The sequence below is a fragment of the Rutidosis leptorrhynchoides genome, chromosome 4, assembly GCF_046630445.1.
Source record: "Rutidosis leptorrhynchoides isolate AG116_Rl617_1_P2 chromosome 4, CSIRO_AGI_Rlap_v1, whole genome shotgun sequence".
NCBI lineage: Eukaryota > Viridiplantae > Streptophyta > Magnoliopsida > Asterales > Asteraceae > Rutidosis > Rutidosis leptorrhynchoides.
The window spans coordinates 549,002,516-549,074,604 of NC_092336.1; the positions used below are offsets into that span (position 1 = coordinate 549,002,516).

The 72,089-nt window shown below is 34.3% G+C and overlaps 2 protein-coding genes across 2 annotated transcripts; both read right to left on the reverse strand.

The window, feature by feature from the left end:
- Positions 1 to 7,125: 7,125 nt before the first annotated feature.
- LOC139842687 (nifU-like protein 2, chloroplastic) lies at positions 7,126 to 9,758 on the reverse strand. The gene is made up of 5 exons (XM_071832803.1): positions 9,687 to 9,758; positions 9,433 to 9,573; positions 9,258 to 9,366; positions 8,721 to 9,031; positions 7,126 to 7,645 (listed from the first exon to the last, which is right to left on the reverse strand). The coding sequence occupies exons 1-5, from the start codon at positions 9,756 to 9,758 to the stop codon at positions 7,454 to 7,456; spliced, it is 825 nt and encodes a 274-aa protein (XP_071688904.1). The 3' UTR covers positions 7,126 to 7,453.
- Positions 9,759 to 36,769: 27,011 nt separating this feature from the next.
- Positions 36,770 to 38,160, reverse strand: LOC139845193 (fe(2+) transport protein 1-like). The gene is made up of 3 exons (XM_071835435.1): positions 37,576 to 38,160; positions 37,161 to 37,310; positions 36,770 to 37,075 (listed from the first exon to the last, which is right to left on the reverse strand). Exons 1-3 carry the CDS (start codon positions 38,158 to 38,160, stop codon positions 36,770 to 36,772), a joined length of 1,041 nt encoding a protein of 346 aa, XP_071691536.1.
- Between the last annotated feature and the right edge of the window lie 33,929 nt (positions 38,161 to 72,089).

Genomic DNA, 72,089 nt, shown 5'->3' on the forward strand with positions numbered 1-72,089 from the left:
CGTCTCGTTTTGTTAAACAACTGTCAAAATTGACTTTTTGAAACGACATTGGATAACTTTTGTATGTCGATCTCGAGCATTAGGATTGTGTTACACTATGACCTGACCTAGCTTGATAGACGTTTATTGACCAACATATGTTCTCTAGGTTGAGATCTACGATTATTTGGTAATCCGAGTTTCGATCACATTTTGGTGAACGACTTTATATGCTGCTAAGGTGAGTTTCATTTGCTCCCTTTTTAAATGCTTTTGCAATATATATTTTTGGGCTGAGAATACATGCAATTTATTTTAAACAATGGACACAAGTACATACTAAATTCTATACTGAGTTTAAACCGAAAATCCTTTAGCTTTGGTAACTAGTAACTGCCGGTTATAAGAACTGGTGGGCGCGAGTAGTAGTATATGGATACATAGGGCTTGATATCCCCGTCCGAGCTAGAGCACTAGCCTTTTAATGGATGTATGCTATTTGAGAAGCGTACACGTTGGTTTGCGTGTATTATTAAGATGATTATACAAAGGGTACAAATTATATATACGTTAAAGTTTAGTTACCAGGGTGCTCAATTTCGTAGAATATTTTGATAAACGTTTCTGGATGAAACAACTGAAATCTTGTGATCCACCTTTATATACATATTATACGAAACATTAAAACTATGAACTCACCAACCTTTGTGTTGCCACTTGTTAGCATGTTTATTCTCAGGTTCCCTAGAAGTCTTCCGCTGTTTGATTATATGTTACACAAGCTATGTGCATGGAGTCTTACATGGCATATTTTTTTCAAGGAAACGTTGCATTCACCAAATCATCACCATGTATCTTATTTTGACTGCATTGTCAACGGAAGTACTATTGTAAACTATTATTTATGGTGATTGTCTATATATAGAAATCATCAGATGTCGAAAACCTTTGATTTAAATATTCATTTATGGTGTGCCTTTTCAAAAGAATGCAATGTTTACAAAATGTATCATATAGAGGTCAAATACCTCGCAATGAAATCGATGAATGACGTGTTCGTCCTTATGGTTTTGGAGCGATCGTCACATATCAGACCCATGTCTTTGTCACCGAGAATCGGGGGAGACAACGGATGAGTAGCAAAAATAAATGGAGAGGTAGAAGCAAGAGCAGGGACAGGTCAGCTGATGGCAGAAAACCAACATATAAATGCCATTATTGTGGATTAGAGGGACATATGAAAAAGAACTGCTATAGATTGAAAGAGGAACAAGGTCAAAGCAGTTCACAGCCGAAGAATAAGGGTGGAGAAACATTAGTGACTATCTCTGATGATGTCGCTTATTGTTCAACCCATGATGAGACATGCCTTCACGTCTCACGAGAAGATACGGAATAGGTGGTAGATACTGCAGCTTCCTACCACGTGACTCCATACAAGGAATACTTCACAACATACAAAGCTGGAGACTTTGGAGCTGTGAAGATGGGAAATTCCAGTTCCGCTGAGATTGTCGGAATTGGTGATGTCAAGATAAAGACAAGTTCCGGGAGCACAATCACTTTGAAGGATGTCCGCCATGTGCCAGATCTTCGGCTGAATTTACTTTCTGGGGTAGCTCTCGACAAACAGGGCTATGATAGTCATTTCAGTAGAAGCACATGGAAATTGTCAAGAGGCGCTATGATAGTCGCTCGAGGACACATTTGTGGCACACTATACAAAACTCATGTGAAGAACTGCACAGACAGCATTAATGTTGCAGAAAAGGAGGCTTCACAAAATTTATGGCACCAGAGACTCGGTCACATGAGTGAGAAAGGGTTGTCTACCCTAATAAAGAAGAAGCTTATCAATGTAGACAAGGACGCTGCACTAGATCCTGGCAATCATTGTCTGTTTGGTAAGCAGCATAGAGTCTCGTTTAATTCATCTTCAACGAGAAAATCAGAGTTACTCAGTATGGTACACTCTGATGTTTGCGGTCCCTTAGAGGTTGAATTAATTGGCGGCAATCGATACTTTCTGACGTTTATCGATGATACTTCTCGAAAGGTGTGGGTATATTTCTTACGGACGAAGGACCAGGTGTTCGATTACTTCAAACAGTTCCATGTCATGGTAGAACGTGAGACAGGAATGAAGTTAAAGTGTCTTCGATCCGACAACGGCGGTGAATACTCTTCCAGGTAGTTCGATGCCTATTGCAGATCATATGGCATCCGATATGAGAAGACAGTTCCACGTAACCCTCAACACAATGGTATAGCAGAAAGAATGAACTGAACAATCATGGAACGTGTTCGGAGCATGCTCAGTATGGCTAAGCTGCCAAAGCCATTCTGGGGAGAAGCAGTCAGAGCCGCATGTTACTTGATCAGCCGATCTCCATCAGTACCATTAGATTTTGAAGTTTCGGAGAAACTTTGGTCTGGAAAGGACCCATCATACTCTCACTTAAGAGTATTTGGATGTTTGGCGTACGCACATGTATCCAAAGAGCTCAGACATAAGCTGGATGCAAGGACCACTCCATGCATATTCATGGGCTATGGAGATGAAGAATTTGGATACAGATTATGGGATCTAAAGGAGAAAAAGGTGATCAGAAGTAGGGACGTGGTGTTCCATGAAATCCAGACAATAGAAGATATTGAAAAGCCCACAATATCTCAGAAGTCAAATGTTGCTGCTCAGGTACCAGAGGCAACAACTGAATCATTTATGAGAAATGAACATACAGTGCAAGATGAAATACCGGAAGTAGAAGATAATGAGGAAAATGATGGTGCTGAGCAGGGGGAGCCATAACCCCATCTGCCAGACGTTCCAGAACCATCACAAGGCGAAGATGATGGTGGATCTCCTCAGTATAATCCAGAAGTTCGTAGATCTGAACGAGGTCGGATTCCATCGAGTAGATATCCAGAATCCGAGTACCTTCTACTTACTGAAGATAGAGAACCAGAGAGTTTTCATGAAGCAGTAACTCATAAGGATAAAGAAAAATGGTTGCTCGCAATGCAGGATGAGATGGATTCTCTGCAGAAAAATCAGACTTATGAGATCGTAGAACTTCCACGCGGGAAGAAGGCACTGAAAAACAAATGGGTGTTCAAGCTGAAAAAGGATGGTAGTGGAAAAGTGATGAAATACAAAGCACGGCTTGTAGTCAAAGGATTCCAACAGAAGAAAGGGATTGATTTTGACGAGATATTTTCACCAGTAGTCAAGATGACTTCAATTAGAGTCATACTTGGATTGGTCGCAAGTATGAACTTGGAGCTTGAACAGATGGAAGTAAAGACAGCTTTTCTTCATGGAGATTTACATGAAGAAATTTACATGGAGCAGCCGGAAGGTTTTGAGGTTTCAGGAGATAACCTCGTATGCAAGCTAAAGAAAAGTTTATATGGTTTGAAGCAGGCACCTAGGCAGTGGTACAAGAAGTTTGACTCGTGCATGGTGAGTCAAGGGTACAAGAAAACTGCAGCAGATGAGTGTGTCTACATTCAGAAGTTTTCTGAAGGAGATTTCGTTGCTCTTCTACTATATGTAGACGATATTTTGATCGTAGGAAAAGATGCAACGAAGATCAACCAGCTGAAGAAGGAACTCTCGAAGTCTTTTGACATGAAAGACTTAGGACAGGCTCAACAGATTTTGGAAATGCAGATAACTCGAGATAGGAAGAATAAAAGGTTATGGCTATCTCAGGAGAAGTATATTGAACGAGTGCTTTCACGTTTCAATATGAACAATGCCAAACCTGTTAGCATTCCATTAGCCAACCATTTCAAGTTAAGCAAGAGTTATTGTCCCTCATCCAAGGAAGAGATCGGGGAGATGTCTTCAGTACCATATTCTTCAGCAGTTGGAAGTTTGATGTATGCGATGGTGTGTACAAGGCCCGATATTGCTCATGCAGTGGGAACGGTGAGTCGTTTTCTCTCCAACCCCGGGAAAGAGCATTGGAATGCGGTAAAATGGATTCTTAGATATCTTAAAGGTACAACAAATCTATGTCTTTGTTACGGGGGAGCTGATCCAATCTTGGAAGGCTATACAGATGCGGATATGGCCGGAGATCCTGATAGTAGGAAATCTACTTCAGGATTCATTTACACTTTTGCAGGGGGAGCTGTTTCATGGCAGTCAAGACTACAGAAGTGTGTTGCATTATCCACAACTGAAGCAGAGTATATTGCTGCCGCAGAAGCTGGAAAAGAAATGTTGTGGTTAAAGCGTTATCTTCAAGAATTTGGAATCAGGCAAAAGGAGTACAGGGTACATTGTGACAGTCAGAGTGCTCTAGATTTAAGCAAGAACTCCATGTACTATTCTCGTACAAAACATATTGATATTCGCTATCATTGGATACACGAGGTAATTGATCGACAACTGTTGAGACTAGTGAAGATCCATACAAAGGAGAATCCTGCGGATATGTTAACAAAGGTGGTGACTCGAGAGAAGTTGGAGTTATGCAGAGACATAACTGGAATGTTCGTGGATTCGGCTGGAGGGGGAGAATTGAAAGTTTCCAGCCTACAATCTAGAAGCTCACCTTCTAGATGTTCAAAGTAAGACATCTTTGAACAACTCATGAAGAAGAAGCAAACTTGAACACGATGACGGCCGCCAACTTCCGCCAACCTTCCTCGTTCACACCATTCACCGGCATAAATTTTTCCCTATAAATAGAGGTGCAAACCTCCATTGTAAATCATCCCAAAATCACTCAGAGAAGTGTAATTACAACCTAGAGAGAGTGTGTGAGTTTGAGAGTTTTTTTTTAGAGTTTTGTAATACCCGTGTAATCTATTATTGTGAGTAATAGGGTTATTTTTCTCTCAAATTTGTATCTCTCAACGTTCAGGCGATCCTCTCTTCCTAACACGTATCAACTAATTTGCAGGCCTTTTGCAAACAAATTATTTTAAAGCTTCTATAATCCATAATCGTATCGAATAATTTCCCAAACTAAATTGTTATCAAAGACATGTCAGATTAAAAAGGAGCACTAAATATAGTACATAAATAAATAAATACTTCGTACAATAATAAAATAGTTAGATTCAAAATACGTGAGTATTATTTAAAAAAAAATTAAAATTCATATATTTTCAAATGTCACATTAATTGGATGGATGAATAAACGATTTCTCATCAAACAATTCATATTCATATATAATATAAATGTAGAAATTATTTTTATTTTAAGATTTTAAGACAACTTATTAATGAATAAATAACCCAAATATCAATACAATACGGAGTAATAAATTAGATCTTTTAAGATTTAATTAAAGCAAACGAGTATTATTTAAAACATTAAAAATTATTATATAGTTTCAATTTTCAAATTAAATGGATGGAAGAATACACGAAATATCAGTTCGAGAAACTCGGATAAAAAGATACGTACATTATTTACAAGATTTTGTTCAAGAAATTAAATTAGGAAACAAGCTAGATTTAAATTAACCGCAACCGACTCAGCGTTAATCTTAATTATGGTAACATAAACACATCCTTCTTATATAACACCACTTAACCCTCATAATTAATTTTATACAAACAAATTAAATACAGAAATTTCATTAGTCATTACCTTCGATTAATTACTTGGCTCCCAAGTTACAATTGTTAGTTTATCTACGTCCGATCAAATCATCATCATTCATCATAAAGATTAATCAAAGAAACCTTGATCAACAGTTTGATAATGGAAGAGTTGAGGAACGAGTTGAAGAGCACGAAAGTAGATGAAGTCGAAAGGAATTTAATTGATGAGGTAATGATGATCAAACAGAATGTTCTTGATAAACCTGAAGATCATTCTGAATGTGTAGTGTTGAACACGTTATTAAAGCTTCATTGCATGAAGTTATCTCTCAAAATTTTGGAGGCAACAATGGTCGGAAAATCTGTTAGTGCGCTTCGAAATCACGCCTCCAAAAACGTTAGAGATGCTGTCAGAATGATCATTAAAGATTGGAGACTATTGGTTGACACATGGTTAGATTCTAAGAAAAAGAATGAAGAGAAAGGTGGTGATGATGATGATTCAAGCAAGAACCAAATCGTACCCGCAAGTCAACAGAAACGGTCAATGATAATTCGAATAAAGTTGAAGAATGATATTCGAATTGAAAAAGAAAACGCTCCAAAAGGTCCAGTAAACCCTGAACAGGAAGTTTTGAATAAAGGAGTTGATGATGAGGTTTTGAGGATCAAAGGGATTCTAGAAAAAAGCGGAGTCGAAAGTGAATTGGTATTGTGTGACTTGTTAAGAAAGCTTCAAAGTATGGAGTTATCTTTTAAAAATCTGCAGACAACGGGAATTGGGAAAACAGTTGTTAATGTTCTTAAAAAGCATGCATCGAAAGATGTTGGTGAGATTGCAAGGACGCTCGTGGATAAATGGAAAGGTATGGTGAATGAATTGATAAAGAAAGAAGCAAATGTTGTTATTGCGATGTTAACATCCAAACAAGTAAAGCCAGTGAGCGTGAATTTTCAAAGAAATATCGAAACAAATTCGGGAAAAAGAGTTGAAGCAACAAAGAGAAAGCAACATGAAGGGTGCCCGAAAAGACCATTAAGTATGAACAAGGAAAGGAAGTTGGAATTTGGGAGTAGTATTAAAGAGAAGATCGAAGCAACAAAAGAGAAAGTTGCAGGCATGTTATAAGGAAGCAGAAAACGCAAAGAAGAAAGGAAGGATACAAGTCATGGAGTTTCATGAAGTTGCCAACGAAGGCCTTCTTTGCCCAACAACTGGTCGACGACAGATTATGCCTCTTAGGAAGCCCATCAAAAAGAATTCGGAGTACTAACGGTCGTCACTGAAAAACTTGTTTGTACATATTGCAATTCCAATTTCAATTAGTTGGTAATGATTCATGTGTACTTTAAATACTTTTGAGTACAAATCATATTGGTCAGGAGATGACATGAGATGTTTATAAGAGGGCGTTTACTTTTTGTATCTAAAAAGTTAAGACCTGTCCTTTGATTAATCACATTTGTTTAATTTTAGAGCATTGAGCAACTTTGCTCAAATATATGCAAGGAATTAGACTCTGGTAATTTGTAATTGTAAGCAAATAGTAAAATGAAAGAAGCTGAAAGCGCTTTTGTATGTTCATTACGTTGACCAGTCGACAATGATTGTATGCACAACCCAAAATAGTAGAATATGTAATGTAATGACAAAATTTATATCACTGGTCATCGAGTACCAAACAACCATTTGCTTCGAAGCACCAGAAGCACATTGAAATACACCAGTGGTATTAATAGTTTTACACGGTAGCCACTATTAGATTTGTTTCAACAAACATTTTAATTACTGTGACAAACATGGAACAAATGAAACTGTACAGGAGTTCCCTCTTGTGACCTTTGTTCGTGCTATATGTTATGCAAGTTTCATTTATGGCTTAGGATGAGAATGCGGGTTTAAATTTACTGCAAAAGTTGAACTGCTGCAATGGCGGGGATCTTTTCACGTAATTTCTGAGTTACAGCAACTCTAACAGTCATTACGCTTGCTGCAGGGCCTGTTAATCGTACTTTTACGATTGGCTCTTCTATGCACACAAATTCTAGTGATCCACCTGCTGCACCAACAAGATATGGCCGTATTTCTTCAAGAACCTGACATATTAAAAAAAAAAAAAAAATGTTTAGTGAATCAGCTAATAGAAGCACTAAATTCATAAGTTGAAATGGATCAAACGTGGATGGCAAGTGGATGGGTTGAATGGATGTAAACACACTGGCAACCCATTTGACCTGCTATGAAACCAAACATAATCAAAATCGACCCATTTGTATAACGCGTGAAAATTTGCCCCTCGACCAAGGAGATTAGCTCCTTTCCAACTTCTAACATCAAGCAAATGTAGCCCTGTATCACTACTATTTTAGAAAATATAAAAAATATAAAATTTCTTGCAAGCAAAATAAAAAAATTCAACTTTCATGTCTTGTTACTCGTAAGTCGTAAATAATCAGTCTTGTTACAAAAATATGAATACTAGCTTCTTTTCTAAGGATAACAAAGCCTGTCATGCTTTGTTAGGGGGAAAATGTGATGGACTCTCTTATTAAGTTCCGTGGGAAAATAGAACTATATTCAAACATTTAAACAATGCATCATGAGTTTTACATCATAATACAATCAATTTCTTAATGTAGCTTTTTGTAGGATGCAAGTAAAACGGTATGATTGTTGCCAGTTGAATGCATTGCAACGACATTTACCGATTGAAAGTTATTTCTATTGATGTAAGCATCCGCATAATCAAGAATGCCGAGATGACATACCAGAAAGCCCTATGAAATGCATGGTAAAGGTTGGGTTAACCCGGAAAAAGTGATCCAAAAATGAACTTGACCTAAAGTTCAGGATATGTAACATGTTCGACAAGAATAGTAATTTCTTCTGAAACAGTGCAACTAAAGAAAATCACTCAAAGTAGGTATTATAAAGGGTATGTATGTAACTTCTTTAAACCTTTGATGATAAGTTTTGTTAGAGCTGGTAAGAAACTAATTATTTCACAAATATAACAATAATGAGAGAAGTAAATGCGTTCATCCAAGGATTAAAAACTGATTATTGTGCCTTCAAAGTGCAAAAAATCAGATGCCAAATATTAAAAACTCACAAGCACCCGTACGTTGCAGGTCATTACACAATGAAAAAACCAAAGACACGCAAACATACCTTCTCTATATTTTCATCATTCATTTCAAGACCGGTTTCTTCATCAGGTATCGGTTCAACAGCAACAATTTCCGGAATCTTCTCCATCAAACGCCGTTCAATCCCCAATTTCATAGTAGTCACAGAGCTTGGACACGAACCACAGGCTCCTTGTAGCTTCAACCGTACAACGTTTCCATCAATCTCATGTAATGCTACGTTGCCACCGTCTGCAATGAGATAAGGTCTAATTTCGTCCAATACACTCTCAATGTTTTCTGCAGTTAGAGGCAATTCTACTGCTGATTCTGGAGTTGCAACCGCCTTTACAACTGGAACAAAAGACCATTCAGCAATCAGTAAAGTGATGTCATCCTAATGCATAATGTGTATTTTATGATGACTACAAGAAAACATATATTCAATATCCGGCTAATCATAATACTACTGTATCTAATCTAATCTAATTAGCAATTAAAATTAAACATAAGTTCTACAGCGAATTAAACTTCATATCCTGAAACTCAAATTCAAACAAGATGAGCTAAAATCAATTACCGTTGCGGCGCGTGAATCTCGTTTTCGATGAACATAAGCTGCTCCTAGCTATAGAAATTGGAGTGCCGAAGAATCCAGATGATATCTGAGCAAATAAATCGTTAATTAACTACAACAGAGAACATACATCATAAAAAGAAATAGAAGATTATTTGATTGATGAATTATACGAAACCTTAGGGTAAGGATTGATCGATGAGCATGAAGTTGAAGATGAATCAACGGTTACTCGAGGTGAATTGATGTAATAAGATGAAGATGATTGACTCAAAATCACTGCACCACTTTGCATCTTCGTTGAATCAGCAACAATAACCTGTTTAAATCGAATTCAGGATTGAATGAAAAGAGGGATTTGTTTTTTTATTTTTGTGTTAAGAGATTTTTTTTTCTGGTATATTCCGGGGTTGTTTGTTTCATTCAACATACACTCGGGGATAAAGAGAAACAAAAGACCCAAATGGCCAAATAAGCCCACCTCTTACGATTTCCGTGCCACATTTTTTTACCGAAAAGAAATTTATTTTAATTATAAAATTAGATTAGATTAGAAATTTTGGTATATTTCAAATTAATTTAATTATTATCTATTTCAAATTAATTTAATTATTATCTTTATCTATAAATGAATAAGAATAATGTGATAAAAGTCTTTGATGCACACTTTATTCATGTATGACAAAAAGATAGGTAAAAAATAAGACTATTCCAAACGCAACGTCAATTTTTTTCCGTCGTCCCACTTGGCAACGTGTTTGACGCCCCTAATGCGGCGTCAAAATTTGACGCCCCAGGCGTCAGTCGAAAATTTGAAGGAAGTGTCAAATTTGTTTCAGCTAATCAGATTTCGCCACATATTTTTATATTTTATTAATTATTAATTAATAAATTTTAGGGTTAAACCAACTGTTACGCCTTTTTGGGTAAAAGTATTCCCTGCAAAAAATGAAAGGTTGGATTACTTCGTTAAATCATTTCGTTGCACCTTTTCGAGTTGCAACCGAATTTATTGTGTTTTTTTTCTTCAGAAAACATTTTACTTGCTTTCACATACGAAAAACATAAACATACATTCTCTGATACACTTAGATTTGAATTTCCTTGCCTGGAACCAAATCTCGTTCTTGTCTTAATACTTAATCGAGAATACTTAATCGAGAATGTGATTACACGATTCAAGAACTAATCAGATTATCAATTACTACCATATTTTCTAACATAAAGTTCCTATCAACTTAATCAAGTTTGACTATACAAGAAGTGTTCGAGGCCAACATAATGTATTGCAAAAGTGTACCAACCGTGATGTTCTAGTGGTACACCCAAAACTTTGTGTGTTGGATGAGGATGAGAGGTCTAAAGTTCGAGTCCCTCTCTTAAAACATTTCAGGGTATTTACCGGATTTATGGAGTGACCACGGGGATGTTTTACCGACCTGTATTCCAAGATTTCGGTGTGCTCTGCCTGCTCCTCATGATGATTTAAGAATCAGGTCACTGTAAAGCGGTTCGTGTTTCTGCCCCAAAGCGCGTATGTGCGTGGAAAATGATCGGGTGGGGGAGTTATTTGAAATGTCCCGTTCTTATTGATTAAAAACGTTCCATATTAATTGATTTCGTTGCGAGGTTTTGACCTCTATATGAGACGTTTTTTCAAAGACTGCATTCATTTTTAAAACAAACCATAACCTTTATTTCATAAATAAAGGTTTAAAAAGCTTTACGTAGATTATCAAATAATGATAATCTAAAATATCCTGTTTACACACGACCATTACATAATGGTTTACAATACAAATATGTTACATCGAAATCAGTTTCTTGAATGCAGTTTTTACACAATATCATACAAACATGGACTCCAAATCTTGTCCTTATTTTAGTATGCAACAGCGGAAGCTCTTAATATTCACCTGAGAATAAACATGCTTTAAACGTCAACAAAAATGTTGGTGAGTTATAGGTTTAACCTATATATATCAAATCGTAACAATAGACCACAAGATTTCATATTTCAATACACATCCCATACATAGAGATAAAAATCATTCATATGGTGAACACCTGGTAACCGACAATAACAAGATGCATATATAAGAATATCCCCATCATTCCGGGACACCCTTCGGATATGATATAAATTTCGAAGTACTAAAGCATCCGGTACTTTGGATGGGGTTTGTTAGGCCCAATAGATCTATCTTTAGGATTCGCGTCAATTAGGGTGTCTGTTCCCTAATTCTTAGATTACCAGACTTAATAAAAAGGGGCATATTCGATTTCGATAATTCAACCATAGAATGTAGTTTCACGTACTTGTGTCTATTTTGTAAATCATTTATAAAACCTGCATGTATTCTCATCCCAAAAATATTAGATTTTAAAAGTGGGACTATAACTCACTTTCACAGATTTTTACTTCGTCGGGAAGTAAGACTTGGCCACTGGTTGATTCACGAACCTATAACAATATATACATATATATCAAAGTATGTTCAAAATATATTTACAACACTTTTAATATATTTTGATGTTTTAAGTTTATTAAGTCAGCTGTCCTCGTTAGTAACCTACAACTAGTTGTCCACAGTTAGATGTACAGAAATAAATCGATAAATATTATCTTGAATCAATCCACGACCCAGTGTATACGTATCTCAGTATTGATCACAACTCAAACTATATATATTTTGGAATCAACCTCAACCCTGTATAGCTAACTCCAACATTCACATATAGAGTGTCTATGGTTGTTCCGAAATATATATAGATGTGTCGACATGATAGGTCGAAACATTGTATACGTGTCTATGGTATCTCAAGATTACATAATATACAATACAAGTTGATTAAGTTATGGTTGGAATAGATTTGTTACCAATTTTCACGTAGCTAAAATGAGAAAAATTATCCAATCTTGTTTTACCCATAACTTCTTCATTTTAAATCCGTTTTGAGTGAATCAAATTGCTATGGTTTCATATTGAACTCTATCTTATGAATCTAAACAGAAAAAGTATAGGTTTATAGTCGGAAAAATAAGTTACAAGTCGTTTTTGTAAAGGTAGTCATTTCAGTCGAAAGAACGACGTCTAGATGACCATTTTAGAAAACATACTTCCACTTTGAGTTTAACCATAATTTTTGGATATAGTTTCATGTTCATAATAAAAATCATTTTCTCAGAATAACAACTTTTAAATCAAAGTTTATCATAGTTTTTAATTAACTAACCCAAAACAGCCCGCGGTGTTACTACGACGGCGTAAATCCGGTTTTACGGTGTTTTTCGTGTTTCCAGGTTTTAAATCATTAAGTTAGCATATCATATAGATATAGAACATGTGTTTAGTTGATTTTAAAAGTCAAGTTAGAAGGATTAACTTTTGTTTGTGAACAAGTTTAGAATTAACTAAACTATGTTCTAGTGATTACAAGTTTAAACCTTCGAATAAGATAGCTTTATATGTATGAATCGAATGATGTTATGAACATCATTACTACCTTAAGTTCCTTGGATGAACCTACTGGAAAAGAGAAAAATGGATCTAGCTTCAATGGATCCTTGGATGGCTCAAAGTTCTTGAAGCAAAATCATGACACGAAAACAAGTTCAAGTAAGCTCATCACTTGAAATAAGATTGTTATAGTTATAGAAATTGAACCAAAGTTTGAATATGATTATTACCTTGTATTAGAATGATAACCTACTGTAAGAAACAAAGATTTCTTGAGGTTGGATGATCACCTTACAAGATTGGAAGTGAGCTAGCAAACTTGAAAGTATTCTTGATTTTATGAAACTAGAACTTTTGGAATTTATGAAGAACACTTAGAACTTGAAGATAGAACTTGAGAGAGATCAATTAGATGAAGAAAATTGAAGAATGAAAGTGTTTGTAGGTGTTTTTGGTCGTTGGTGTATGGATTAGATATAAAGGATATGTAATTTTGTTTTCATGTAAATAAGTCATGAATGATTACTCATATTTTTGTAATTTTATGAGATATTTCATGCTAGTTGCCAAATGATGGTTCCCACATGTGTTAGGTGACTCACATGGGCTGCTAAGAGCTGATCATTGGAGTGTATATACCAATAGTACATACATCTAAAAGCTGTGTATTGTACGAGTACGAATACGGGTGCATACGAGTAGAATTGTTGATGAAACTGAACGAGGATGTAATTGTAAGCATTTTTGTTAAGTAGAAGTATTTTGATAAGTGTATTGAAGTCTTTCAAAAGTGTATAAATACATATTAAAACACTACATGTATATACATTTTAACTGAGTCGTTAAGTCATCGTTAGTCGTTACATGTAAGTGTTGTTTTGAAACCTTTAGGTTAACGATCTTGTTAAATGTTGTTAACCCAATGTTTATAATATCAAAAGAGATTTTAAATTATTATATTATCATGATATTATGATGTACGAATATCTCTTAATATGATATATATACATTAAATGTCGTTACAACGATAATCGTTACATATATGTCTCGTTTCAAAATCATTAAGTTAGTAGTCTTGTTTTTACATATGTAGTTCATTGTTAATATACTTAATGATATGTTTTCTTATCATAGTATCATGTTAACTATATATATATATATCCATATATATGTCATCATATAGTTTTTACAAGTTTTAACGTTCGTGAATCACCGATCAACTTGGGTGGTCAATTGTCTATATGAAACATATTTCAATTAATCAAGTCTTAACAAGTTTGATTGCTTAACATGTTGGAAACATTTAATCATGTAAATATCAATCTCAATTAATATATATAAACATGGAAAAGTTCGGGTCACTACAGTACCTACCCGTTAAATAAATTTCGTCCCGAAATTTTAAGCTGTTGAAGGTGTTGACGAATCTTCTGGAAATAGATGCGGGTATTTCTTCTTCATCTGATCTTCACGCTCCCAGGTGAACTCGGGTCCTCTACGAGCATTCCATCGAACCTTAACAATTGGTATCTTGTTTTGCTTAAGTCTTTTAACCTCACGATCCATTATTTCGACGGGTTCTTCGATGAATTGAAGTTTTTCGTTGATTTGGATTTCATCTAACGGAATAGTGAAATATTCTTTAGCAAAACATTTCTTTAAATTCGAGACGTGGAAAGTGTTATGTACAGCCGCGAGTTGTTGAGGTAACTCTAGTCGGTAAGCTACTGGTCTGACACGATCAATAATCTTGAATGGTCCAATATACCTTGGATTTAATTTCCCTCGTTTACCAAATCGAACAACGCCTTTCCAAGGTGCAACTTTAAGCATGACCATCTCTCCAATTTCAAATTCTATATCTTTTCTTTTAATGTCAGCGTAGCTCTTTTGTCGACTTTGGGCGGTTTTCAACCGTTGTTGAATTTGGATGATCTTCTCGGTAGTTTCTTGTATAATCTCCGGACCCGTAATCTGTCTATCCCCCACTTCACTCCAACAAATCGGAGACCTGCACTTTCTACCATAAAGTGCTTCAAACGGCGCCATCTCAATGCTTGAATGGTAGCTGTTGTTGTAGGAAAATTCTGCTAACGGTAGATGTCGATCCCAACTGTTTCCGAAATCAATAACACATGCTCGTAGCATGTCTTCAAGCGTTTGTATCGTCCTTTCACTCTGCCCATCAGTTTGTGGATGATAGGCAGTACTCATGTCTAGACGAGTTCCTAATGCTTGCTGTAATGTCTGCCAGAATCTTGAAATAAATCTGCCATCCCTATCAGAGATAATAGAGATTGGTATTCCATGTCTGGAGATGACTTCCTTCAAATACAGTCGTGCTAACTTCTCCATCTTGTCATCTTCTCTTATTGGCAAGAAGTGTGCTGATTTGGTGAGACGGTCAACTATTACCCAAATAGTATCAAAACCACTTGCAGTCCTTGGCAATTTAGTGATGAAATCCATGGTAATGTTTTCCCATTTCCATTCCGGGATTTCGGGTTGTTGAAGTAGACCTGATGGTTTCTGATGCTCAGCTTTGACCTTAGAACACGTCAAACATTCTTCTACGTATTTAGCAACATCGGCTTTCATACCTGGCCACCAAAAATGTTTCTTGAGATCCTTGTACATCTTCCCCGTTCCAGGATGTATTGAGCATCTGGTTTTATGAGCTTCTCTAAGTACCATTTCTCTCATATCTCCAAATTTTGGTACCCAAATCCTTTCAGCCCTATACCGGGTTCCGTCTTCCCGAATATTAAGATGCTTCTCCGATCCTTTGGGTATTTCATCCTTTAAATTTCCCTCTTTTAAAACTCCTTGTTGCGCCTCCTTTATTTGAGTAGTAATGTTATTATGAATCATTATATTCATAGATTTTACTCGAATGGGTTCTCTGTCCTTCCTGCTCAAGGCATCGGCTACCACATTTGCCTTCCCCGGGTGGTAACGAATCTCAAAGTCGTAATCATTCAATAATTCAATCCACCTACGCTGCCTCATATTCAGTTGTTTCTGATTAAATATGTGTTGAAGACTTTTGTGGTCGGTATATATAATACTTTTGACCCCATATAAGTAGTGCCTCCAAGTCTTTAATGCAAAAACAACCGCGCCTAATTCCAAATCATGCGTCGTATAATTTTGTTCGTGAATCTTCAATTGTCTAGACGCATAAGCAATCACCTTCGTTCGTTGCATTAATACACAACCGAGACCTTGCTTTGATGCATCACAATAAATCACAAAATCATCATTCCCTTCAGGCAATGACAATATAGGTGCCGTAGTTAGCTTTTTCTTCAATAACTGAAACGCTTTCTCTTGTTCATCATTCCATTCAAATTTCTTCCCTTTATGCGTTAATGCAGTCAAGGGTTTTGCTATTTTGGAAAAGTCTTGGATGAACCTTCTGTAGTAACCAGCTAGTCCTAAAAACTGGCGTATGTGTTTCGGAGTTTTCGGGGTTTCCCACTTTTCAACAGTTTCTATCTTTGTCGGATCCACCTTAATACCTTCTTTGTTCACTATGTGACCGAGGAATTGAACTTCTTCCAACCAAAATGCACACTTTGAAAACTTAGCGTACAATTCTTCCTTCCTCAATACTTCTAACACCTTTCTCAAATGTTCACCGTGTTCTTGGTCATTCTTTGAGTAAATAAGTATGTCATCAATGAAAACAATGACAAACTTGTCAAGGTATGGTCCACACACTCGGTTCATAAGGTCCATGAACACAGCTGGTGCATTAGTTAAACCAAACGGCATGACCATAAACTCGTAATGACCGTAACGTGTTCTGAAAGCAGTCTTTGGAATATCATCTTCTTTCACCCGCATTTGATGATACCCGGATGTAACGACCCGCACTTTTTCGATCATTCTATACTTATAAGATTAATATTTACATAAATTAAACCTTGCCAACATGATAAGCAATCCAAATTGTCGAGAGTTATATTTCCGAAAAGAGTTTTACACAACGTTTGACCGTCTAGTTTGACCGATGATATCACGAACTATACAATATATGATAATTATACGTTTGTGTATATATATGTATATATACATATTTAACATGATTAAAGAATATTTTAATATCTCATTTTATATTAATAACAACAAGTTATATGTGTATTTTGAAACTACTAACTTAAGTTTTCAAAACGATAACAATACGTAACGTTATTGGACATATATACTTAAGACTTATAATGTTATACATATATTGTATAAGTAATGTATTTAATTACTTTTAAAGAACTTAAATACATAAAACCATATAAGTGTATTCACAAAAGATAGCTATATTTGAATCCTCATTTCATTTTTCACAAAATTTCTATACGTATACCTAGAGTATTTGTACTCGTATCATACCTAGCTCCTATACGTATTTACTAATAGTAAATACACATCAACATCACCACCTAACCAGCCATTATTCATGCCCTTAGAGCTAGGTAATTACTTTTGGATGATTACTTGACTAATTAACAAAATTACAAACTAAAAATCTTATCATGTATTACATGATACACGTTTTTTTTAGGTTATAAGTATCACCATTTCTAGTTCATTTTCTAACCTCATTTTTAGTTAAACACACACTCTTTCACAACCCTTAAAACCCTTAATCAATTCAGCAAAGTTTCCAAGAAGATCTAGCTTCAAAAACCATACTAAAACACCATAAGAAAACCATACAAAAACACTTCAAGAAAACCCTCCAAGAACACCAACTTACTTCCAATCTTTCATCCACCTCTAGTACCCTTTTGATCCTAGCTTCTTACTTCTCTTTTACAGCAACTTCATCCAAGGAACTTGAGGTAGAATCTATGTTCATAACCTTATTCGATTCATATATATATAGCTATCTTATTTTGTGGTACAAAAGTTTAACAACAAGAACATAGTTTGAATGTTTTCAAACTTGTTTGCAAACTAAATAGATCCTTCTAACTTAACTTTTAAAATACTTCAAGACATGTAACATAACTTATTTATATGTTAATTTAACAAGGTAAAACTTGGTTTTTCAAAGTATAAGTATTTTTAGAAAAATAATCATTTGAGGTTGTTTACATGATGGAAAATGATTAACTTCATAAGTTTCACTAAAGTTTGACCTATGCCGTGTGATTTTGAATACAAACTAAGGTATTTACAGTTCATAGTCTTAAAGAGGGACTCGATCCAAGGAGATGGCAAGTTGAATCAACGAAAACGGAGTTGTAACGAAGAAACTATGACCGAAACAAAATCGGATATCCAAGACTAGTTTAGCCACGAAAATAATTGGGAAAAAATTAAATAAATCACATCTTTTTAAGTTAACATGATATTTTATATATATGTACTTATAATTCAATTTTATATGGTTCAGGATCACCCGTAAACAACACGAGAAGATTAATCATAAGATCCCATGATTGTACGCAACATGTCATTTGACAACACCGGTACTTTATGTACGCAACACGTCATTTGACAACACCGGTACCATGGGTCAAGATTAATCTCGACCAATACATATACGATGGGGTTTTATTTATTTCGTTGGGGGTTTTATTTATTTCATTGCGGGTATATTAAACATCTAAAAATGAACCATTAAAATTGAATTACTAACAACGAACTGCTAACTACGGACTAAGGAAATATTCAAAATATTAAAAGTATAACAAGTATATATATATATAACGTTTGTTTTAAAATGAAAACATATTGATATATTATATATGGATAGGTTCGTGATATCAACCGGAAGACCGAGTCAAAATATATATATCATCAAGACAAGAGTGAGTATATAGTCCCACTTTTAAACTCTAAATATTTCGGGATGAGAATACATGTATTTTATGTTTTACAATATGGACACAAGTAACTGAAAAATATATTCTACGTTGAGTTGTACCACTGGCATACTTCCCTGTAGCTTGGTAACTAATATTTACAGCGGTATTGTAAACGCGAATCCTGTTGATAGATCTATCGGGCCTGACAACCCCAACCGGACTGGACGACCAGTATTCAACGGTTGCATAGTACTTCGTTTTGTGACTACACTTGGTACGGTGTAGTAAGATTTCATATTAAAGGGAATATGCGACGTGAAAATGTTAAGTATGGTTACCAAGTGCTCAACCACTTAGAATACTTTTATTAAACTGTTTATATACGAAATCTTGTGGTCTATATATATATTGATGCCGGCATTAGACCTATATCTCACCAACTTTATGTTGACCTTTTAAAACATGTCTATTCTCAGGTGATTTCTAAAGCTTCCGCTGCATCATGTTGGATCTAACCAGGATCTTGCGTACGCATGTTTGTGTCAAAAATAAAACTGCATATCCGAGATGTTGTATCGTAAAATATGCTAGAAACCGTGTTGTTGTCATCATTTGTAAAGTTTGTAAGTCGAAGATTATCGCTAAACGTTAATCTTCTTTTTATTGTCTTAAGCTTGTAACAAAAATAATGGTTGTGGTTTGTAATGTATAATATATGCAGTTTTTCTTTTAAAAATGTCTCATATAGAGGTCAATACCTCGCAATGAAATCATACGTTATCTAACGCGTTCTTATGGTTAAGGACGGGTTATGACATGTGGTATCAGAGCGGTGGTCTTAGCGAACCAGGTTTGCATTAGTGTGTCTAACTGATAAGTCGTTAGGATACATTAGTAAGTCTGGACTTTGACCGGGTCTGATTTAAAAACCATTGCTTATCATTGTTGGTTAAAATTTATATGTAAATATTATGTAGTACTAATGGGTTAGTTGTTGTGTGATAGATGTCGGGCTCGAAACTTATTATCACATTCAGCGACTCCGAATCAGAATCTTCAGATTGTGTTTCAGTCATTAACATATCCGATGACGAAAGTGATATTTTTGGGGAAGACTCACAATTTCCGGATGAACCAACTATAGAAATATCGGAAAGTGAACCCGAGGAGGAAAGTGAACCCGAGGAGGAAAGTGAACCCGAGGAAGAAATACAGGAAATTACAAAAGACAAGTTCGAACTAGGAAAGAAACGAAAAGCTAGTGAATTAGAAAATCCAAATCCCGAGTTTAATGAGAATGATGTGGCACCAATTCCACTCAACACTACCACCCCTATCCCCGCTATTCCTATTAGTGCTATCCCCGCATCTAGTACTTCGGCACCTCAGCCAAAACGTAGGGAGACAGCTAGGATTCGCGTTGGGGGATTCCCTGGACATAAATGTTTTGGGAAATAGACCAAATGATGCGCTACCGTATTAAACCATGGAATCACATAATGTTTTGTATAATATTATTAGTGTGGTTTGTTCAAAGTTTGATGTAAGCATATGTAAAATAGCGAAGTATGAAATGCAATAATTTTCCATGGTTAAGTATTATTTAGATTGTAGTAATTGATTCTGTACTAAGCTATTAAGTATGAACATTAACGGGTAGGTACTACCCAAGATATAATTATAAAACGCTAATAAGAAGAAAAGGCTTTTATAATAATACCTGGTTCATATTATTAACAAGCTATAAATGTACTATAAATACACACTACATCTATAGTATTCCATGTGAATAATTATTTTCTTTCATTAGGAAATGGCGCGATTGAATCGAATGACGGAACAAGAACTCGAGGAACTCATCAACCAGCGAGTGAACGACAGAATGTTATGGGTTGAGGCTGCAAGAGCTGCTGCAGTTAATCCAAATCCTCGTGTAGGATGCTCCTACAAGACGTTTCAAGCTTGCAAGCCATCATCATTCAGTGGAACGGAAGGACCGATCGGTTTAACCCGATGGATAGAAAAGATGGAGACGGTGTTTAAAATCAGTGGTTGTGATGAAAAAGACATGACCAAGTTTGCATCGTGCACTTTACAAGATAGTGCACTCACATGGTGGAAGAATTATGTGAAGGCGGTAGGAGGAGATGTAGCTTATGATACTCCATGGGAAGAATTCAAAGCAATGATAATCACCGAGTATTGTCCAAGGAATGAGGTTATTAAGTTAGAAGATGAGTTACGAAGTTTGAAGGTGGTTGGTACTGAAATCACCAACTACAATCAGCGATTCATGGAATTGGTTTTACTATGTCCTGAATTGGTTCCAACCGAAGCACGGAAGATTGAAATGTACAAAGGTGGTTTGCCCAAAAAGGTCAAGGCAAACGTTACGGCGTCGAAACCTAAGACAATTCATGAAGCTATAACCATGGCGAACGAGTTAATGGATCAGGTCATTCTGGATAAGAAAGCATTCACTACTGAGGTGAAGGTATCGAGTAACAAAAGGAAGTGGAACGGAAATTATGATCGAGGTTACCAACAGCAATCTTTTAAGAAACCAGAAACCCCGAAAGGTGCGGGTAGCGGTTCAGGCTTTGGTTACAAAGGACAAAGTCCTTTATGCAACCGTTGTCACAAACATCACTTTGGTTACTGTAGTGTGTTGTGCACCAAATGCAATCGACAGGGACATCTTTCTGAAGATTGTAAGGCTCTCGTTACAAATGCAAATGGTAACAAGACTCCTGCCACCAACGCAAATAGAACTGCTTTGGCTAACATTACTTGTTTTGGGTGTGGAAAACAAGGTCATTATAAGAGCCAGTGCCCGAATCAGAATGGCGGACCTGCACGTGGAAGAGCGTTTGTTATTAATGCTAGAGAGGCACGAGAAGACCCGGAGCTTGTTACGGGTACGTTTACCATTAATAACTTATCAGCATCTATTTTATTTGATACTGGCGCCGATAGAAGTTATGTGTGTAAAAATTTTTACACTAAATTGAATTGTTCATCATTACCTCTAGATGCTAAGTACTTGATTGAGTTAGCTAATGGTAAACTAATTAAAGCCGATAAAATTTGTCGTGGTTGTGAAATAAATCTAGCCGGAGAAACGTTTAAAATCGACTTAATACCCGTAGAATTAGGAGGTTTTGATGTAATAGTCGGCATGGACTGGATGTCCAAAATAGGAGCGGAAGTTGTTTGTGCTAAGAAGGCAATTCGTATTCCTGGTAAGGATAAAATACCGGTGATGATTTATGGAGAGAAGGGTAATTCAAAGCTAAAACTCATTAGCTGTTTGAAAGCCAAGAAGTGTTTAGAAAAGGGATGTTACGCTATTTTAGCACATGTTAATAAAGTCGAAAAGAAAGAAAAGTGCATCAACGACGTGCCTGTGGCAAGAGATTTTCCTGAAGTTTTTCCGGAAGAATTGCCGGGATTACCTCCATTTAGATCGGTAGAATTTCAAATAGATTTAGTACCAGGAGCTGCACCAGTGGCTCGTGCTCCATATAGACTTGCACCGTCCGAGTTAAAAGAACTTCAAAGTCAGTTAAAAGAATTACTGGACCGTGGATTCATACGACCGAGTACTTCACTGTGGGGAGCTCCAATTTTGTTTGTTAAGAAGAAAGATGGATCTTTCAGGATGTGTATAGATTATCGTGAATTAAATAAGTTAACTATCAAGAATCGGTATCCACTACCGAGAATTGATGACTTATTTGATCAATTGCAAGGATCATGTGTGTATTCGAAAATCGACTTAAGATCGGGCTATCATCAACTACGCGTCAAAGAAGAGGACATTCCGAAAATTGCTTTTCGGACACGTTATGGTCATTACGAATTTTTGGTCATGCCGTTTGGATTGACAAATGCGCCAGCTGTATTCATGGACCTCATGAATCGAGTTTGTAGTCCGTATTTAGATAAGTTTGTTATCGTTTTCATTGATGATATTCTTATCTATTCCAAGAGTGAGCAAGAGCATGAAGAGCATTTAAGGTTGATATTGGAGTTGTTAAGAAAAGAACAGCTATATGCTAAATTTTCTAAGTGTGCTTTTTGGTTGAAAGAAGTGCAATTTCTTGGCCACGTTGTTAATAGCGAAGGAATTCAGGTTGATCCAGCAAAAACTGAAGCTATAGAAAAATGGGAGACTCCTAAGACACCAACGCAGATACGCCAATTTTTGGGTTTAGCCGGTTATTATAGAAGGTTTATTCAAGATTTTTCCCGAATAGCTAAGCCGTTGACAGCGTTAACGCAAAAAGGGAAGAAATATGAATGGACCTCGGAGCAGGAAAACGCATTTCAAATACTGAAGAAGAAGTTAACTACGGCGCCTATTTTATCGTTACCAGAAGGGAACGATGATTTTGAAATATATTGTGACGCTTCGCGACAAGGTTTTGGTTGTGTTCTTATGCAACGGAAGAAAGTTATTGCATTCGCATCCCGACAATTGAAGATTCGCGAGCGAAATTATACGACGCATGATCTAGAATTGGGAGCAGTCGTGTTTGCATTGAAGATGTGGAGACACTACTTGTATGGGGTTAAATTCACTGTGTTTACTGATCATAAAAGCCTTCAACATATTTTTGATCAGAAACAATTGAACATGAGGCAACGTAGGTAGGTCGAGTTAATAAACGACTATGATTGTGAAATTCGTTATCATCCCGGAAAGGCGAACGTGGTGGCCGATGCTTTAAGCAGAAAGGAACGAGAACCAATTCGAGTTCGAGCAATGAACATAAAAATTCGTATGAATCTCAACTCACAAATCAAAGAAGTTCAACGAGAAGCACTCAATGAAGAAAACATAAAGAATGAAATAATGAAAAAGTACGAGAAACAACTTGTTGTACGGGAAGATGGAATTCGGTATTTTGCAAATCGTATTTGGGTACCGAAGTTGGGTGGATTAAGGAAGTTGATATTGAACGAGGCACATAAGACAAGATACTCGATACATCCTGGAGTTGGAAAGATGTACCAAGATCTTAAGACGCATTATTGGTGGCCTAATTTGAAGACAGACGTTGCAACATATGTTGGGGAATGTTTAACTTGTTCCAAGGTTAAAGCAGAACACCAAAAGCCGTCAGGGTTACTTCAACAACCAGAAATCCCAGAATGGAAATGGGATGGTATTACCATGGATTTCATCACGAAGTTACCAAAGACTGCCTGGGGATACGACACCATTTGGGTGATTGTTGATCGTCTCACCAAGTCTGCACATTTCTTGCCTATAAAGGAAACAGATAGAATGGAGAAACTATTACGATTGTATATAAAGGAAGTTGTTTCAAGGCATGGGATACCTATTTCCATTATATCCGATCGTGATAGTAGATTTACCTCAAAGTTTTGGCAATCACTACAGGAGGCACTAGGAACTCGTTTGGATATGAGTACCGCATATCATCCACAAACCGATGGACAGAGTGAGAGAACGATTCAGACTCTCGAAGACATGCTCAGGGCATGTGTGATCGATTTTGGAAACGGATGGGATAAATATCTACCGTTAGCAGAATTCTCGTATAATAATAGTTATCATGCGAGCATTGGAGCTGCGCCATTCGAAGCATTGTATGGAAGGAAGTGTAGATCTCCTATCTGTTGGAATGAAGTAGGAGATCGACAATTAACTGGTCCCGAGATCATACATGAAACGACTGAGAAGATAGTGCAAATCAAGGAGAGATTAAAAACAGCCCGCAGTTGCCAAAAGAGCTACGCCGATGTCCGAAGGAAACCATTAGAGTTTCAGGTCGGGGACATGGTTATGCTAAAGGTGTCACCTTGGAAAGGTGTGATACGTTTTGGAAAAAGGGGTAAACTGAACCCAAGGTACGTAGGCCCGTTTAAGATCATCGAACGCATTGGACCGGTAGCTTATCGGCTCGAGTTACCGCAACAACTCGCTGGAGTACATAATACCTTTCACGTCTCAAACCTGAAGAAGTGTCTTGCAAAGGAAGACCTCACCATTCCTCTTGAAGAAATCCATGTCGACGAGAAACTACAATTCGTCGAAGAACCAATTGAAATCATGGACCGTGAAGTTAAACAGCTCAAACAGAGCAATATACCGATTGTTAAGGTTCGTTGGAATGCTAGAAGAGGTCCCGAGTTTACTTGGGAACGAGAGGATCAGATGAAACGAAAGTATCCGCATTTGTTTCTCGATGACGCAAAATAGGTACAATTTTAAAATTTCGGGACGAAATTTATTTAACGGGGAGGTAATGTAACGACCCGCACTTTTTCGATCATTCTATACTTATAAGATTAATATTTACATAAATTAAACCTTGCCAACATGATAAGCAATCCAAATTGTCGAGAGTTATATTTCCGAAAAGAGTTTTACACAACGTTTGACCGTCTAGTTTGACCGATGATATCACGAACTATACAATATATGATAATTATACGTTTGTGTATATATATGTATATATACATATTTAACATGATTAAAGAATATTTTAATATCTCATTTTATATTAATAACAACAAGTTATATGTGTATTTTGAAACTACTAACTTAAGTTTTCAAAACGATAACAATACGTAACGTTATTGGACATATATACTTAAGACTTATAATGTTATACATATATTGTATAAGTAATGTATTTAATTACTTTTAAAGAACTTAAATACATAAAACCATATAAGTGTATTCACAAAAGATAGCTATATTTGAATCCTCATTTCATTTTTCACAAAATTTCTATACGTATACCTAGAGTATTTGTACTCGTATCATACCTAGCTCCTATACGTATTTACTAATAGTAAATACACATCAACATCACCACCTAACCAGCCATTATTCATGCCCTTAGAGCTAGGTAATTACTTTTGGATGATTACTTGACTAATTAACAAAATTACAAACTAAAAATCTTATCATGTATTACATGATACACGTTTTTTTTAGGTTATAAGTATCACCATTTCTAGTTCATTTTCTAACCTCATTTTTAGTTAAACACACACTCTTTCACAACCCTTAAAACCCTTAATCAATTCAGCAAAGTTTCCAAGAAGATCTAGCTTCAAAAACCATACTAAAACACCATAAGAAAACCATACAAAAACACTTCAAGAAAACCCTCCAAGAACACCAACTTACTTCCAATCTTTCATCCACCTCTAGTACCCTTTTGATCCTAGCTTCTTACTTCTCTTTTACAGCAACTTCATCCAAGGAACTTGAGGTAGAATCTATGTTCATAACCTTATTCGATTCATATATATATAGCTATCTTATTTTGTGGTACAAAAGTTTAACAACAAGAACATAGTTTGAATGTTTTCAAACTTGTTTGCAAACTAAATAGATCCTTCTAACTTAACTTTTAAAATACTTCAAGACATGTAACATAACTTATTTATATGTTAATTTAACAAGGTAAAACTTGGTTTTTCAAAGTATAAGTATTTTTAGAAAAATAATCATTTGAGGTTGTTTACATGATGGAAAATGATTAACTTCATAAGTTTCACTAAAGTTTGACCTATGCCGTGTGATTTTGAATACAAACTAAGGTATTTACAGTTCATAGTCTTAAAGAGGGACTCGATCCAAGGAGATGGCAAGTTGAATCAACGAAAACGGAGTTGTAACGAAGAAACTATGACCGAAACAAAATCGGATATCCAAGACTAGTTTAGCCACGAAAATAATTGGGAAAAAATTAAATAAATCACATCTTTTTAAGTTAACATGATATTTTATATATATGTACTTATAATTCAATTTTATATGGTTCAGGATCACCCGTAAACAACACGAGAAGATTAATCATAAGATCCCATGATTGTACGCAACATGTCATTTGACAACACCGGTACTTTATGTACGCAACACGTCATTTGACAACACCGGTACCATGGGTCAAGATTAATCTCGACCAATACATATACGATGGGGTTTTATTTATTTCGTTGGGGGTTTTATTTATTTCATTGCGGGTATATTAAACATCTAAAAATGAACCATTAAAATTGAATTACTAACAACGAACTGCTAACTACGGACTAAGGAAATATTCAAAATATTAAAAGTATAACAAGTATATATATATATAACGTTTGTTTTAAAATGAAAACATATTGATATATTATATATGGATAGGTTCGTGATATCAACCGGAAGACCGAGTCAAAATATATATATATCATCAAGACAAGAGTGAGTATATAGTCCCACTTTTAAACTCTAAATATTTCGGGATGAGAATACATGTATTTTATGTTTTACAATATGGACACAAGTAACTGAAAAATATATTCTACGTTGAGTTGTACCACTGGCATACTTCCCTGTAGCTTGGTAACTAATATTTACAGCGGTATTGTAAACGCGAATCCTGTTGATAGATCTATCGGGCCTGACAACCCCAACCGGACTGGACGACCAGTATTCAACGGTTGCACAGTACTTCGTTTTGTGACTACACTTGGTACGGTGTAGTAAGATTTCATATTAAAGGGAATATGCGACGTGAAAATGTTAAGTATGGTTACCAAGTGCTCAACCACTTAGAATACTTTTATTAAACTGTTTATATACGAAATCTTGTGGTCTATATATATATTGCTGCCGGCATTAGACCTATATCTCACCAACTTTATGTTGACCTTTTAAAACATGTCTATTCTCAGGTGATTTCTAAAGCTTCCGCTGCATCATGTTGGATCTAACCAGGATCTTGCGTACGCATGTTTGTGTCAAAAATAAAACTGCATATCCGAGATGTTGTATCGTAAAATATGCTAGAAACCGTGTTGTTGTCATCATTTGTAAAGTTTGTAAGTCGAAGATTATCGCTAAACGTTAATCTTCTTTTTATTGTCTTAAGCTTGTAACAAAAATAATGGTTGTGGTTTGTAATGTATAATATATGCAGTTTTTCTTTTAAAAATGTCTCATATAGAGGTCAATACCTCGCAATGAAATCATACGTTATCTAACGCGTTCTTATGGTTAAGGACGGGTTATGACACCCGGAACGTAAGTCAATCTTTGAATAAACAGACGAGCCTTGTAGTTGATCAAATAAGTCGTCGATTCTCGGTAGTGGGTAGCGGTTCTTGATGGTAAGTTTGTTCAACTCTCGGTAGTCGATACACAACCTGAATGTACCATCTTTCTTCTTGACAAACAAAACAGGAGCTCCCCACGGTGATGTGCTTGGTCGAATGAAAACACGCTCTAAAAGTTCTTGTAATTGGCTTTGCAGTTCTTTCATCTCGCTGGGTGCGAGTCTGTAAGGAGCACGAGCTATTGGTGCAGCTCCTGGTACAAGATCTATTTGAAATTCAACGGATCGATGTGGGGGTAATCCCGGTAATTCTTTCGGAAATACATCGGGAAATTCTTTTGCAATGGGAACATCATTGATGCTCTTTTCTTCAGTTTGTACTTTCTCGACGTGTGCTAGAACAGCATAGCAACCTTTTCTTATTAGTTTTTGTGCCTTCAAATTACTAATAAGATGTAGCTTCGTGTTGCCCTTTTCTCCGTACACCATTAAGGGTTTTCCTTTTTCTCGTATAATGCGAATTGCATTTTTGTAACAGACGATCTCTGCTTTCACTTCTTTCAACCAGTCCATACCGATTATCACATCAAAACTCCCTAACTCTACTGGTATCAAATCAATCTTAAATGTTTCGCTAACCAGTTTAATTTCTCGATTCCGACATATATTATCTGCTGAAATTAATTTACCATTTGCTAATTCGAGTAAAAATTTACTATCCAAAGGCGTCAATGGACAACTTAATTTAGCACAAAAATCTCTACTCATATAGCTTCTATCAGCACCCGAATCAAATAAAACGTAAGCAGATTTATTGTCAATAAGAAACGTACCCGTAACAAGCTCCGGGTCTTCCTGTGCCTCTACCGCATTAATATTGAAAACTCTTACACGGCCTTGTCCATTCGTGTTCTCCTGGTTCGGGCAATTTCTAATAATGTGGCCTGGTTTTCCACATTTATAACAAACTACATTGGCATAACTTGCTCCGACACTACTTGCTCCGCCATTACTCATTCCGACACCATTTGTTCCTTTCGTTCTATTAACCCCTGGTCCGTAGACCTCACACTTCGCCGCGCTATGACCATTTCTTTTACACTTGTTGCAAAATTTGGTGCAGAACCCCGAGTGATTCTTTTCACACCTTTGGCATAGCTGCTTCTGATTGTTGTTGTTGTTGCGGTTATTATTGTTGTTGGGATGATTGTTGTAGTTGTTGTTGTTGTTGTTGTTGTTGTTGTTGGGCCGTTTGTTGTAGTTGCGATTGATGTTGCGATTGTTGGGATAATTGTTGCGATTATTGTTGTAATTGCTGTTGTTGTTGTATTGGTGATTCTTATCACCGTTTTCCTCCCACTTTCTTTTGACTTGCTTCACATTGGCCTCTTCAGCAGTCTGTTCTTTAATTCTTTCTTCAATCTGGTTCACTAGTTTGTGAGCCATTCTACATGCCTGTTGTATGGAGGCGGGCTCGTGTGAACTTATATCTTGTTGGATTCTTTCCGGTAATCCTTTCACAAACGCGTCGATCTTCTCTTCCTCATCTTCGAATGCTCCCGGACACAATAGGCACAATTATGTGAATCGTCTTTCGTACGTGGTAATATCAAATCCTTGGGTTCGTAACCCTCTAAGTTCTGTCTTGAGCTTATTGACCTCGGTTCTGGGACGGTACTTCTCGTTCATCAAGTGCTTGAATGCTGACCACGGTAGTGCGTACGCATCATCTTGTCCCACTTGCTCTAGATAGGTATTCCACCATGTTAACGCAGAACCTGTGAAGGTATGCGTAGCGTACTTCACTTTGTCCTCTTCAGTACACTTACTTATGGCAAACACCGATTCAACCTTCTCGGTCCACCGTTTCAATCCAATCGGTCCTTCGGTTCCATCAAATTCCAAAGGTTTGCAGGCAGTGAATTCTTTGTAGGTGCATCCTACACGATTTCCTGTACTGCTAGATCCAAGGTTATTGTTGGTATGTAGCGCAGCCTGTACTGCGGCTATGTTTGAAGCTAGAAAAGTACGGAATTTCTCTTCATTCATATTCACGGTGTGTCGAGTAGTCGGTGCCATTTCCTTCAAAATAGTTAAATGGAACAAGTTAATCATACAGAATATTAAGAGTAGTTAATAGTATTTCGTAGCATAATATGAACTCATTTATAAAAGCTTTTTCTTCATATTAGCGTTTTATAAGTTTAAATTCGGGTAGTACCTACCCGTTAAGTTCATACTTAGTAGCTAATATACAATTCAACTACTACAATTCTATATGAAAAACTGATTATAATAATATTTCGCGTTCAAACTTTTATACAATATTTTACAAACTTACAATATCGCTTATTTTACATAAAGCATGAAATATAGCACACAATAACTTTGATACAAGATAGTTGTGAAGACAATTCTAGCTAGTACACAAGTCGTTCAGCAAAGGCAATAAAGACACGTAATTCATACGTCCAGAAACAAGTCATGCATTCTGGTTTTACTAGGACTACTTCCCATCCTTGGTCTTGTGCAACATAACCGTTATGGCCGTTGATAAGACAGCGTGTTGTAACGTCATCAAAGGGACGAGGGTTACGTAATGTCCAACAGTCCCGTAATAATCTAAAAACCTCATTTCTTACCCCAATTACCGACTCCGTCACTTGTGGAAACGTTTTGTTTAATAGTTGTAGCCCGATGTTCTTGTTCTCACTTTGGTGAGAAGCGAACATTACTAATCCGTAAGCATAACATGCTTCTTTATGTTGCATGTTAGCCGCTTTTTCTAAATCACGAAGTCCAATATTCGGATATATTGAGTCAAAATAATTTCTTAACCCGTTGCGTAAAATAGCATTTGGGTTCCCCGCAATATATGCGTCAAAGTAAACACATCGTAACTTATGGGTTTCCCAATGTGATATCCCCCATCTTTCAAACGAAAGTCTCTTATAAACCAATACATTCTTGGAACGTTCTTCGAATGTCTTACAAACTGATCTCGCCTTAAATAGTTGTGCCGAAGAATTCTGGCCGACTCTAGACAAGATTTCATCAATCATGTCTCCGGGTAGGTCTCTTAAAATATTGGGTTGTCTATCCATTTTGTGTTTTTAAACTGTAAAATAGACAAGAGTTAGATTCAAAAAAAAATACTTATTAATACAAGCAATTTTTACATATATCATAAAGCATAAGAACACTATATTACATATATTACACCACACGAATACAACTATCTTATTTCGACTCGCTCGTTTCTTATTCTTCGGTTTTGGTTCGTTTTGCCAAGTTTCTAGGGATATATGATGTTCCCCTAATACGAGCCGTCGTTGTCCACATTGGTTTAGAAAAACCTGGTGGTTTAGAGGTTCCCGGGTCATTGTTACAACTTAAGGACTTCGGGGGTTGACGATACATATAAAGTTCATCGGGGTTGGAATTAGATTTCTCTATTTTTATGCCCTTTCCCTTATTATTTTCTTTTGCCTTTTTAAATTCAGTTGGGGTAATTTCTATAACATCATCGGAATTCTCGTCGGAATCCGATTCATCGGAGAATTGGTAATCCTCCCAATATTTTGCTTCCTTGGCGGAAACACCATTGACCATAATTAACTTTGGTCGGTTGGTTGAGGATTTTCTTTTACTTAACCGTTTTATTATTTCCCCCACCGGTTCCGATTCTTCTTCCGGTTCCGATTCTTCTTCCGGTTCCGATTCTTCTTCCGGTTCCGACTCTTCTTCCGGTTCCTCTTCGGGAACTTGTGAATCAGTCCACAAATCATTCCAATTTACATATGACTCTTCATTATTATTAGGTGAGTCAATGGGACTTGTTCTAGAGGTAGACATCTATCACATAATATCAAACACGTTAAGAGATTAATATATCACATAATATTCATATGTTAAAAATATATAGTTTCCAACAAAAATGTTAAGCAATCATTTTTAAAGAAAACACGGTCGAAGTCCAGACTCACTAATGCATCCTAACAAACTCGATAAGACACACTAATGCAAATTTTCTGGTTCTCTAAGACCAACGCTCGGATACCAACTGAAATGTCCCGTTCTTATTGATTAAAAACGTTCCATATTAATTGATTTCGTTGCGAGGTTTTGACCTCTATATGAGACGTTTTTCAAAGACTGCATTCATTTTTAAAACAAACCATAACCTTTATTTCATAAATAAAGGTTTAAAAAGCTTTACGTAGATTATCAAATAATGATAATCTAAAATATCCTGTTTACACACGACCATTACATAATGGTTTACAATACAAATATGTTACATCGAAATCAGTTTCTTGAATGCAGTTTTTACACAATATCATACAAACATGGACTCCAAATCTTGTCCTTATTTTAGTATGCAACAGCGGAAGCTCTTAATATTCACCTGAGAATAAACATGCTTTAAACGTCAACAAAAATGTTGGTGAGTTATAGGTTTAACCTATATATATCAAATCGTAACAATAGACCACAAGATTTCATATTTCAATACACATCCCATACATAGAGATAAAAATCATTCATATGGTGAACACCTGGTAACCGACAATAACAAGATGCATATATAAGAATATCCCCATCATTTCGGGACACCCTTCGGATATGATATAAATTTCGAAGTACTAAAGCATCCGGTACTTTGGATGGGGTTTGTTAGGCCAAATAGATCTATTTTTAGGATTCGCGTTAATTAGGGTGTCTGTTCCCTAATTCTTAGATTACCAGACTTAATAAAAAGGGGCATATTCGATTTCGATAATTCAACCATAGAATGTAGTTTCACGTACTTGTGTCTATTTTGTAAATCATTTATAAAACCTGCATGTATTCTCATCCCAAAAATATTAGATTTTAAAAGTGGGACTATAACTCACTTTCACAGATTTTTACTTCGTCGGGAAGTAAGACTTGGCCACTGGTTGATTCACGAACCTATAACAATATATACATATATATCAAAGTATGTTCAAAATATATTTACAACACTTTTAATATATTTTGATGTTTTAAGTTTATTAAGTCAGCTGTCCTCGTTAGTAACCTACAACTAGTTGTCCACAGTTAGATGTACAGAAATAAATCGATAAATATTATCTTGAATCAATCCACGACCCAGTGTATACGTATCTCAGTATTGATCACAACTCAAACTATATATATTTTGGAATCAACCTCAACCCTGTATAGCTAACTCCAACATTCACATATAGAGTGTCTATGGTTGTTCCGAAATATATATAGATGTGTCGACATGATAGGTCGAAACATTGTATACGTGTCTATGGTATCTCAAGATTACATAATATACAATACAAGTTGATTAAGTTATGGTTGGAATAGATTTGTTACCAATTTTCACGTAGCTAAAATGAGAAAAATTATCCAATCTTGTTTTACCCATAACTTCTTCATTTTAAATCCGTTTTGAGTGAATCAAATTGCTATGGTTTCATATTGAACTCTATCTTATGAATCTAAACAGAAAAAGTATAGGTTTATAGTCGGAAAAATAAGTTACAAGTCGTTTTTGTAAAGGTAGTCATTTCAGTCGAAAGAACGACGTCTAGATGACCATTTTAGAAAACATACTTCCACTTTGAGTTTAACCATAATTTTTGGATATAGTTTCATGTTCATAATAAAAATCATTTTCTCAGAATAACAACTTTTAAATCAAAGTTTATCATAGTTTTTAATTAACTAACCCAAAACAGCCCGCGGTGTTACTACGACGGCGTAAATCCGGTTTTACGGTGTTTTTCGTGTTTCCAGGTTTTAAATCATTAAGTTAGCATATCATATAGATATAGAACATGTGTTTAGTTGATTTTAAAAGTCAAGTTAGAAGGATTAACTTTTGTTTGTGAACAAGTTTAGAATTAACTAAACTATGTTCTAGTGATTACAAGTTTAAACCTTCGAATAAGATAGCTTTATATGTATGAATCGAATGATGTTATGAACATCATTACTACCTTAAGTTCCTTGGATGAACCTACTGGAAAAGAGAAAAATGGATCTGGCTTCAATGGATCCTTGGATGGCTCAAAGTTCTTGAAGCAAAATCATGACACGAAAACAAGTTCAAGTAAGATCATCACTTGAAATAAGATTGTTATAGTTATAGAAATTGAACCAAAGTTTGAATATGATTATTACCTTGTATTAGAATGATAACCTACTGTAAGAAACAAAGATTTCTTGAGGTTGGATGATCACCTTACAAGATTGGAAGTGAGCTAGCAAACTTGAAAGTATTCTTGATTTTATGAAACTAGAACTTTTGGAATTTATGAAGAACACTTAGAACTTGAAGATAGAACTTGAGAGAGATCAATTAGATGAAGAAAATTGAAGAATGAAAGTGTTTGTAGGTGTTTTTGGTCGTTGGTGTATGGATTAGATATAAAGGATATGTAATTTTGTTTTCATGTAAATAAGTCATGAATGATTACTCATATTTTTGTAATTTTATGAGATATTTCATGCTAGTTGCCAAATGATGGTTCCCACATGTGTTAGGTGACTCACATGGGCTGCTAAGAGCTGATCATTGGAGTGTATATACCAATAGTACATACATCTAAAAGCTGTGTATTGTACGAGTACGAATACGGGTGCATACGAGTAGAATTGTTGATGAAACTGAACGAGGATGTAATTGTAAGCATTTTTGTTAAGTAGAAGTATTTTGATAAGTGTATTAAAGTCTTTCAAAAGTGTATAAATACATATTAAAACACTACATGTATATACATTTTAACTGAGTCGTTAAGTCATCGTTAGTCGTTACATGTAAGTGTTGTTTTGAAACCTTTAGGTTAACGATCTTGTTAAATGTTGTTAACCCAATGTTTATAATATCAAAAGAGATTTTAAATTATTATATTATCATGATATTATGATGTACGAATATCTCTTAATATGATATATATACATTAAATGTCGTTACAACGATAATCGTTACATATATGTCTCGTTTCAAAATCATTAAGTTAGTAGTCTTGTTTTTACATATGTAGTTCATTGTTAATATACTTAATGATATGTTTTCTTATCATAGTATCATGTTAACTATATATATATATCCATATATATGTCATCATATAGTTTTTACAAGTTTTAACGTTCGTGAATCACCGATCAACTTGGGTGGTCAATTGTCTATATGAAACATATTTCAATTAATCAAGTCTTAACAAGTTTGATTGCTTAACATGTTGGAAACATTTAATCATGTAAATATCAATCTCAATTAATATATATAAACATGGAAAAGTTCGGGTCACTACATTATTCCCCTGTTAGTGATTTCGAATACTTACCTTTAAAAAAAGTATTGCAAAAGTTACCCTTTTGTCCCGGTATCCATTTCACATGACCCACCCATATTGCCACAATCTAAGACTATATAAACAGCAAAAGATGCACCAACGCTAAAAGATGCACCAACGCTGAAAGCAGAACATGTTCAGTGACCTATATGCTAAATGTAATGTGTCCATGGTTCTAAAGTGAAAATTACTGGATTTTGCTAATGAATATGTAAACCATTGAAATTAAAAGAGTTGCATAAATCGCATAACCCTCAACAATTAAAGTCGTGTTCATGCATATTTTTTACAAGGGAAAACCTACACACGAACAGCAATGCGAAAGGGTTTTTTTTAGGCGTCAACGTCGTTGATCACCGGTCCGGTTACCGTGAATAACCCGTACCCGAGATGATGATCTCGGGAGGGTGGCCAACGAATTGCCCGCCGGTCGATAGTCGGACCCTATCGACGGCAAAGGGAGAAAAAACCCTACAAGACCCGTAGGTAAAAACCCTAGTGTTGCGATCGTGAAGACGATCGTGGAGAAGATCCGGCGATGACTGCCGCGTGCTTTCATTGAGAGAGTGAGAGGCGAGATTGAATGACCGCATCAGGTGTATGCGATTGGGAGATTGTGAACTTGATGTAAGTTTTGCCCCATATTTATAGATGGGAATTAGGGTTACTTGACTTGGGGCCCAAGTTAATTGCGTAGACCCTAATTGGGCCAAACCCTACGTCATCAAGTCCCCCAAGTTCTGTATGATATTTTTGTCAAGTATCGTATCGAACTTCTCATTATGCTGCGGAAAATAAGTTCACAGGAGCCTGCGCAAACAACTGTGCGTAAACCCGCGAACATATGCGCAAAAAACCGCATGCAGAATGCGTGGGGAAACCGCATGAACTAGCATGCGTAAAACCGCATGAAAATTGCGTCTAAAGTGGCGGACAACTGTGCGCAAAGCGTGCGTAACCTGGACAAAAGCGTGTGGACAGTTGCGCAAGCGCGCGAACATCTGCGCTAAATATTCATGTACTTAAACCGCATATAACGAATTAAAAGCTCAATAAGAAAAGACAAACCTTCTCAAACCGAACGATAGACGGTAGAAACACGAGACATAATGCATCGTGCCCCACGGTGGGCGCCAATTGTTCATGCATATTTTTTACAAGGGAAAACCTACACACGAACAGCAATGCGAAAGGTTTTTTTTTTAGGCGTCAACGTCGTTGATCTCCGGTCCGGTTACCGTGAATAACCCGTACCCGAGATGATGATCTCGGGAGGGTGGCCAACGAATTGCCCGCCGGTCGATAGTCGGACCCTATCGACGGCAAAGGGAGAAAAAATCCTACAAGACCCGTAGGTAAAAACCCTAGTGTTGCGATCGTGAAGACGATCGTGGAGAAGATCCGGCGATGACTGTCGCATGCTTTCATTGAGAGAGTGAGAGGCGAGATTGAATGACCGCATCAGGTGTATGCGATTGGGAGATTGTGAACTTGATGTAGGTTTTGCCCCATATTTATAGATGGGAATTAGGGTTACTTGACTTGGGGCCCAAGTTAATTGCGTAGACCCTAATTGGGCCAAACCCTACGTCATCAAGTCGAAAACTTTAAATGTTTTTGAACAAAATGTAGTCATCTGCACTAAAAGATGTTTATGCCATATTCTTAAATACCAGATTTTGCATGGAATAAATTTGTGAAGTAAAATGAATCATTGACTACCTTAACATTTACACATCCCCTAATGAGAAAAAACAAAATGAAAATAACGCAATGTTTGAGAACACTTGAAATGAACTATGCCCAAATTGCCATCACTGACATGCCTCCAGCTCCTAAAAATACAGCAACATATGCAAATGCTTGAAGTTTCATTTCATCTTGAAGCTTTTTCCCCATGAAATCTGATGCCAATAGATCCACCAGCGCCATGTAATTTAGCAGCCCTGCTGAAACTGCATTTAGCACTCCGACCACTATCAACGCCGTTGGACTATTTTCACGGTACACATTTGACAACCCGATCCCAACTGCTATCCCGAAGGGTGTTGTCACCGAAAAGAAAAACACCAATGCTGCTTTCATCTTCATTTCATAGTTCGCCTATAATCATTATCAAATTAACTAAATGTATCAGAAATCATTATTTTACTTTAAATTAAAATAAAAAGTAGAAGGAAAGAATAACCTGAAGAATGCAACCACCGAGTCCCATACCCTCGAAAAATTGATGAAAACATAATGCAGCCACAAGAGGTTTTATGGTGCATAGATTATCTGATGCACCCATCGATAGCCCAATCACAACCGAATGTACAACTATCCCTAGTTCTAATACCTGCAACAAAATTTGACAAAAAAAAAATAATTCACATTTAAATAATTCAAGAATTGATATTTAAGCGTAAGAACAAGTTGGCCTAAGAATTGATCTAATTCCTCTTTCAACAATATAATATAAGCTAAGTAATATTCAAAAGTAACCAATTACAAAAATCATTAGATAATCTACATATATATACTGTATACAGGACACTTATAAATATAACATTTTAGCCATAAATAAATATAAATTAAAATTATAAGTAAATTTAATTAGGTACCTGAGCAACTACACGGTAGCGTCTCAACTGTGATGCCGGGTCCTCTGGCCCAGAAGAACCATCACCATGACAATGACCCGAAATTTTCAATTCTGGATCGGGTTTACAGTATTTCTTGTACCCGCTCATTGCATACGAATCGATCATTAATGTAATTACAGCAGATAACATGGCGATAAACGTTGTAAATGGGAACTTACTCCATGGGTTTTCAGGCAAACATTTGGATGTCAAACATTCAAATGAATCGGGTAATACATGCATGTATCCGGTTGCAAGAATCACACCTGAAGCAAACGCTTTAACCAAAACAAATAGCTTCGTATCGGGTTGTAAAGCGGGTACGGATCGTGAAAGTAAAGGAAGAGTGACACCCATCATACTAGCTAATAGTATAACACCAATTGCAACTATTTTAAGCTTTAAAGATTTGGTTTTGTTATGGCATGGACCACCGGTGGACAGCTGGCATTCTTCCGGGACGGTGTTGGGTGGTTGTTCGGTGGGGTTAGTTCCGGCACACGGTGGTGTGATGGTGGTGGTTAGTAGAACAATAACGAAGATGATGAAATGGAGTTTAGCCATGTTTTTTTTTCTTTTTTTTTTTGTACTTGGTTGGTACGGATCGAAATTGAATTGATGAAATGGGGTGGGATTTAATTTATACGGAGTAGTAGGTTTAAGTTGTTGATTTTCAGCGAGATTTTAGGAATAAAAGTTCAAAGTAGTTGTGGTAAACTGACCGTATTATCCTTGGTGTGCAAGGTGTATTTGAGGTGTTTTAGATGGTTTAAAATGTTAATAACGGGTAATGTAAGTGGTATATTGGGAAATAGATAGAGAAAGTGCCATGCGTGTGCGTGACCAACGCTTGACCAACGCCACGTACGCATTCCCACACTTTAGAGTTATGGGTGTGGGTAGGCCATGTACAGTCAGCACATTTTTTTTTTTTTTTTTATGTAAAACCTTAGTATCTTTTTTTTTTTTTTTTTTTATATATACGTTTATCGTTTACAATCTTTTATAACCTTAGTAACTTTATTAATAATTTATTAATAATCCCTATATAATTAGATCTTTCTTCATAAGTAATAAGTGTATGTATATCTAGGGCTGGTAACGAACTGAAATCGAGCGAACAAAAATTATTTGAGCTCCACTCGTTTAACTTTTACTCGATTCGAACTTTATAAAAAAATTCATATTTTGTTCGAGTTCGAACTCAAATATTTTTTCTATGTTCGAACTCAAACTCAATATTCGTTACAATTTTTTACTAATTTTTTCTCTTAAGTTCAAAACTTATATTTAGCTCGAACTCGAGCTCGATTAAACTGAATTAAGCTCGTTTGAACTTCATTAAGAAATTCAAAAGAAAAATATATTATAATAATAATAATTATATATTAAAATACGAATCAACTAAAATATAGCGATATTTTTGAGTAAATGCATGATTAATAAATACTGCATTTCAACTCCTTAATAGGGTTAATAGGTAGTCCATCTTTTTCTTTGTAGTTGAATTTTTCCTTGCAACCTTCTTCCCCATCCAACATCGGATGACATTTCTTTGCTTTTTGTATCTTTTCCATGACTTGAATAATATTTTCACAAAATACTATTAAAAACGTACAATAACTTATAAGTTAGTTATAAATTATATTCTTTGAGAAGTATTATTATTATTATTATTATTATTATTATTATTATTATTATTATATTATTATTATTATTATTATTATTATTATTATTATTATTATTGATCAAGCATATTTTCACGAGGTCATGGTGAATCTACGCTTGAGTGCATAAAAGGGATTTAAGGACTATCAATATTCGAAGCTCCGACCTTAGTCGTGGATAACCCACATCGGCATCGTTTCGATTCCGATAGAGTAGCCGATTTGAGAGTTCACCAACAACCCAGCATACGGGGTTGAGTGGCCCAAAGACATGAAGGTTTCATAGTTTGAAACATACCTGAAAGTCTTTACGTGAATGATCGTATGAAGCTTGTTCGTACGATTATGTGTATGGTGTTTTACGTATTAGTAACAGATTCATGTTTTTAGGGTTCGAGAGCTATGTATTTATAGGCTCACGAATTAGGGTTTTGATAGGATCTCATCCCTAATGCAAGTATACGAAACTCACATCATTGGTATAGGCGCATAGAGTGCGACTATACTCGTGCCATATATCTTACATGGCAATTAGTGTGCGGTTCAGGACTTTGAATGCGTAATCCGTATGGTCATGCGGATGTGCGTATCATTAATTATTATCTTTTGACCTTTTACTAACATTTTATTTAAATATATAACTTTAATATTATTATTGGTTATAAAATCCGGTGACTTACCGAAAATTAATATCAATATATTACTCAGTGTTTAACTATCTTTTACTCCGTATCAAAGTATAATTTATAATATCTACTTTTAGAGGACTTTTGCAATAAAAAAAAATGATTACGTAATATTTTCATTTTGAAAAAAAAAAAATCTTTAGATAATAATATGTAGATTTTGTATAAATAATACCAAAACAATAATAATAATTATCAATTAGTTTTAGTTTTATTTTTAAGTTTATATTTGTAAATCCGACGATCTCCATATTTATAATTAAGATTACTTACTATCAAATTAAGATTTTCTGGATGACTTTTGTCTTTTAAGAATTTGAAAAAGATAAAATCTACGGATAATAATACCATAAAAATAAATAAAATGACAATGATAAGATGTAGACAATCCTTCAGTCATTTTTCCATCAGAGTTAAACACTCAAGAGAAAGTCATCACTCTCAATGTTCTATGGATAGAGAGATTGTTTACAAATGAACCTCCGGCCAATAAGTAGGTTAAAAAAAGTGTGAGACGCCATGAACATGGTAGAATCAAATTTCCATGAATTTTAAACTTGTCTGAAGTTCAATTTAGACTCTAATCGCCAGTCAAGTTGCCAATAAATCGACGCTTGCTGTTAACTCGATTAATAGAGCCAATAACAAATAAAATGAGACGTGTAATAAAAACAAGTCATGGCGTAGTTGTAGATGTTCGGGGAGTTATTTAAGTGGTCACAAGTTCGATTCCTATATAGGGCATTATATTATTTTCCACAAAAACGAGCTTGTGAACAATTCGAGCCATGTATGCTCGATTACTCGTTCGACTATTAAACGAGTTAACGAGCTAATTGAGTTGAATAATAATTTATTTGACTCGACTCGTAAAAATAATCGAATAATATTTATTGTTCGAAGTAGACTCAAGTTTGAAATCGTTGGAGCTCAAGTTCGAAATCGAGTAGCTCGTTTAAAACTCGGTTCGTTAACAATCCTATGTATATGTGATTATATATATATATATATATATATATATATATATATATATATATATATATATATATATATATATATATATAGTCAAAAGTTCAAACGAGAACCACAAAAATAGTGAGAACTCGTTTAATATACGAACATTTTCACATGTGAGTAGATTGAATCATCTATAAATGTTGATGAAGAGTAAGAATAAATAAAAAATAGTTTGAAAAAGTTATATTTTACTTATATAATCAAATACATTATTTTTCGTTCACAAATGCATATTTGTTTATGTAACATGTGAACACTTCATATAATTAACAATTGAACATGTAATTTATGGTAATGAACATATGTTTGTTAGTGATATGAGCATTAATTAATATTTGCATGTAATTTGTTGCATTTAAATGCATAAAAACTATAAAATTAAAAGTTCTCGCAGTTCTCGCTATTTTTGTGGTTCTCGTTTGAACCTGCCCATATATATATATATATATATATATATATATATATATATATATATATATATATATATATATATATATATATATATATATATATATATATATCTATATCTGCCGCTTATAGGCTAAATTGAACTCCAAGCTTGATTTAAAATCAATGAAAATTTGATTCTACCATTTTTATGGCGTCCCTCTTTTTTTATTACTTTCTATCACGTATGTATCCCTTTTATTTATTTATTTCTTTTTACTTATTTATTTATTTCATTTTATTTAAATTTTTTTTTACTCTTATTTTTTATTGGTTTTATTTTATTTTCTCCTACTTTTGGGCCGGAGGTCCTCTTGGAAGCAATCTCTTTATCTGTCGAACAGAGAGAGTGAGGACTTTCTCTACTCTTGTGAGTGTTTCACTCGGGGTGGAGAAATGATTTCTCTTTATTATAGGATAGAGGTAGGATTGTCTACGTCTCACTTCCCCCATACCTTACACACACACACGCACACACACACACACACACACACACATATATATATATATGTGATGACTCGAAATATTTCGACTTATTCTGAACCTAATTCTCGATATGGTTTAATATTTCTGACACGATAAGCAAAGTCTGTTAAGCTGAATCTCAAAACTTTTAAACTATTCAATTACCATTCGATTGTTCTCAACGATTCGCTAACAATTATATGTAAATAGATACATATACTATAACTTGAAAATGTAACAAAGTGTTGAGTATACGGTACTGTGCATTAAACTTGTTGGTTTGAATATCTGATTGATTTATTTAACTACTGAGTTAAAAGATTATGCCAATCGATTGAATTAAAAGATATTTATTGAGTCCCTTAAGAATTATAATATTATTACGAGTTTCTGTTGTGAGGTCCACGTTGATTTGGGAAATCATTCATGTTTAACGGTATTCGGAATAAATGGTAAAGTGTTTGTTTAAATAACGTAATTTGGACACATACAATAATAAAGAATATTAACTGTTAGAATTAGATATATGAATAAATTGCGATATGTATTTTAAAATGTGTTTATAAATATTAAGAATAGATATTAACTTGGTTATGAAACGTTTGATAAATACTATTATATTAATAAATAACGAGACAATGATTTATAGAAGTAAATGACCAAAACACTCGAAAGATTAAGATATACTTTGCGTGGTATAGTTTATTGATAATTTAAGACTATATTTTGACAAAGGTACGAGTCACGAAACGTAAAGTGATAATTTTCTAAGCATATGAAAATGCGTTCGAGAAATCGGAACCGGGCCATAAGTCGAGTGACAACGTACGAGACATCGGAACGAAAATTTCAAGTCAACTATGTACGAGAATATAATATAATATTTAATTAATTAATTTAAATTATATATATTATATATATTATATTTAATTATGTCGACAAGCAAAACAACAAAAAATTGTGAGCTGGATTTTGGGGTCATGCGATCGCATGAGAAATAGGCATAAAACCCATGCGATCGCATGGGGTGCTTTTTCAGAAAAGGTTCTATAAATTGCACGATTTCAATGTTGTTTTTCTCACACTCTTAAAATTACTCTGTAAGTATTTATTTATATTATTTATATTATTATTATTATTATTATTATTATTATTATTATTATTATTATTATTATTATTATTATTATTATTTTTATTATTATTATTATTATTATTATTATTATTATTATTATTATTATTATTAAGATTAAAATTATTATTAATCTTATTATTATTAGTATTATTAATTAGTATTATACATAAAATACTACGACGAGGTTATGAGCGTGTCACCTTCAAAATGGGTTTTCGAGCGGGATAGAGCTAAGGAAATTATGGGTAATGTTCGGGGGTATATTTATGAATCAAACCTAATGTTTATCATCTCCGTTACGTCTACGTACTTTTCTGAAATATTGAATCACAATATTGATACGTAAGCATTTATATTTTATCTTTTATATACTAATAGTGTATCCATGTCTAGTGCTCGAGTATATATATTTATACAAGCTTGTATGCTAAATTTCATCATTAAACAGTTTATAATGAATCACGAATTAAATACATATATTACCGGTAAAAGGTATATGATATACATGTTTTTGGAAAGCTGGCGAAAAATCAATAACTTTTCATTTAGAAATCGCGTAATTTCGATGAACGAGTCAAAAGTTATGGTCAACTGAATTATAATTGACGTTAATTGAAATTGCTTTTGAATCTGCAATTAGTATTTAAACAACTTGTTTGTAAGATTGATAAATTGGATTTTTGAATATTATCAACCGAGTAAATGAATCCTTAAATAAGGTACGTCTCGTTTTGTTGAACTATTGTCAAAATTGACTTTTTGAAACGACTTTGGATAACTTTTGTATGTCGATCTCGAGCATTAGGATTGTTATACACTATGACCTGACCTAGCTTGATAAACATTTATTGACCAACATATGTTCTCTAGGTTGAGATCTACGGTTATTTGGTAATCCGAGTTTCGGTCACATTTTGGGGAACGACTTTATATGCTGATAAAGTGAGTTTCATTGCTCCCTTTTTAATTGCTTTTGCAATATATATTTTTGGGCTGAGAATACATGCAATTTATTTTAAACGCAATGGATACAAGTACATATTTAATTCTACACTGAGTTTGAACCGAAAATCCCTTAGCTTTGGTAACTAGTAGCTGCCAGTACATAGGATATGGACTGGTGGGCGAGAATAACAGTATATGGATCCATAGGGCTTGACATCCCCGTCTGTTCCAGGTATAGAAACCCTAGCCTGAACTATAAAACAGATGTATGCTATTTGAGTTTAGTACACGTTGTATTGCGTGTATTGTACATGTTGGTTGCATGTATCTTAAAACAGGGGTACTTATTATAACGTTAAAGCTTAGTTACCAGGGTGCTCAATCTTGTAGAATATTTTGATAAACGTTTCTGGATGAAACAACTGAAATCTTGTGATCCACCTTTATGTACAGATTATGCAAAACATTAAAACTATGAACTCACCAACCTTTGTGTTGACACTTGTTAGCATGTTTATTCTCAGGTTCCCTAGAAGTCTTTCGCTGTTTGCTTATATGTTAGACAAGCTATGTGCATGGAGTCTTACATGGCATATTTTTCAAGGAAACGTTGCATTCACCAAATCATCACCATGTATCTTATTTTGACTGCATTGTCAACTGATGTACTATTGTAAACTATTATTTACGGTGATTGTCTATATGTAGAAATCATCAGATGTCGAAAACCTTTGATTTAAATATTCATTTATGGTGTGCCTTTTCAAAAGAATGCAATGTTTACAAAACGTATCATATAGAGGTCAAATACCTCGCAATGAAATTGATGAATGATGTGTTCGTCCATATGGATTTGGAGCGATCGTCACAGTTGGTATCAGAGCGTTGGTCCTAGCGAACCAGGTCTTGCATGAATGTGTCTAACTGATAGTTGTTAAGATGCATTAGTAAGTCTGGACTTCGACCGTGTCTGCATGTTAAAAGTTTTGCTTATCATTTCTTGTCGGAAATTACATGCTTATCATTCTTAAGTCTAGACACGTTTTCCTACATTTATTGCATAAATAGTGTATAGACAAAAATTCATATCTTAGCGTATATGTTACTGTAAACTTTTCCTGATATCTTCCGAAAATTTCTCCGTAACTTATGGAATTTTGGTATTATATATACATATGCAAATTATGTATCAGAGAATACCAAACTAAATCCTATAATCTATCTCATATCAAAATCAATTCCCTGATTATACAAGATGGATCACGTATCTAGTTCAAATTCCTTAAACTCCGACAGCTATTCCGATATGGATATTCACCTGAATTCCGAAGACAGTGTAACCGGAATGGATCAACCAATTAGCCATCATCTATTCTGGATAAATTGGGGATGGGTTCGTAGTCTACTTAATCATTGGAGACAAGAAGAAGGTGATCCCTTCCATCCACCACATTGCCCTCTTGGCGAAGAACCTGAAGCACTTACCGGCGAACCTATTCGAGACACCATTTTCTCTCTCATTTCTAGAGTATCTCGTCACGATTATATATTATCTCAAATTCTAGATCTTATTCGTCCACTCGTCCGAACCAACAATCACCCCGGTGTAATAGAAGAAGTCAACGAGCTTCGCGCTCGGATAGTGGCTTTGGAGAATGTGGTGCAAATGTTACAAGCACCAGCAGCAGCACCGGCAGCAACAGTACCACCATCAGCAACACCAACAGTACCATCACCACCAACAACAACAACATCCGCATCTCACACCTCAACATCACAATCTGTACCTCGAACATCAATGTCATACGCACCATAAATACCAAGGAATACCAACAACAACAAACGATGAAGTATTGATTCATAACTTCATCGAAGAAATATTTTGCAGAGAATATGTAGTTTCTAAAAGTTTTGGAGATTATATATTCTCGTCCTACTCGAAAACCAGATGAGATTAATATTATGTTAACTCATTAAATCCATGATTACATCTAAGGAAAATATATATGTAGGTATATTTTTATAAAGATTGTAATTAAGAAAATTCTTTTGTACAAACTGTTAATGGTGAGAATATTTTAACGGGTAGGTAATACCCGAGAGATATATAAATTCACAATTAATATGTTACATTCTTCGATTATGATTCAACAAATCATCAACTATACTCACTACTTTCACACAATATATATTCTTTTATAAGAATCAAAACAACCATCCTCATCCAAATTTGATTACATATTTTGATTTTGACAAATCAAAATCCGAGTCAAGATTTAACAAAAGACATTATTCTTAGATTCCTAAATCTTTCAAAGCTATGCTTTGACTTCAAAACCGTGCTAGAACATTATATGTATATTAACAATTACAATCCGTGTTCAAACCCTTTGAAATTCCTGAAGACACTTCAAATAATGAATCATCGAGATGATGATCCAACCACATGTTAACCGCGGTCTTGTACCTGAAAAACCCTCAAAATCAAAGTCATAGTTTAACACGTATCCGTGTCAGACCCTTTGGCATTTATTAGCTAAAATAACTTTTCAATCCCTTTTCAAAATAGACAGTTTTGTCACCACTCCAGCAAATCACATTCAATTGTTCATTCGAATAATCCTTATAATAACAATTACCCCTTCATCATTGTTACCGGGGAACCTTTCATGTTCCACCACATTAGCAGTAAATCTACCAACAACTTCATTGATCTTTGACCTTCCGAAAAATTCTTATACTCATAGAAACCCTATCATGTACTCATCCACGTCTTGAAACGGTAATTGCCATACCAACTACCGGGAATTAGCAATCAGTATTTCGAATTTCGCAGCAATTCTACGCCAACAGTTATATATATACATATAATGTCTATCTTCTAGATTTACATACTTCGAATGTGAAGTTTCTGAAAAACACCCCAAACTACGAAACTAGTTCTCCAAATTTTGGAAAAATGCTGATGAAGCAGCAAAAACTGTAAACGACCTTAACAGTCAAAAGTTTGATGATAAAGAATAGTATGGTGGTAAAGCTGAGAAAAGAGAAGGTTTGGAACTGGAAAATGGATTGAGCAGACCATGAAGGAGGCTGTGGACAAATCACAAAGACGAAATCTACCTTCAAAGAATCCAAATGATTCAGTATCTGCTGAAGCCATTAACGAATACCTTGCTTCTGAATCTAAACCCTTGCGGACAATATTCTTCATCATCCTCTGATATTAGAAATTCTAAGATATCATCGTATCTTTCATTATAAATATCCTCCATATTTTTGGAGATAATTCCATAATCATTCTTATCGGAAATCAATATTCTCCTTGCGATATCTGTGCTATATCATAAAAGAAACTATTTTAGTTTCTAAATTCTGAAACTTTCGAGTTTAAAATATGAACATTTTGAAGTGGTGTTGGGAGCTGAAGCATGAGTTAGTATAATATAATGACACTTGATCAACGTGATTATATTACAGTAAGTCATGTTGAGTTTCTAATGAAACATGATGATTCACAGTCCATACCGTCATCATGTGCCATGTTACACTACTCTTACATTTTACCCAATCTCCAAACATATTAAGAACATATCTTCTTGATAGTTCTATCTTTCCAGATATTCTGGTAATTTGTCAAATCAAGATCGTGCCATTATGATTATCTTCTCAGAACATTAACTATGTTCATCCAAAACTCCATACCTACGAATTCTAGACCATTATTCGCTTGACTTAAGGTCGGGAAGAGAAAATGAAAGCATGAATCTCCGAAATATAATGGAGAATATAAGCCCGATAACAACCCCGAAATTTACAAACCGTGTATATCAATGTGTATAGCAATATAAAGACACGGGAGAATGAAAAGCACTATAACTCCAAGGTAATGGTAGAAGAAAATAACTTCATCTGGTAGTAGATGAAAAAGAAGAATGACAGATATGAAAGTTAGGAGTATATCAAGAATCAGAACTGGATGAAGCATTTCACAATTTGTTAGAAGTATGAAATAAGGAAGAAGATTATAGAAGTGGTGAAAATAAATGAAGCTAAAGTGGTCAATTTATAGCGAAATATCTGACATAGCAACCGAGGTAGATTACGCATTCAATCAAAGGAAATCTTAATTTCCTTAATTACCGAAGAATCAAATTTTATTACGAAGATTTTCTCCAAATTCCTTGAATTCTGGAAATCAACCGTGACTACGTCACCAGTTAAGGTGAACATGTATTTACTCATCTTCACTCTTTTATGATAACTTCTCTCATACGCTTCGAGTAATTGGATTGTTCTATCTATATTATTCAACGGTGATAAAACTCTATTTATCGACTCATATTCGTCATGAAAACATTTATATTGTTAGCAATAACGACCTCACTCAAGTTTCGGGACGAAATTTCTTTAACGGGTAGGTACTGTGATGACCCGGAATATTTCGACTTATTCTGAACCTAATTCTCGATATGGTTTAATATTTCTGACACGATAAGCAAAGTCTGTTAAGCTGAATCTCAAAACTTTTGAACTATTCAATTACCATTCGATTGTTCTCAACGATTCGCTAACAATTATATGTAAATAGATACATATACTATAACTTGAAAACGTAACAAAGTGTTGAGTATACGGTACTGTGCATTAAACTTGTTGGTTTGAATATCTGATTGATTTATTTAACTACTGAGTTAAAAGATTATGCCAATCGATTGAATTAAAAGATATTTATTGAGTCCCTTAAGAATTATAATATTATTACGAGTTTCTGTTGTGAGGTCCACGTTGATTTGGGAAATCATTCATATTTAACGGTATTCGGAATAAATGGTAAAGTGTTTGTTTAAATAACGTAATTTGGACACATACAATAATAAAGAATATTAACTGTTAGAATTAGATATATGAATAAATTGCGATATGTATTTTAAAATGTGTTTATAAATATTAAGAATAGATATTAACTTGGTTATGAAACGTTTGATAAATACTATTATATTAATAAATAACGAGACAATAATTTATAGAAGTAAATGACCAAAACACTCGAAAGATTAAGATATACTTTGAGTGGTATAGTTTATTGATAATTTAAGACTATATTTTGACAAAGGTACGAGTCACGAAACGTAAAGTGATAGTTTTCTAAGCATATGAAAATGCGTTCGAGAAATCGGAACCGGGCCATAAGTCGAGTGACAACGTACGAGACATCGGAACGAAAATTTCAAGTCAACTATGTACGAGAATATAATATAATATTTAATTAATTAATTTAAATTATATATATTATATATATTATATTTAATTATGTCGACAAGCAAAACAACAAAAAATTGTGAGCTGGATTTTGGGGTCATGCGATCGCATGAGAAATAGGCATAAAACCCATGCGATCGCATGGGGTGCTTTTTCAGAAAAGGTTCTATAAATTGCACGATTTCAATGTTGTTTTTCTCACACTCTTAAAATTACTCTGTAAGTATTTATTTATATTATTTATATTATTATTATTATTATTATTATTATTATTATTATTATTATTATTATTATTATTATTATTATTATTATTATTATTTTTATTATTATTAAGATTAAAATTATTATTAATCTTTTTATTATTAGTATTATTAATTAGTATTATACATAAAATACTACGACGAGGTTATGAGCGTGTCACCTTCAAAATGGGTTTTCGAGCGGGATAGAGCTAAGGAAATTATGGGTAATGTTCGGGGGTATATTTATGAATCAAACCTAATGTTTATCATCTCCGTTACGTCTACGTACTTTTCTGAAATATTGAATCACAATATTGATACGTAAGCATTTATATTTTATCTTTTATATACTAATAGTGTATCCATGTCTAGTGCTCGAGTATATATATTTATACAAGCTTGTATGCTAAATTTCATCGTTAAACAGTTTATAATGAATCACGAATTAAATACATATATTACCGGTAAAAGGTATATGATATACATGTTTTTGGAAAGCTGGCGAAAAAACAAAAACTATTCATTTAGAAATCGCGTAATTTCGATGAACGAGTCAAAAGTTATGGTCAACTGAATTATAATTGACGTTAATTGAAATTGCTTTTGAATCTGCAATTAGTATTTAAACAACTTGTTTGTAAGATTGATAAATTGGATTTTTGAATATTTGATGTTATGCGAGGTGTATATAAAATAGCTTATATTTTACTAGGAAAAACTATTAAATACGATACAATTTTACACAAGATATTTATTTATTTATAGAATGGATATACTTAAACCTTGCTACAACACTTATAGGCAGTGTACCTAATCGTACAGTAGTGTAGTTTTTAGTAAGTCCGGTTCGTTCCACAGGGAATCTTTTTTTTAAACAAAGCTCAACGCTATATTAGTTTACTTTTATAAAAATACAAACATATATATAAGTAATATTATTATTATAAAGGGAGGTTTTTACCGTTTAATGACCGGTTTGTCGATTTTAAAACTTTAGTCGCAGTTAAAACCTAATGTAAACTATTAAATAAATAAAAGACTTTAAATTAAAGCGTAAAGTAAATAACGATAATGAAATTGCAATAAAAGTGCGATAAAATAAAATTGCGATAATTAAAAAGTACGATAATTAAAAGTGCGATTAAATAACAATAAATAAAAGTGCGATAATTAGAAGTGCAATTAAATATAAAATAAAGGAAATTAAATATGAAATAAAAGAATTATGCTTATTTAAACTTCTGTAATCATGATGTTTGACGTGTTGATTTTAGTTTTATGCCCATGGGTTAATTGTCCTTTGTCCTGGATTATTTAATATGTCCGTCTGGTTTTTGTCCATAACAGTCCATCAGTCATAAATATAAAGTGCGAGTGCCCTCGTCAAATTATTCTTATACCCGAAGTTAAATATTCCAACTAATTGGGGATTCGAATTGTAACAAGGTTTTAATACTTTGTTTAATGAATACACCAGGTTATCGACTGCGTGTAAACCAAGGTTTTACTACTTTGTTAACAATTACACCAATTACCCTTGAATGTAATTTCACCCCTGTTTTAATTATTCTAGTGGCTATTAATCCATTCCCGTGTCCGGTTAAATGAACGATTATTCGTACATATAAATACCCCGCCCATCGTGTCCGATTGAGTGTATATGGTAATTTATAGGGACGCCCAATTGTAAATCTTTATATTAACATTAACAAACTTTCATTTAGTTAAACAAATATAAAGCCCATTAATAGCCCATAGTCTAATTTCCACAAGTGTCGTTCTTTTGTCCAAACCCCAATTATGGTACAAAGCCCAATTACCCAATTTTAGTAATTAGCCCAACATCATGATTACTTCGTTTTAAATAAGCATAATAATAACTTAGCTACGAGACATTAATATAAAAAGGTTGAACATAACTTACAATGATTAAAAATAGCGTAGCGTTACACGGACAGAATTTCGACTTACACCCTTACAACATTCGCTAACATACCCTTATTATTAGAATTATAATTAAAATTAAAATATAAATTATAAATATAAATATAAATTTTACGTATGAATGAGGAAGAAAAAGATTATGATAAATGCTCAGAATTCGGTTGGCTTTATAGGCAGTTTCTCATTTTGGGGCTCCGCGACTCGCGGCCTTTTTGGCCTTCAAACTCCGCGAGTCGCGGAGGTTACTTTTACAGCTCAGAGGAGTTTGGCTCTTTGTTTACCGACGGTTTATAATATATATATAATATATATATAATTAATATAATTAATTATATATTATATTATATTTATATACATAGTTAACTTGTAATTTTTAGTCCGTTGCGTCGAGCGTTAAGAGTTGACTCTGGTCCCGGTTCCGGATTTTCGAACGTCCTTGCGTACAATTTTATATTTTGTACTTTGCGTTTTGAATCTTGTACTCTTGTAATTTCGAGACGTTTCTTATCAATAATTGGAACCTCTTTGATTGTCTTTTGTTCTTTTGAGCTTTTTGGTCGTTTGCGTCTTCAATTCGTCAAATCTGTCTTTTGTCTTCACCTTTTATTATTTAAACGAATATCACTTGTAAATAGAACAATTGCAACTAAAAGCTTGTCTTTCTTGAGGAATAATGCTATGAAATATATGTTCGTTTTTAGCATTATCAAATATTCCCACACTTGAGCGTTGCTTGTCCTCAAGCAATATCGTCTTGAAATACTAGAATCACTTCTTTATTCTTCACACTTTGTACATCAGTGATTTCTATATGGCGGTATAAACAATGGTAGTAACGATATGGTTTACAGTCCCACATGACTATAAAAATTTAGATCCATTAAGGAAATTGGATCTTTATGAAAACATTTGATCTTTTGAAAATTAAATCTAGTTTTTACCCTAGATAGGTTTTCCGGAATAACCCTTTACCGGTGTTTGCAAAATATTTTTGTGGGTTAGGTGGGTTTCAGATTTGAAAATTTTAGCTCAAAACTTGCGGTTTTGTGTCACCCACTTGCTAACCTTGTATTTGGAAAGCAACACGTCCAGTTTACTTATCCCGTATATTACCTTTCGATAAACTACCGTCCGGTTGTAAAGGAAAGCGTTGAACAAGCAACCGTTAAGGCAATGTCCCCTGACATGCTTTTAATTATGGTCTATAACGTGTCGGACGCAATTACTATCCTTGGTAGGAGCAATAGTAAAGCTCACCCTTATAATTTTTTCGATCTGGCACAAGGTCCTGTCTTTGACCATGCTATGCATCCACCGTTCTTACGGTTGACACCCGATTTAGTTCAGGTGACCTAATGAATTCCAGGTGAATTCCTAGGATTTTACGTTCAATGGTAATGAACGCATTGAAAATAGGGTTTTCAGAAAACAAATCGGTTTATAATTTTGATCAAAATATTTTCTCGTTCAAGCTCGAGTTTAGATATCATTGAATTCCATGAGTTTGAATTCTCAATCTTTAAGGTCAATCTCTAGGATTGAGTAATATCAGTCTTAAAAGCTGATTTTTAATCTTTAAGGAGATTATCCTTTCTGGGGATCTGATTCATTAGTCTTATCCAGCTAATTTGCATGGTGCCCCCTCATTATACGAGATAAATCCTTCTCATGGTTAGGATAAATCTGACCACTTGGCGACCCTGTTTAATGCTGAGGTCCGTGGATTTCCTGCTGATTTTAGTGATGACTTTTCTAGATTTTTCGTCAACCTACAGCTGGTCTGGACGACAACTTCATGACCTAAATCAAGAAGCGCGTTTCTTTTTCGGAAGACTTTACTTCCTTTTAATGATGGAATTGATTCATCGTGTAGATCCATCTCTTCTTTTCTTTCATCGGGTAAAACAGTTTAGTTTAGTCCAAAGCAAAAGTATTTTCAGTTATTTGTTACAGATATATGTGACATATGTTTAAGATAACTTGGTAAATTTTCCCACACTTGGCTTTTATTTTCCTTTTTATCGTCCTCTATTCCATTTTAAATGAATTTTAACATTTTAGTTTGTTTCTCAATTTATGTTCTTTCCGAGGTAACAATAATTTCGGTGTTAAAACCTAGTTTTATCGTTCATAAATATGTATAAACATGATTTTGAGTTCATTTAATTGAAAATTTTGAAAAATTTTACTAGAATTGGGTAGTCAGTATATAAGACTAGGGCTGTTCTTTATTATCAGAGAGCACTAGATTCTAATACAACTACTGCTTTACTAGTATTTTTAATGGTAACCAAGTGTTTAAGATAAAAATTTTAAAATCCGAAAGAATTTAACCCCTTCCCACACTTAAGATCTTGCAATGCCCTCATTTGCAAGAAATCAGTAACAATTTAAATTATTGAGGGTGATTTGTGTGAAAATGATTAAATTTTTACCAAAGTTTCCAAATATATTGGCGTTTGTTTGCTGAATGATAAATGGTGCACATCATTTGTTCATTCCGTCTTGTTGTTATTTCACATATATTTTGCATCTTGTCGTCAAAATTAGTTGTTTTTGCTGAACTTAATGCCAGTCTTTGAAAATGCGTTGTTTTACCCTGTTGTGTACATAAGATAAACTGCAAACATATATACATATTTTTGAAATTTGGTATATTACCCCACATTCAAAAATTATTAAAATCTAAGGATAAAAGTTAGATAATTATAAAAATGATTACACTATTAACAAAAGTATTAAACGTATCAATAATTACAAATTACAAAATAAAAAAAAATAATAATAAGTAAACTAAGGATGATATTGGTACCAATAGGGGTTCCAGGCATAACCATAGGTGCTATAGAATGCTTCGGCAGGGTCATACGTAGGATATGGTGGCTGCATCTCTATAGACCAAGGAGGGAAGATGGGTTTCGGTGTAGGAATATAGTTTCTACCTATATGTTGGCAATGAGCTATGATTTGGTTCTGATGAACTTGCCAATCTTCAAATGCTCTCTGTCTAGCATTTTCGTATTCCTGAGAAGCTATAAACCTTTGCATTTCTTGCATCTCATTCCCCCCTCCTACATTACCTTGCTGTTGGTTTCTCTCCACCTGTGAATGTCTACCATGGTATCGTACTGCGGCGTTATTTCGCCTCTTCAAAACTTTCGCACCATGGTATACATTTAAACCTATAGTATCGCGGGGTTCCGGTTCTTCTATTAATAATCCACCCCGACTTATATCCACACCGAGATATTCACCAATCAAAGTAATAAAAATACCACCTCCTATTATGCTATGTGGTCGCATCCCCCGAACCATAGCTGATAAATAATAACCCACACAATATGGTATACTTACAGCGCTTTGTGGGTCTCGAATACACATATGGTAAAACAAATCTTGTTCATTTACCTTTTCCTTGTTTTTACCCCTTTGTGTAATCGAATTAGCTAAAAACCTATGTATCACTCTTAATTCGGCTCTATCTATATCCAAATAAGAGTAATTTCCCCCTTTGAAACGGTGATGGCTTGTCATTTGACTCCACACACCGTGTGTATCAAAATTTTCATCTATCTTTCTACCGTTTAGTATCAATCCTCAACAATCGGCAGACGCTAACTCCTCAGGCGTATATATACGTAAAGCCTGAGCCATGTCCAGTAAAGACATGTGGCGCATCGAACCGCCTAACAAAAATCTAATAAAAGAACGATCGGTTAAACTAGCTACCCGATCATTCAACTCTATACTACATAACAATTCTTCACACCATACTTTATATACAGGTCTACGCATGGTGAATAAACGTACCCAGTCAGTAAAAGAAGAATTACCATACCTCTGTACAAGTAATTCCCTAATTGGCCCGGCCAATTCTACTGCTTCTAAGGGTCCCCATTCTATGACCCTCGGTACCTCAACAACCTTAGAGTGAAGAGTATGCAAACCCCTTTGATATTTTGGATAATCTATCCAAAGTCTGTCAAATCTCAGGTTCGGGTGCAATTCTTCCAAGTGCATATCAGAAAAGGTCATGACTGGATGAGGTATATCCTGCTTGTAGTAGTTATCCACCTCCTGTTGTTCCAAATTCTCAGCAGGAGCATTTCGGGCTTGGGACGAAGATTCACCCCTTTCAGTCTGCAAAACACATCAAACACAATTTTTGTGCATCCAAATATGCATTAGTGTCAGCAAAATCATCAATCAAAATAATTACAATGACATTATCAATTTATATCAAACTTAAGCTCATTTTCATATTTTCATCAAATCTACACTTTTTCAAATAAGCATATACGAAAATGTTCGCCAAGTTCATAAGCATTCAACTCAAATAACATGTCAAAATAATCATTACTAGCAATTAAACAAGTCTCAAATGGCATTATCTTTCAAAAATCAAGTTCATGAATTTTAGACTTGAAAAAGTCCACTTTAATTCTCAAAATCATGTTTAGGCTCAAAGTTTGGATCATTTAACTACCTAGACATGTTACACTACTCAATTTAGCAACAATTCATGACAAAAATCGGCCATAACCTGTTTATATCAAAAAGCCCCAAATTGCTCAAGAACACAAACCCTAGATTATTCAAAATTTGAAGTTTATGGCTTCTAATCATGTTAAACAGCATCAATCTAGGTTATACAAGCATAATACATAAACAATTTAAGCCTAATTACACTAAAAAGCATCAAAATCAAATTGGGAAAAAAATTGCTCAAGAACATCAAATTTCGAATTAAATGGTGTTTAGGTGTAGAAATTTACCGTTTTTCTTGAGTAATTCTTAGATAGCATCCTTCTCAACATGATTTTAGCAAAAGATTTGGTGATTAACGGTTAAAAATTGTGATTTTGGGGTGTATTTTTCGGGTGCAGAATTCGCAGTATGTTTTTGTTTTGGGTTGGGGACTGATATGTTCTGCGGGTATATTTTTTTTTCTGATTTTTGGTCCCTCCGCGAGTCGCGGAGATTAAAGCTCCAAACTCCGCGACTCGCGGAGTTTGGTATTTTTTTTTTTTTTAAATCAATAACTTATAAAACAATTAAGTACTTAATTTTAAAATTTTGTTTCCCTTGTTATTTAGGACGAGGTCGTTTCGGATTGATGTCCTAGTCCGTACTTCGACAAAATTTTAAAATTTGTCTTTTTGTAGCGATTGTTTTAAAAGCTAAGATTTTTGGTTTTTTTTTTTTTTTGTTTTTGGAATACTTTAATTCAATGAGATTAAAAATAATGATAATAAAAGTTCTCGTCCCTCCCTCGGGTAAAGCAATTTCGGTTCAAAGACCTAGTCTTCAACTTACGACGAATTTTAAAAATCATATTTTTAACTTAATGAGATAAAGTAAATTTTTGTTTTTTAAATTCACACAACTTAAATATAAAATTCAAAATTAATATTAAAATTTCACACCAAACTTAAAATTTGAAATGCATAAAATTAAAAATTCATATTTTAAAAATTAAAAATTCACACCAAACTTAATTTAAAAATTCATATATTCATATCAAATTTATATTAATTTTTCAAATATTTAGATTTTTAAATATATTGTTTTTACAAAGTTTACAATATTAATTTAAGATTTAAATATTAATTTTAAAAACATGGTAAAAATAAATTTAAAAATCTTTTTGTCTTTTTATCCCACTTTAATCAATCAAATATTATCAAAAATATGCGCCCCTCTTTTCGGTAAAGTAATTTCGGTTCCAAAACCTGATTTAACTCATGACGAATTTTTGAAATATTTTGGGTTGATTGATTAAAGATATTTATACCTTAAGAATAAACGTTAAATTTCGCAGTGATGTAATAAATTTTTGATTGATATCAATAATTTCGGTCGCCAAACCTAATTTTATTCAATACCAATTTAATACTTTTTAGCGAACAAATTAGCGTTTATTATCAAAAGGTTAAAAATAAAAATAAAAACTGTACAGACATACCTGTGAAATAGATTTCTTAGTTATATGATCTATCCCATTCATAAGATAGTCGGTTTAATTGGTTTTCCATGGCTACATAGGCGTAACCTCGAGCATTCAGTGTCTTTTCTTCTAAACATATGAACGGTCCGTCTCTGCATAAAGTAACAAATTCGGTATTTGAATAGGTTTGATTATTTGAACATTTACCTCCATGTGACCATTTTCCGCATTTGTGACATCTTTTTAGGTGTCGTGCTCTTCTTTTCGCTGCGGATTTTGATTTTCCTTTACCAAATTGTAACTTATTATCTTCGCATCTGGATTCTTTTCTAACTCCGTCCATTCTTTCTCTGATTACTGATACTATTTCACTCGGTAGTATGTCATTATTTCTTTTAGTGATCAAAGCGTGTAGCATTAGACCATGGTTTAGTTCACAGGCAGTCTTCATTTTGTAAAAACCTAAAAAAATAAAAATTCAGAATGGGGGGAGAAGACTAGTTCTTTAGGGTCTGCTAGGGAAAGACCATTCGAGTTCCATTTTCGAGAACTACACGAAAACAGACAATCTAACTCTAACAGAAATACATATTATCCTTTAAAGACTTGATTCTCCCCACACTTAGTTAGCTGTGGTGTCGAAATTGTGATTAACTTCGTTGTCGACTTCCATCGGACCATGTATGTAATGTTTAAATATGTGACCATTAACTTTAAATTCAATCCCATTTGAATTTATTAATTCTATCGTTCCGTATGGGAAAACTCTTTTGACTATGAATGGTCCAGACCATCTTGATTTCAATTTTCCAGGAAATAGCTTTAATCGTGAATTGAAAAGAAGAACTCTGTCTCCTTCTTTAAATTCTTTTGAACTTCTGATTCTTTTATCATGCCATTTCTTCGTTCTTTCTTTATAGATTAACGAATTTTCGTATGCTTCATGTCTTAATTCTTCTAATTCGTTTAGTTGACTTAATCGTAGACGTCCAGCTTCATGTAAATCAAGATTACATGTTTTCAAAGCCCAAAATGCTTTGTGTTCAATTTCTACTGGAAGATGACATGCTTTTCCATAAACAAGTCTAAAAGGTGTGGTTCCAATTGGAGTTTTGTAGGCTGTTCTAAAAGCCCAGAGTGCATCCTCCAATTTAATGGACCATTCCTTTGGATTTGATCCTACGGTTTTCTCTAGAATACGTTTTAAAGCTCGGTTGGTATTTTCAACTTGTCCACTTGTTTGTGGATGATATGCGGTGGAGATTTTATGAGTTACTCCATATCTTTTAAGAACTTTCTCAAGTTGATTATTACAGAAATGAGTACCCCGATCACTTATTAAAGCTTTCGGTGTTCCAAACCTTGCAAAAAGACGTTTTAAAAAGTTGACTACGACTCGTGCATCGTTAGTTGGGAGAGCTTGTGCTTCCGCCCATTTAGATACATAATCAATGGCTACGAGTATATATAGATTATTATGAGATTTTGGAAATGGACCCATAAAGTCAATACCCCAGATGTCAAATACTTCACATACTTGGATGACATTTTGTGGCATTTCATCACGTTGACTTATTTTTCCGGCCCTTTGACAAGCATCACAGGATTTGCAAAGAAAGTGTGCGTCTTTGTAAATTGTAGGCCAATAGAATCCAGCATCATAAACTTTTCTTGCTGTTAGTTGAGGTCCATAATGCCCTCCTGTTGGTCCTGTGTGACAATGGTTTAATATTTTACTAGCTTCATCTCCAAATACACATCGGCGTATTATTCCATCGGGACAACTTTTAAACAGATGTGGATCTTCCCAGAAATAGTGTTTTATATCACTGAAGAATTTCTTTCGTCTTTGGTACGATAATCCTTTTTCAAGGAATCCACATACTAAATAGTTTGCATAGTCTGCAAACCATGGGATTTCATTATAATTTATCTTCAATAGATATTCATCAGGAAAGTTGTCTTGTATGGCCGATTCATTTAGAACTTCTAACTCAGGATTTTCAAGACGAGAAAGATGATCAGCGGCAAGATTTTCTGCTCCCTTTTTGTCTCGGATTTCAATATCAAACTCTTGTAAGAGTAAGATCCAACGAATTAATCGTGGTTTGGCATCTTGTTTCGAAAATAGGTATCTAAGAGCAGAATGGTCGGTATAGACCACCGTTTTTGCTAGAACGAGATATGATCGAAATTTGTCAAAAGCAAAGACAATAGCAAGGAGTTCTTTTTCAGTAGTTGTATAGTTCGTTTGTGCTCCTTGTAACGTCTTACTAGCATAATATATAGGTTGAAATCGTTTTTCAATCCTTTGTCCTAAAACGGCTCCCATTGCAAAATCACTTGCATCGCACATTAGTTCAAATGGTAGATTCCAATTTGGTGTTATCATGATCGGCGCATTAGTAAGTTTTTCTTTAAGAATATTAAAAGATTTGATACACTCATCTGAAAAGATGAATGGAGCATCCTTTTCTAGGAGTTTATTCATAGGAGTGGCAATTTTAGAAAAATCTTTTATGAAACGTCGGTAAAAACCGGCATGCCCTAGAAAACTCCTAACTCCTCTAACATTGGTGGGATGTGGGAGTTTAGCAATTACATCTACTTTAGCTCTATCCACTTCAATTCCTTCTTTTGAAATTTTATGTCCAAGAACGATGCCTTCTTTAACCATGAAATGGCATTTCTCCCAATTAAGTACTAGATTTGATTTTTCGCATCTAATTAGCATTCGTTCCAGATTAACTAGACATGATTTAAATGTATCACCGAAGACTGAAAAGTCATCCATGAAAACTTCCATGCATTCTTCTATCATGTCATGAAAAATCGCCATCATACACCTTTGAAAGGTTGCAGGGGCGTTACAAAGTCCAAATGGCATGCGTTTGTAAGCAAAAGTACCATAAGGGCACGTGAATGTGGTTTTCTCTTGGTCTTCGGGTGCTATTGGAATTTGAAAATATCCGGAAAATCCATCTAGAAAACAATAGTAACTATTTCCGGCTAATCTTTCCAACATTTGATCTATGAAAGGTAAGGGAAAGTGATCTTTTCTGGTGGCGTCATTTAATTTTCTATAATCAATACATACACGCCATCCTGTTACAGTCCTAGTAGGAATAAGCTCATTTTTCTCATTTGTAATGACAGTCATGCCACCCTTCTTAGGCACGCATTGAACTGGGCTTACCCATGGACTATCAGAGATTGGATAAATTAAACCTGCATCTAGCAGTTTAATAATCTCTTTCTTAACTACATCTTGCATATTAGGATTTAGTCTTCGTTGGCGTTGCACATACGTTTTATGACCTTCTTCCATAAGGATTTTATGTGTGCAATACGAAGGACTTATTCCTTTAATATCATGAATCTTCCATGCAATGGCTGGTTTATGAGCTTTCAATACAGAAATGAGTTGTGATTTCTCATTTTCAGTAAGAGAAGACGATATTATTACAGGTAATTTAGATTCACCATGTAAATAAGCGTATTCCAAATGGTTTGGAAGTGGCTTTAACTCTAATTTTGGAGGTTCTTCTATCGATGATTTGTATCGATATCTGTCTTCTTCTTTTAGCATTTGAATTTCTTCTGTTGTTGGTTCATATCCATTAGCTATAAGTGTAGCTAACATTTCAGCTTCATCAATTGGTTCATTACCTTCTCCTAAAGAACATTCTCCTGTTCCTTGTAATTCTGGAAATTCTTCTAACAATTCTGCATGTGCATCTATAGTTTGAATATAATAACATGTATCATCTGCAGATTGTGGTTGTTGCATTGCTCTATCAACTGAAAAGGTAACACTCTCATCCTCTATACTTAGGGTCAGTTTCTTACCGAACACGTCTATCATTGCTTTAGCCGTGTTTAAGAATGGTCTTCCTAATATGAGAGGAACTTGAGAATCTTCTTCCATGTCCAGAACAACAAAATCTACTGGAAATACTAAAGTACCAACTTTAACTAGCATGTTCTCCATTATCCCTCTAGGATATTTTATTGATCTATCGGCTAGTTGTATGCTTATTCTGGTTGGTTTCAATTCTCCAAGGTCTAGTTTAGCGTATAGTGAATACGGCATTAGATTTATACTAGCACCTAAGTCTGCCAATGCTTCTATTGAACTAAGACTACCCAAGAAACATGGAATTGTGAAACTTCCTGGATCAGATAATTTTTCTGGTATCTTATTCAACAACACTGCTGAACAATTAGCATTCATAGTAACAGCCGAGAGTTCTTCCATTTTCTTTCTATTTGAGATTAGATCTTTCAAGAATTTAGCATATCTAGGCATTCCTGAAATCACATCAATGAAAGGAAGATTTACATTTATCTGTTTAAACATATCCAAGAATTTGGATTGCTCGGCTTCAAGTTTCTCTTTCTTCATTTTACTCGGGTAAGGAAGTGGTGGTTGGTATGGTTTAACATAAGGTTTATCCTTAACTGTGTTATCTTCATTAACCTTTTCAACTACCGGTTCTTTTTCCTTATCTTGATCAGGTTGTGATTCTTGTTGAGTAGGAATGGCTTCATCAGAAGTTACAGGTATTTCAGGTGGTTTAAGTGTTGTACCACTTCTTGTGGTAATAGCTTTAGCTGTTTCACTCCGGGGGTTAGCATTTGTATCACTAGGTAGACTTTCCGGTTTTCTTTCACCTATTAACCTTGCTAGGTTACTCACTTCTTGTTCCAGATTTTGAATAGAAGCTTGTTGATTTCTAAATGCTTGAGCATTTTGTTCATTGGTTTGTTTCTGAGATGTGAAAAACTGCGTTTGAGTTTCAACTAGCTTCGTCATCATATCTTCTAAATTCGGCTTTTTATCATCGGTTTGTTGTGGTGGTTTGTTTTGAAAATTAGGTCTTTGCTGATTGTAAGTATTATTGGATACTTGTTGATTGCTAGGACCTTGTTGGTTGTTGTATGGAATATTTCGGTTATAATTCTGGTTTTGATTGTAAATTGGTCTTGGCGGTTGATAATTATTCTGATAATTATTTCCAGGCCTTTAGTTTATGTATGAAATATTCTCTATTTGTTCCATTGTTAATTCAATACTGAGACAATCTTTTGTCAAATGTGGTCCTCCACACTGCTCACAACTAATTCGTATTGAGTGAATATCCTTAGTCATCTTTTCCATTCGTCTTTCCACAGCATCTATCTTTGCGGAAATGGAATCTAAGTCATGGCTAGAATCGGCTCTAGCTGCTTTAGATGATCTAATGATATCTTTTTCTTGGTGCCACTCATGTGAGTGGGAAGCAGTGTTATCAATAATTTTGTAAGCATCAGTTTCGGTTTTCTTCATAATAGAACCACCAGCTGCTATATCTATGTCTTTTCTTGTAGTGATGTCGCATCCTTGGTAGAATATTTGTACTATTTGACAGGTGTCTAAACCATGTTGCGGACATCCTCTTAACAACTTTCCATATCTTGTCCATGCCTCATATAGAGTTTCATTTGGCTTCTGTGTGAACGTAACAATTTCTGCTTGAAGTCTTACGGCTTTAGATGCAGGAAAGAATTGTTTAAGAAATTTGTCAACTAAAACATCCCATGTATCGATCGCCCCTTCAGGTAACGATTCCAACCAATCTTTGGCTTCTCCCTTTAAAGTCCAGGGAAATAACATGAGATATATCTGTTCATCCTCTACTTCTCGGATTTTAAATAGTGTGCAGATCCTATTAAAGGTACGTAGATGTTCATTTGGATTTTCCTTCGGCGCACCACTAAATTGGCATTGATTAGTCACCATGTGTAGAATTTGTCCTTTGATTTCATAATCTGGCGCATTAATGTCTAGATGAGTAATTGCGTGACCTTGGCCAGTGCGTTTAGCTCTCATTCGGTCTTCCATACTTAAAGGTTCCAAATTCTCCATAATTGAATTTGTTGAATCGGTATCACTAGATGATTCTGATTTAATGGTTCGTTCCTCAACAATCTCTGTTTGAATGATTGGTGGTTCCGGGGGAAAGTTTAGTGGTTCAGGATCTACGAACCGTTCCTGAATATTCTCCGGATTCTCAATTGTGAGGTCGGGTTCAAAAAATGGATTATCGAAAATTTGAACTGAAGTACTTGGTCGACTGGATGACGATTCTAAAGAAAAATCAACGGCGGTTATATTTGCTAAATGTCTTGATCTAGTTACAGGTGGTGAACGTACAAAAGGTGGTGAACGTCTTGCTCGGTGCATTCACTGAATATCCTATTAGTTTTAAAAAGGAAAGAAAAATTATAATAAGTTATCCAATTAATAGACTTTTCTGATTTTGCCCACGTTTCGAATAGCCAAAAGATGCAGCAGAGGGGCAGGATTCGTTTGGTCTCAATATAATTGAGGACTGTTTGGCTCCAATAACCCGGTCCACGTACAAATCCAACTATTACTACGAACCAGAAAATTTTGATGTCTATCAATTTAACTACTCAAAATAAATTTTCGTAATTTTAAGAAATTTAGATAAGAAGTAGAATAAAAATCTATGTCCTAAAACTAGAATAGCGAGAAATAAGAAAGAAAAAGAGTTCGTCGAAAAAGGTCGAAAAAGAAAAATGGTTGAAAAATAAAAGGTGACGGAAAAATAAAAGAAACTTATAAAAATTTAAAAATACTTGACTAACCTAACCTTATTACTACAACTAACTTAAAATTATAATCGCAAATTGAAATTACTAATTGGAATGATAATTGATACATAGTAAAAGGTGTCTAAAAATATTAAAACTTACAGGAAAAACTAAATCCCAAATGGAAATAACTTAAAAAGAAACTAAAACTTAAAAAGGCGTCGCAAAATTCTAAAGCACCTAAATCTTAGTCTAAAGAAAAAGCACTTAAAGAATTCTACGGCAAAGCCTAAAAATCTAGGAGTAAAAATGACTATGGCAAAACTAAGTTTAAAATTAAATATGAGCTAAAAATACAAATATTACGCTACAACGATTAAAAAGGGACAAAATATAAAAATATACAAAAAGTTGTAAAAAGTACAATTTTTATAAAAATATTATTTTTATATTATTTATTTAATAAAACTACTAATTTTACAATTTAATAAAACTAATTAATACTAAATACATAAATTAAATAAAAAGTAAAGGTTAAAATAAAATTAATTATAATAATAATAATAATTAGGGTTTAATAATAATTAATTAATAATTACCGTAATAAATGCAGGATTAGGTTTTCTGTTCGTGTGTCAGGTACCCTCCGCGAGTCGTGGTAATTTATAAAGAAAACCCCGCGAGTCGCGGGGTTCAGAAATTCAGATGACAGCTTTTAATTTCGACGCGTTTTTATTTTTTTTTTTTTATTTTATGTTTTCTGTTTTTATATAAATAAAAGATATTTAAATAAAACTTATATTTTTATAAACTAAAATAAAAATAAAGAAACTTATAAAACTTAAATATTTAACAAAATCTTAAAAATACTTATATTTTTATTTTTCTTTTTATATTTTTGAATAATTAAAACGTATTTTTACAAAAGCGACTTTTAATAGAATAAATCTCTTTTTTTTTTTTTTTATATATTAGCGTTGCGCTTCCGGCGTTTAAGAGAGATCCCCGGCAGCGGCGCCAAAAAAATACTTGATGTTATGCGAGGTGTATATAAAATAGCTTATATTTTACTAGGAAAAACTATTAAATACGATACAATTTTACACAAGATATTTATTTATTTATAGAATGGATATACTTAAACCTTGCTACAACACTTATAGGCAGTGTACCTAATCGTACAGTAGTGTAGTTTTTAGTAAGTCCGGTTCGTTCCACAGGGAATATTTTTTTTAAACAAAGCTCAACGCTATATTAGTTTACTTTTATAAAAATACAAACATATATATAAGTAATATTATTATTATAAAGGGGGGTTTTTACCGTTTAATGACCGGTTTGTCGATTTTAAAACTTTAGTCGTAGTTAAAACATAATGTAAACTATTAAATAAATAAAAGACTTTAAATTAAAGCGTAAAGTAAATAACGATAATGAAATTGCAATAAAAGTGCGATAAAATAAAATTGCGATAATTAAAAAGTACGATAATTAAAAGTGCGATTAAATAACAATAAATAAAAGTGCAATAATTAGAAGTGCAATTAAATATAAAATAAAGGAAATTAAATATGAAATAAAAGAATTATGCTTATTTAAACTTCCGTAATCATGATGTTTGACGTGTTGATTTTAGTTTTATGCCCATGGGTTAATTGTCCTTTGTCCTGGATTATTTAATATGTCCGTCTGGTTTTTGTCCATAACAGTCCATCAGTCATAAATATAAAGTGGAAGTGCCCTCGTCAAATTATTCTTATACCCGAAGTTAAATATTCCAACTAATTGGGGATTCGAATTGTAACAAGGTTTTAATACTTTGTTTAATGAATACACCAGGTTATCGACTGCGTGTAAACCAAGGTTTTACTACTTTGTTAACAATTACACCAATTACCCTTGAATGTAATTTCACCCCTGTTTTAATTATTCTAGTGGCTATTAATCCATTCCCGTGTCCGGTTAAATGAACGATTATTCGTACATATAAATACCCCGCCCATCGTGTCCGATTGAGTGTATATGGTAATTTATAGGGACGCCCAATTTTAAATCTTTATATTAATATTAACAAACTTTCATTTAGTTAAACAAATATAAAGCCCATTAATAGCCCATAGTCTAATTTCCACAAGTGTCGTTCTTTTGTCCAAACCCCAATTATGGTACAAAGCCCAATTACCCAATTTTAGTAATTAGCCCAACATCATGATTACTTCGTTTTAAATAAGCATAATAATAACTTAGCTACGAGACATTAATATAAAAAGGTTGAACATAACTTACAATGATTAAAAATAGCGTAGCGTTACACGGACAGAATTTCGACTTACACCCTTACAACATTCGCTAACATACCCTTATTATTAGAATTATAATTAAAATTAAAATATAAATTATAAATATAAATATAAATTTTACGTATGAATGAGGAAGAAAAAGATTATGATAAATGCTCAGAATTCGGTTGGCTTTATAGGCAGTTTCTCATTTTGGGGCTCCGCGACTCGCGGCCTTTTTGGCCTTCAAACTCCGCGAGTCGCGGAGGTTACTTTTACAGCTCAGAGGAGTTTGGCTCTTTGTTTACCGACGGTTTATAATATATATATAATATATATATAATTAATATAATTAATTATATATTATATTATATTTATATACATAGTTAACTTGTAATTTTTAGTCCGTTGCGTCGAGCGTTAAGAGTTGACTCTGGTCCCGGTTCCGGATTTTCGAACGTCCTTGCGTACAATTTTATATTTTGTACTTTGCGTTTTGAATCTTGTACTCTTGTAATTTCGAGACGTTTCTTATCAATAATTGGAACCTCTTTGATTGTCTTTTGTTCTTTTGAGCTTTTTGGTCGTTTGCGTCTTCAATTCGTCGAATCTGTCTTTTGTCTTCACCTTTTATTATTTAAACGAATATCACATGTAAATAGAACAATTGCAACTAAAAGCTTGTCTTTCTTGAGGAATAATGCTATGAAATATATGTTCGTTTTTAGCATTATCAATATTATCAACCGAGTAAATGAATCCTTAAATAAGGTACGTCTCGTTTTGTTGAACTATTGTCAAAATTGACTTTTTGAAACGACTTTGGATAACTTTTGTATGTCGATCTCAAGCATTAGGATTGTGAAACACTATGACCTAACCTAGCTTGATAAACATTTATTGACCAACATATGTTCTCTAGGTTGAGATCTACGGTTATTTGGTAATCCGAGTTTCGGTCACATTTTGGGAAACGACTTTATATGCTGATAAAGTGAGTTTCATTGCTCCCTTTTTAATTGCTTTTGCAATATATATTTTTGGGCTGAGAATACATGCAATTTATTTTAAACGCAATGGATACAAGTACATACTTAATTCTACACTGAGTTTGAACCGAAAATCCCTTAGCTTTGGTAACTAGTAGCTGCCAGTACATAGGATATGGACTGGTGGGCGCGAATAACAGTATATGGATCCATAGGGCTTGACATCCCCGTCTGTTCCAGGTATAGAAACCCTAGCCTGAACTATAAAACAGACGTATGCTATTTGAGTTTAGTACACGTTGTATTGCGTGTATTGTACATGTTGGTTGCATGTATCTTAAAACAGGGGTACTTATTACAACGTTAAAGCTTAGTTACCAGGGTGCTCAATCTTGTAGAATATTTTGATAAACGTTTCTGGATGAAACAACTGAAATCTTGTGATCCACCTTTATGTACAGATTATGCAAAACATTAAAACTATGAACTCACCAACCTTTGTGTTGACACTTGTTAGCATGTTTATTCTTAGGTTCCCTAGAAGTCTTTCGCTGTTTGCTTATATGTTAGACAAGCTATGTGCATGGAGTCTTACATGGCATATTTTTCAAGGAAACGTTGCATTCACCAAATCATCACCATGTATCTTATTTTGACTGCATTGTCAACGGATGTACTATTGTAAACTATTATTTACGGTGATTGTCTATATGTAGAAATCATCAGATGTCGAAAACCTTTGATTTAAATATTCATTTATGGTGTGCCTTTTCAAAAAAATGCAATGTTTATAAAACGTATCATATAGAGGTCAAATACCTCGCAATGAAATCGATGAATGATGTGTTCGTCCATATGGATTTGGAGCGATCGTCACAATATATATATATATATATATATATATATATATATATATATATATATATATATATATATATATATATATATATATATATATTATTGTAACATCCTCCACTGGGTCTAGCTGTAAGATTACTAGTTTACCCTTAAGTTTGTGTTGTGTTATTTTATGCCTTTATTATTGTTTAATGTTTATTATTATTTAATGAGCTGGTTAGGACCAGTTTGTGACAAGGGTCGCAGAACAGATTTGCTTATTTAATTTGGACTTCGTTTGGGTTGCCATATGATGTACGAAAGATATCAGATAACTGATAAGTACAGATGTGTTGTACAATGTGGGAATTAACCTCACTTAAGTGACTAGTGTTGTGTTTTATTCCATTTTCTCCATCCTTCCAGATTATTCACACACACACAATCGTACCTTCACTCCTTCACCTAATCAACCCCTAATCTTTAATATTTGTTCTAGAGCTCAAATCGATTGTATCTTTGTGTTCTCTGTGATTCACTGATTCTTTTAAGGTAAGAATTATAACATTTCGTGATCTAATCTTTGAGGAAATTTAAGATTTTGTGTTAGTTTTTATAAAAGAGTAAATTGGGTCAAAATGGGTCGATTTAGTGTTGTTAGTGTTAAAACTTTGTGGGTATGTGTTTTTAAATGATCGGTGTACTAGATTTGGTAAATTTTAAGGTTAAAACGAGCTCTAGATCGAGAATTGGTGAGTTTGGTGTGAAACCTGTCACTTTGGTAGCTGATGCCGCAGATGAACTACCCTCGACCGATGGTCGTTGACCATCGATCGATGGTGTCTGGCGATCGGCCGATGGACTAGACCCTTGACTGATGGTGTGAGTCCTTCGACCAACGGTTGTAATTTTACCAATCAATCTGAAGTCCATCGACCGATGGTGTAGTGACGATCGGCTGAGCGTCTTTGACGATCGACCGATGGTCTTTGCAGTTGGAATTTTGACTAAGTGTTCATGCCTAGCTGTTATGATGCCCGTTTGTATACTAATTATTATGATATTATAACTAACTTATGTATATGTCTTTCTCAGGAGAAAAGGAGAAAGAGAAGGTTCAGTGATTAGATAGTTTAACACCTTCTCGTTTGCTGGTAATTGGTGAGTGGGACTAACTTGAGATTAATAGTAGTGAGTATCTTGTTATCCTATGATTGTCATGCTTGTTAGAATTAACATGCTACTACTGTTAGTTAATTATGTGATGATCCTGTGTTAGATGTTGCTTGTTGATGGAGCCCAGTGCGTCCCTATCCTGTGGTAGCCTAATTCGATAGGAGAGATCAACTTGCGGGTTGGCTTCCTCATGTGGTAGCCTAATTGCATCCGTGTAGTATATGTTTGAATGACGCGTTCGTCGCATATGGATGATTTATGTAACACGGTATGTAGGAGGAATTTCCGGTAAACCTCAGTCCGATCAATTGGTGGTTAATGGTTTGGCCGAACCGCCGGAGTCTCTGTAGACTGCACTACTGGGTGATGTTTATGTGTTAGACTATGTGACATGATTAGTATAATAGTTCTGTATGGTATTACCTGTAGTTAGTTGTACTCACTTAGCTTCATGCTAATTCCCCTCCATCTCCTCTCTGCAGGTTGTTAACTTTTGTAGATAATGCTTTTTGGTGAGAAGACAGGCATGATGATGTTATGTTTGACAGGATTTAACTCTGATGGGGTCTTACTTTATTTAAACAGGGATCTTTTGTAAACATAATGTAATTACGTCTTTTTCGATTAAATATGTATTTTGATATAATGACACGTGACATCGGTTTGAACTGTATTAATATCAGTTATCCATCATATCGCATTTAATTAATATAATGCTTCTGCCACGTATAAAAAAAAAATTAGCGGTGTCACACACACACACACATACACACACACACACACACACACACACACACACACACACACACATATATATATATATATATATATATATATATATATATATATATATATATATATATATATATATATATAGAGGCAGGATCAATGGGGAAGTAACCCATAGGGGGGAAGCGGGGGGAACCAAATTTTATTTTTTTTCATTTTTTTAGAATTTTTTTCAGTCATCAAGATCACACGAAAATATGAACATTTAAAAAATACACTTCGTGATGAATGTTATTATTTTTGCGAGAAAACGATTGACAAAAATAACATTCAAGATAATATTGATCATGAAGAATGTTAACGTCTTTTTTTCATGTTTTGTGAAGTAAAATTTAGCCCGATTTAGAGTTTAGGGTTTAGGGTTTAGGGTTTGGTGTTTTGGGTTTATTCCTAAACCCAAAACCCCAAACCCTAAACCCTAAACTCTAAACCGTTCGTGTTAAAAACTCAATCTAAATCTAAACCCTAAACCCTATATTTCTAAACCCTATAAACCCTAATATCTAAACCCTTATATCTAAAACCTCAACATACGCTCGAAAAACATGATAATTGTTATATATTACTTCTTCGATCGTTTTTCCGCCAAAATAAAAACATTTATCACAAAGTGTCTTTATTAAATGTTCATATTTTCATCCAATCTATAATGTTCGTGACCAAAGTTTTTTCAAAAAATGAAAAGAATTTTTTTTTTTGCTTTCCCCGCTTCCCTCCGATTGGTTACTTCCCCCTTGATCCAACCAATATATATATATATATATATATATATATATATATATATATATATATATATATATATATATATATATATATATATATATATATATATATATATATATATATATATATATATATATATGTGACATTGCACTCCTCACCTCTTAGCGAGAGGTCAGGAGTTCAAATCCCCTGGGCTGCAACATTGCACTCAATGTTTACCTGACCTGAAGTACCCACCCATGCCGCCCTTTCACTTAGTGCGGGGTCAGCGGGGAGGGGGTTTTACCGGCCATGCCCTTGGATTGGTCTGGGTTTCCTCCAGGGCAGTAGTTGAGGGTGGGTTATGCAACTAAATGAGATGAACGTGTGAGTGGTTTATTCCCCCTGGGTGTGATGACTCGAAAATTTCTGACCAAATTTAAACTTAATCTTTAACATTTCCGACACGATAAGTAAAGTCTATGAAGTTGAATCTCAAAATTTTTGAACTACTTTTATATATTTAAATACTCTTCTGTTGTTTTCGACGTTTCGCGAACAATTATATGTAAATAGATACATATATACTATAACTTGAAAAGTTAACAATGTATTAATTGTTTGATATCGTACATTAAACTTATTGGTTTATATATCTAATTGAAAATATATGATTTCAAGTTATTTATTAAACGATAGTAACATTCGATTATTGATTCGATTAATATTTAGATAAGTTAACTAAAACGTTTAAGACGAACCAGTAAAACACTAATTTGCTACAGTATTTTCAAATTGCTACAGTACCCAAAATGCTACAGTGTTTTCGAAAATCACTATTTGCTACAGTGAATTGCTACAGTAAAGATTGACTTTGCTACAGTAACTTTGCTACAGTAAAACACTATTTTAAAATGTATTTTAACAAATATCGAGACGATGATTTATAGAAGTAAATGACCAAAACACTCAAATGTATAAGTTATATTTCGAGTGATATAGTTTATGGATAATTTAAGGCTATATTTTGACAAAGGTACGTGACACGAAACGTAAAATGCAAGTTTTCTAAATGTATGAAAGGACATTCGAAAAACCAGAACCGGGACATAAGTCAAGTGATGACTTACGACTTATCGGAACAAAAATTACAAGTCAACTATGCATGTGAATTTAATATAATATATAATTAATTATATAAATTAAATATATTATATATATTATATTAATATAAAATCATGTCGACAAGCTAATTGACAAAAAGTTCTGAGCTGGAAATCTTAGCCATGCGATCGCATGGCTATCCAGTACAAACCCCATGCGATCGCATGGGGTGTAAAAATGGGTCAGGTGCTATAAATTCTCGA

What these genes read in the sequence shown, in the direction of transcription:
- LOC139842687 (XM_071832803.1), bottom strand. Translation starts at nt 9,758, where the DNA reads ATGTGGCACGGAAATCGTAAGAGGTGGGCTTATTTGGCCATTTGGGTC. An exon ending in GTTTCTCTTTATCCCCGAGT is followed by an intron (nt 9,574 to 9,686) that starts GTATGTTGAATG and finishes CGATTTAAACAG; the next exon opens with GTTATTGTTGCTGATTCAAC. An exon ending in ATGATGAAAATATAGAGAAG is followed by an intron (nt 7,646 to 8,720) that starts GTATGTTTGCGT and finishes TTAATATGTCAG; the next exon opens with GTTCTTGAAGAAATACGGCC.
- LOC139845193 (XM_071835435.1), bottom strand. Translation starts at nt 38,160, where the DNA reads ATGGCTAAACTCCATTTCATCATCTTCGTTATTGTTCTACTAACCACC. An exon ending in GCTACCGTGTAGTTGCTCAG is followed by an intron (nt 37,311 to 37,575) that starts GTACCTAATTAA and finishes ATTTTGTTGCAG; the next exon opens with GTATTAGAACTAGGGATAGT. An exon ending in TCGGTGGTTGCATTCTTCAG is followed by an intron (nt 37,076 to 37,160) that starts GTTATTCTTTCC and finishes TAATGATTATAG; the next exon opens with GCGAACTATGAAATGAAGAT.